Below are 51,499 nucleotides of genomic sequence, written 5' to 3'. Positions count from 1 at the left end.
TTAGGCCATCTTCTGCTACATTCAACACCATTTTTATTTGTATTTTTATCTTTGGTTTTTGATCATTTATAGTCATTTTGCCAAAATACTTGGTTTCTGGTCTGTCCTGAATTTTTTGTTCTATCTACTGAAGCTGTCCTGTCCTCAAAAAAATCCAGAGCAGTGTTGTTTCTGAACAACAGGCATTAAATCTTTTGATTGCTCTGTGGATGAGTTTCTCTTGTGCTAATAGGGAATGATTTAATCAAATTTGATATTGGAACCTGTAGGAGTCCCCCCTAAGGCATTTCCCAATAGCAAACGTTCATCTTGTCTGTCCCGTCTTAATAAGCACTAATTAGTCCAGTGCTGGTCTTTGCTACAGATTCTGTATATTCCAGAAGGCTGGGGCCTTCTTTTTGTATTATTGCTAGAAAAAACATTGTTTCTAGGAATGCCATACCTACAATCCCTTTTTCAAATGACCTTGCTTACCACAATGAAAACACCTGACATTCTGTTTTTTCTTAAAACGTTTAGAAATTACTTCTCCTATCAGAGTAGCATAATAACTGTGAGAATCAATATCAGCCATATTTCTAATCCATTCATCTATTGGCTCTGATCTTGTCTTTAAAGGTCTAATCATACTTTTGTATTCTGAATTAGCATTTTCAAAAGCCAAAAATGTGATTAATATTTGTCTGACTTCTGAATCTGATACTATTCTATTTACAGTTGAAGTCAATCTTTGCAATAAATCAGTGAATGCTTCTTTTGGACCTTGTATCATGTTAGAAAAAGACTCAGTCTCTTCTGATACTTCAACCTTATCCCAAGCATTTAAAGCTGCTAAACAACAAAGCAACAAGGGCTGATCATCAAATTCAACCTGTCCTTGTAACTCAGCATATTAACCTTTACCTAGCATCTGATCTTGAGAAATATTAATACCTCCAGTCTTACATCATTCTTCGGCCCTAGCTTCCTCTTTCCATCATGTTTGCCATTGTAACTGAGAACAAGTTTCCAATATTGCTGTTGCCAAATCTTCCCAGTCTTGGGGTATAATTCTGTTCTGAGTGTCCCATGAATTTAGTACCTGCTTCACATAAGGGTAAATGCATAAGATATGCAATGACAGTTTCCTTAAGTCTCCTCAAATCTAATATATCTACAGGATTCCATTTACCTTCTCCATAACCTTGGTATTTCCTATCATCTGGTAGTTGTTCTTGTATAGTCACTGGATAAACTAAGGTTGGTTTTCTCATGATCTTGGTCTGCCCTTTTTCAGTTTCATCATGCAGAGGCGCAGTAGGTTCTTGTCTAAATTCCTGTGTCTGTGTCTGAGTATTTTTCTTACTTTCATCTGTAAGTCTTTCTAAGACTTGTATTTTATTAATCTACTTTTCATATGTGGCACAGTTATCAAGCCATTTTCATATTTGCATTATAAATATGACATTTCCATATTCATAACATAATATAAATAACACAATCTCAGGATTTAGTGTGGCCAAATGTCATGGAACAAATTTTCATAATGTACATGGCATTAAGGATAAAAATATGAATTACCAGACTGATACTAATCATAGTTGGTATTATGTCAATCTCAGATCATTATCTTTAATTTTCTGCTTCTATTTTCAAGCATCTAAAATATCACTATACAAGGTCCTAACCCTGTATTATGATATTTACCATCCTTAACATGGGCAATATTTTTCCTTTAAATATTACTTAACTCTCTCCTTGAGGGCTCCCCTGGTGTCTTACCAACTCTGTCGACTTCTCAGTTTGTCTTTAGCTGTTGTGATTTCTCTGTCCATGTGGTACTGCCCCATGTTGGACACTTTTTTTAAAACAAAATCTCAATTGTTCAGTTTTATTCATGATGACATGGGAGCCAGATGCTGGGGTGAAAGTCTGCTAGCTCAGAGGAACAGAGAAAGCACCTAGCTGACCTTCTTCCTCATCCAACATCCCATCAGCAATGCCAGTCTCTTACACTGTCTCAAACAACGTCCTTCAAACTGAATGTCCCCTGCTTCTACTTTCCGTGTGTCTCTTTATCTGTCCTTCTGACTCTCTCTTATTCTGTATGTTTTATTTCTTAATAATTCCTGTCAACTGGTTGCTTGCTCCACCTTTTGACCAGTGGTTGACTTTATTTAATCCTGTTTATAATATTTAAGTGGAAATCTCTTGGGTTAAAAATGTGTGCTGAGGTACACCACAACTAAAAAATGGTCTTTCCAGCAAATAACACAATCTCAGGATTCACAGCGTGATCAAATATCTTGGAACAAAGATACCATGTATAACTCATCAGATGATGCAACATAGACTAATACTCAGTAATACCTAGTAAATATTTTATTAATCAAAATAGCCAAGGATGTATAGTATAGCATAAGCAGATATGGGCAGAAGGAGAAAATTCCATTTTATGTGAAAAGTAGAGAAAGAAACAAATCCACAATGAGTCTCACATGTGTTGGTAAGTCACCTTAAGATGGGAAGAACCTTTGTTCTGATCATTTATTTATCCATCCTAGACTCTTGACACACAGTGAATACTGTTAGAAGAATAAATAACTCCACAAGTAGTGTATTACCTGTATTTTATGCATTTTACTTTCATTCAGATAATTGACTTTTAAACATTTTATAGTGTTTATAGCTTTTCAACATGGCTGTGAGTTATATTGCTGGAATGCTTTTATATTGCTATCCTTTAATCTTAATGCATTGTTTGTAAAATTGGTACTAACAATGTTAGATAGATAAAATCAATAAAGTCAATAAAATTCATGTTGTGTGCTAGTTATTTTTCCAGTCCTCTTCCAAATTATTTTATATAAGCATCTTAAGGGAGAAACTCCTATGCTAACTCATGGATACAGGGATCCAGCTTATTAAGGTTGGGAAAGAATGCAGGACAGCTTGGTTTACATCATGGAGGGCTAGGAAATAGAGATCAAGTCAGAAAGTGGCTAAGATACGCTCCCAGTGACTAATTTCTTCTAGTTGTCTCATATTTTCTAAAGCCCTTTTGACCTCCCAAAGTAACACCATCAACTGAGTCCCAAATTTTGAAAATGTGAACATGTAGGGACAATTTCAGATTCAAGCCATCGCATTACATTAGTCGACCAATGTGGTATGGCTGTCTCATAATACAAGATGGATGTACTTCATTTACAGCAGTACCCCAGCTGTATCTGTTACCACATTTTCTCAATGCCTAAATTCATAGTCTCTTCTGTAGCTGCAAACAAACTCCTAGCTGTGATCCCCTGGAAGATAAAGAATAAACAAGTTTATGTGTCCAAGATAAAATACTGAACAAGATCGTACCTCAAGATCATAAGGAGAGAAGTGCCATGCATAGAAAGGAACGATTGGGCCAAACCAAGACTGAAACATAGCAGGGAAAGTACCATGTTCAGCTTCTGGGTCACATGTTGGTAATCAACTGACCACCAATGCCTGTTCTCAGACTCATTCCTGTGGTCTTGCCACATGGTATCTTAGGCTGGCTTCATTCATTCCCTGTATCTTTTTTTTTTAATTAGGAATTTTCCTCGTTTACATTTTCAATGCTATCCCAAAGGTCATTCCCTGTATCTTTGCTTAGAAAATATTCCTTGTTCCCAGCACTTCCAACACTGCTGTTTTGGAGTTTTAGAGGTCTCCCTCTGCCGGGAGTCTCCTAGGCCCGGAGAAGGTAGTGGTGGAGTCACAGAGTAGGGCTCTGGTGATAGCTTTAAAGTCTGAGGGTCTCAGGGCTTTCTAGCTCTCTAACTGTACTGAAATGCTGATAATAGCTTCTAAAAAGTCCTAAAAACTTTCTTGCTCTTTCTGACGGTAAAAGACTGCTGGCTTAGGCGATTAGCACCTGTAGCCTAATGGGAGGATTAAACAATGTGGTTTTGTTCTATCTCAGCAGGAACTGCTGGGCTCTAACTTTCAGCCTGCTAGTCTGAAGTCGCAGGAAGAAAAAGGGACACTTAGAGAAGTGGTTATGGAGTTTATTACTAAGTTGTAAAAAGATTCTGATGAAAGCTCTCTAAAGGGAAAAGTGGAAAGAGCCTAAATGGGGAAAGGGAAAAATTCTACTCTAAGTGGGGAGAGGCAAAAAATTCTAGTCTAAGTTGGGAAGGGCAAAAAAATTCTTCTCTCTGTCTTCAGCACTTACACATCTTTCAGAATACATGATCACATGTTACAAAGTTCATCACAAGTTCACACAAAAATCAACTCGTAAATTGAAATAGAAGTTTACAACAGAGAATGTTTACATGCATATCCATTAGGAGTAATTATCTGGCTAAACATCCATCACCTGTCTCAGCTCCACAGGTTCACTGAAGGTTTAAAACCATCACTAAGTTACTAGTGAAGTTTTGTATAGACAAATCCAGTCATTATTCATCTAGTTGGCTGGGGACGGTCACCTTCCCTATGGCAGCTTGCCTTTCTTTTAAAGGCAGGTGATTTTCTTATCTTGCTAGCCAGTGTTACTGGCTCCAAATAACAATTGGAAACATAAGGACACTCTTTTTCATAGCTAGAAAGTACAATATATATATATGGTATTTATCATTCAAACATCCCTAGTCCCTTTTCCATCAGTGTGGACAAATTACTTGATGGAGATATCTTAGAAGAATAAAGATTTTAGCTAATGGTTTTTAATAGTTTATTCTTTTGTGGTATGGAAGGTGTGGTAAAGCAGTTTAGTTCATATCATGGAAGGCTGGGAACAGAAAGATATAGACAAGAAGAAGCCAGGGATAAGACACTACAGAGGTTCTACTCTTAGTGGCTTCTTCCAGCTAGGTTGAAGTTCCATAATGCTGGAAAATAGCACCACAAGCTAGATTCTAAGCATGACCTTGTTGAAAACATTTCCTATTCAACCCACAACACTGTATAAAAATTATCACTTTGCTACATCCCCATGAATTCATGGAAGTAAATATGTACACAAAAGATGCCTAAGCATGTCTTCATGCCAATCTTCATCCGTGCTCTGATGTGGTTGCATGTATATGCATGCTAGATCATCTGTATAGGTGCCTTAGGGTTTCACTGCTGTGAGCAGATACCATGACCAAGACAAGTCTTTTTGTTGTTGTTGTTGTTGTTTTGTTTTGTTTTTTTGAGACAGGGTTTCTCTGAATAGTCCTGGCTGTCCTGGAACTCACTTTGTAGACCAGGCTGGCCTCGAACTCAGAAATCTGCCTACCTCTGCCTCCCAAGTGCTGGGATTAAAGGCGTGCGCCACCACGCCCGGCTGGCAAGTCTTATAAGAACAACTTTTAATTGGGACTGGTTTACAGGTTCAGAGGTTCAGTCTATTATCATCAAGGCAGGAGCATGGTAGCATCCAGGCAGGCATTGAGCAGGAGGAGCTGAGAGTTCTACATCTTTATCTGAAGGCTGCTAGCAGAAGACTGGCTTCCAGGCAGCTAGGGTGAGGGTCTTAAAGCCCACACCCCCAGTGATACACCTACTCCAACCAGGTCATACCTACTCCAACAAGGCCACACCTCCAAATAGTGCCACTGCCCTGGGCCAAGCATGTACAAACCATCACAATAGGTGTTTATGAGTTCTCATTCTCCATTGGTGTAAGTATATGCAAGACATGTATATGCTCATATTTAAGTGTCTGAGTGCTTCAGGGTTCTGGAAGCAGCCAGGCTGGGAACAACAGCAGTTGGGAGAGAGTCTAGTACACATCTACTTGGGTTGCAGAGGCCAGGTCCTAGGTAGCTGGTGTCAGTTACCTGAAAGTGAAAAGTCTGTGTCAGGGCACAGAGACTGGCAAGCACCAGCCTAGGCTGATTATTAGTAATGGGAGGAATTGTGCAGTAAATAATTAGCAGATCTTTCCATTTGTTGATCTTCATGCCATCCAAATTACTGAATAAATAATTAATCCCTTAATAAGTCAAAATAAATTGCAATTATGATTGTGAGGTAATTTCTTCTCATTGTCAAGTCTGTGTGAAGGCTGCCTGCCCAGAGAAGTAACACACTATAAATGTTATTAAGTAATGGCTATCCTCACATTGTTTGCATTGTATCATTTTTATTATACTATAATTTGAAAACACGAATTAAATTCAGATAATGATGTCTTTCCTAATTTCTCATGTTTCAGACTCTATTGGGCAATTTCATATATTAACCTTCCAAATAAGTCTTAGTTTTTGTTTGTTTGTTTGTTTTAGTTACTCTTATTAAAGAAAATGTGTTAAGTTTCTGATGAGCTAATAATGTAAATTACTTCAGGGGGAATCCTTTTTTTTTTTTTTTTTTTTTGTGGTTTTTCAAGACAGGGTTTCTCTGTATAGCCCTGGCTGCCCTGGAACTCACTCTGTAGACCAGGCTGGCCTTGAACTCAGAAATCTGCCTGCCTCTACCTCCCAAGTGCTGAGATTAAAGGCATGCACCACCACGCCTGGCTCAGGGGGAATCCTTTAATGGTGGATTTTTTTCATGCACCTACTTGGTGTATGGAATTGAGTCTGTACACTGGCAAGTTCATTTTGAGGCATCTGAGCCTCCGTTGTATTTCTTCTTGGCCACACTGCTGAAAGATACCTCAGGCTGCCACCCATTCCATTCATGCTGCTTTTAGAGACTGCGGTATAGTCTTTATCCGCCCTTTTGAAGCAGTCTTATGTTCACACGGCACACCTAATTCATCATGACAGTATGCTGCCCCTTGCCACATACAGTTAGGTGCCCACTCTGGGAGTCCCAATCAAGAACACTATACTCAAGGAGATAGCTGGCCTTTGGTTGGATGTCTCATCACTCGTCACAGGGAGCATGTAACCGTTGCCACAGCAAGGAGGCGCATCATCCTCTACCATGAGGGACAAGGTGGCCATAGTGAGATGGCCTCTATGGACAACCCACTCACAGATCAACTCCAGTTGCACATCTTATCATCTGTTGCTGGGACATTCAACGACTCTTCCCAAGCTCACTGTTTGACTCTTCATGTGGAAATGTGACTAGATGCTTGTTCACCCCAGCAGGGTACCAATCACAGACAAGGAAACAACTCCAGGACTCACTGAGTTCAGTGTAGTGAGACAGCGAGTTCATTTGGGTTACTTGTGGGGAGTATGGATGAAGCATTACAGGAGTGAGGAGGACCAAGAAGCAGATACAGCTCTGAAAACTCATCACAGCATGAGCGATGACATCAAAAGCTACACCCCTAGCACCTGATGTCACATGGTCATCACGGTCATCATGCTGTTTTTTTTTTTTTGTTTTTTTTTTGTTTTTTTTTTTTTTTTTAATTTCAGGAGCTGCTGTCATTCAAGGATGTCTCCGTTGATTTCTCTCCAGAAGAGCAGGAATGCTTAGACCCTGCTTGGTGGAATTTGTATAGAAATGTGATGGTGGAAAACTACAGAAACCTTGTCTCTCTGAGTGAGGATCTCTCCCCTACAGAATTCCCAACCTCCTGCCCATATTTCACTCCCTCCCTTCATTAAATATTTCTCAGGAGCTTACACTTTGCAGGGAAGTCGTGGGCAGGTTCATTTTAACTGTATTTCCTTTAAAAATCTCCTTCCTTGATGGAGGATGCTTCTTACACTCTCATCGGTGGTGATTGTAGGAGTTTGTTGGCATGAAGTGTCATGAATTACAGTCCAAATCTTCCCTTTGATTCAGTCATATGTGCAAGTGAGTCTTTCATCTCCAAACTGAAGATTCTTCATGCGTACTCTACTGTAGGAAACCACTGGGGGAAAAGCTGAGCAATGTAAGCTGAAAATAATTCTATGTAAGCTGAGCAAGCCAGTAAACAGCACTCCACTATGGCCTCTGCATCAGTTCCTGCCTCCAGGTTCCTGCCCTTTTTGAGTTCCTGTCCTGTTTCCTTCAGTGATGAAGAGTGCTCTAGAAGTGTAAGCAAAACAAACCCTTTCCTCCCCAAGTTGCTTTGGTCATGGTGTTTCACAGCAATAGTAACGCTAAGACATACACCATAGTCAAACTAGAAATATCCAAAGATTAACTGAAAATCAAGAGAGAAATAAGCAAAATCAACACATATCTAGCAAAGTATGATCTCAGTTACAGAAATAATCTAATCAGAATTAGAAATTTAAAAGTGAAGCCAGAGGTTGTGGCATACACCTTTAATCCCAGCGCTTGGGAGCAGAGGCAGGTGGATTTCTTAGTTTAAAGCCGCCATGATCTACAGAGTTCCAGAACAGCCAGAGATACACAGAGAAACCCTGTCACAACAAACAAACAAACAAACAACAAGTTTCTTTAAAGTCAAAGAAAAAGACTATCAATATAGGATTCTGTATTCATCAGCGCATTCTTTCCAGAACAAAGTGGGAGTCAGGTTGCCCTGACATGCCATGATATCTAATACATATCTAACAGGGGTTTGAAGCAACTATATGGAAATGCAAAAAAACAAAAACAAAAACAAAAACAAAAAACAAAAAACAAAAAACAAAAAACAAAACAAAAACATTGTACAAAATTCTTAAGAGAATTGTCAAAAATAATCTATACAGCAAAGACCTATCATTTTTGTCCCTACTCAGCCTGGAAGTGATAACTTGCAGTGTTAATCAAGGCTGTGGGATGCCAAAAGTGGTCTGCATCCAGGTCCCTTAGACTGAGAACTACCATGGAGACAGACTTCATTCTGTCTTGGCGGGCTTTGGGTGGGGTGCCACCATCACTGGAGACCGTTTCCTATTTGCACCTCCGGTCCAGCTCTTGCCAGCCAGCCTGTTGCCCTCACCACTTGGACTCCCAGGGAGGATTATTCCTAGCCACCTCGGAACCCAAACACTCTCCGGGTCACCGCGGAACCCGGAGACCCGGGAACCCAGATACCCCGGAACGGAAGCCTGCGGAAACCGGAGACCAGAGAACCCGGACACTCTGGAACGGGACACCGCGGAAAAGATCCGTTCCGGAATCGGGACAAGGTGAGTCCGGGCTCGGCCTCCGAGCAGGGAGGTGGTTTTTGTAGATGCAGCGGTGCGGGATCGGCGGCCAGTCCCGGGTCGGGTCGAGTTCTCTAGGGCATCTGTCAGCTCGCGGCGAGGGCCCAAGGCTGGCAGCCCGATGGCGGGATACTGGGGACATCCCGACTCCCCGTGTGCCGGTCCTGCCCGAGAAAAGCCCTGAGCTGGGGTCCGCACCCACTTCTCCCCAGCGGCCTGCACCTTGGACAGTAAATTCCTACGAATTTCCCATGTCTTCACATTAAACTGTCCCCGCGTATCAAACAAATTCTTGTGCTTTTTATATTTCTGCCCCCCCCCGCCCCCGTGCACATCGGGTAGCAATGCAAAAGGACTTGTTTTGTGTTCGTGAACCGTGCGTCTGTGCAGAAAGCACTGGACAGCTATTAATTAGAATCCTAGTAAAACTTTTCACGTCACTCCTTCTCCCTAGGCACGGGCACTTTAGCACGAAAAACCTTTGGGTTGAGCTTTCCCCTGGCTGATTTCAGAGGTGATACATATGCCTTTTTTCTTTTTCTTTTTTCTTTTTTTGGTACTGGATTTCAGTACTTCTGACCTCAAGCGCAGGTACTAGGTGCTACCGGTGCCATGTCCCAGATTAGGAGTTGTTAAGGTCCCTGGGATTCTGTCCTCGGCGGATCTGTGAGCCTGCAGCCTTTAAGGCTGGTTACCAAAGGGATACAGGGACTGTTTTATTTACATATCTTGGCTACTGTAATATTATAACTGTGTCCTCATCTTGGTATATTTACTCTCTATTGTGACTTATGGGTCATACAGTAAGCCAGCTTTAACTTTTTTTTCAAGAGCTTTCACGTTATTTAAAAATTCATATACTCACCTTGCCAATAGTTCCCAAGGACTGCCCCTCCCTGTGTTTATGTTCCCTAGACCCCCCTCCCCCCTTTTGTTTTTTCTTTAATGACAGACATCTCTTCAAGTAGCCCATTCTGGCCTGGAAGTTTCCTTTTTTTTTTGGTTGATGCCTCCTGAGTGCTGGGTTAGCTTTTTGGTAAGAGCTCCCAGTCCTGGGTTTAATCGTTGTTGCAAATAAATGAGAGTCCATGCTTTGACATAGCTCCTGGAAGCATATACTAGAAACACTTCAGGACTGTACAGGGACCTGTGATTTCTAGCTTTTTTACCTCATGACTACTACCCTGTGACTGTGCTTACACGTGTGTGTATAGTTATTCACTGCCTGAGGTCTAGGGAGACTTTTCATCACCTTTGTTTCCAAAAAGTTTGGCAGTTCATATATGGATCCTTTAATGAAAGATTGGGGGGGGGGTCAGTGCCCTGCCCCCCCCCCCAACCAATTCCATGAAGTTTAAGGATGCTCTGTTTGTTCCAACAACAACAACAAAAGCCTGAAGGATTCCAAATGCTCTCTTTTTCTAGTATTCTCTCTTCTTCGGTTTACTGATACCATGGTCAACTCTGTTGTTGTGCGTTCTCTGAAATGATCAGCATGTTAGCATGTACCTGTACACGCTTGTATTTCTAGCCATTGGAATAATGCCCGAGGGACTGAGTTAAGGACCAGCTTGGCCTTCACAGGGAATACCAGGCCACCTAGGTAACATCTTAAGACCCTGTTTCAATAAACACATCAGTCAATTATCTGCGTGCAGCGTGCAGCTGAAATTATATTACTCTGAGTTCTAGTTTGAGGACCTTTCCAGGGCAGGTTTTTTTTTATACTAAGCATGATGAGACTGAAGGGAAATATATTTTACTCTTCGCATTTTTTTTCTTGTCTCTTTAAGTTTAACTTCTCAATGCTACACATATTCAGGAAATGTCAGCTATCACAAAGTGAAAATTGTCCATATGTATGATGGTTAATTGTGGTTGTCAATTTAACTGGCTTTAGACTCAATTCAGACATGAGCTGCTGGGCACAGTTCTGAGCAATTTTCTTGGCTAGCTTATTTGAAGTGGGAAGACATTCTAAATGTGGGTGGTACCTTCCGTTAGTAGCTCAATTCAAAGGAAGTCCTAGAGGAAAGCTTTCCCTTTTGCTCGTTCAGTCTTGCTGATAAGTTCATCTATTCTGTTGTGTCTCTCACTGCTGTTACCACTGCGGCTACATTCCTTTGCTGATACAAGAACCCCATTTCGTTGGGCTTCCAACATGCACTGACATTTAGTGGATCTCCAGGAAGCCTCTAGGCTTTCAGCACAAGGTTAGGACTGCAGAGGCATCCAGCTTTGCAAACTGAGGAAGGAACTGCAGGGTTCTCAGGTCTCTCAGATTGTGAAGACAGCCATTGTCATACTAACCCAGGTTGGATTGTATGTGCTGGCTAGTTTTATGTCGACTTGACACAAGATAAAGTCATCAGAGATGAGGGCACTTCATTTGAGAAACTGCCTCCATTAGATCCTATAGCCACACCTGTAGGACATTCTCATAATTAGCAATTAATTTGGAAGGGCGGCTCAGATCACTTTGGGCAGTACCAACCCTGGGCTGGTGGTCCTGGGTTCTATAAGGAAGCAGGTTGAGTGAGCCATGAGGAGGAAGCCAGTAAGCATCTTTTTTCGTGGCCTTTGCATCAGCTCCTGCCTCCAGGTTCCTGCCCTGACTTCCTTTGATGATGAAAGGTGGTGATGTGGAAGTGTAAGCCACATAAACCCTTTCCTTCCTAAGGTGCTTTTGGTATTGGTGTCTCATCACAGCAATGGTAACCCTAATTATATCTTATATAAACCAACCTAATAAACTCCCTATTTTAACTGTGTATTTAGTTTTTATTTTAACGTGCATAACATATATTTCCACCTATATCTAGCCAGAGAGAGTAAAAGTGAGAGTGAGAGAGAGGGAGCAGGAGATGGCCCCTCTGTGTAGTGTAGCTCTGGCTATCCTGGAACTCCATTTAGTTATCAAACTAGCCTGGAACTCACAGATAACCATCTGCCTCTGATTCCCTCGTGCTGGGTTTAAAGTCATGTACTACCATGCCTGGCATTTTTTTGTACTTTTCTTTAAAATGATTGTTTACAATTAATATAATTATATAATTTCACCTCCTACCCCTCTTGTGTACCCCTTGCTCTCTCTCAGATTCATAGCTTTTATTTAATCCCTTTACAAACACACACACACAAAACTTAAGTCTATATAAATGCTATTTATGTATCTGATCATTTGCTGATGACTTATCAATTGGAGGCTTCTTCCTAACTGAAGGCTGTTTCTCCAGGTCTCAGCAATCCTCACTGGCCCGTGTTCTTTGCCTAGGGCTGGGGCCTGGTGAGATTTTGCCCTTCCGTGTTGGCGCGTCTGTAACTGTGGTCTTTAGGTCTTGACATCTAGCTCCTCAGGCTCCTACCCCATCACCACTGTGATGGACTCGGAGCTTCGGATGCAGGACTTGTGTAGTCCATGTATCAACTGTGGCTGAAACGCTCACATGCTTTCTATATTTTGATCAGTTAGTGTTTTCCTGTAATGGTCTCCATCTGATGCAGAGAAGTTCCCTTGACGACGGGTGAGAACTATATTTATCTGTGAGTGTAGGGGGGTGAATGTTTCCAATGTGGTTAGAAGCTACGCTGGCCCAGGAAAGTGACAGTTGTAGGTTCTCCTCCTAGATTCATGATCTCACTGCCTCTGGGTAGTAGATTAGGTTCCCAGCACCAGGCCTGATGTCCCTCTTGGTTAGAGGCATCAAGTCCAGTTGGAGGTGTTAGTTACCTCCAAGCTATTTTTGTGTGGCTTGTCATGGCATGCTTGCTGCTCACGGTGTCGTGCATAGGCATCCTAGCATGGAGCACTGTTGTCTGCTTTTCTCCTTTGGAAACTTGCATGGCACCGTCTGGTACCTTGAAAGCTAGTCCCTAGGGAGGGCATGTTCAGATCAGGCCCTCTGGGTCCTGTGTCTGAAGTCCACAGTGTGTTCTGCAGAAGGGACCCACGGGCAGTGGCAGTGGCAGTAGCTTATCATGTTTGGGAAGTCTCCAGTGCTCCCTGTAAATCTTATATATGTATATGTGTGTGTGTGTGTGTGTGTGTGTGTGTGTGTGTGTGTGTGTGTGCTGTTGGTTCCGTTTTTCTAGGGAACCCTAACTAAGTTAAGGTCCTTTAAGTTGACAATTTATGTTTCAAGTGTTCTGGGTGATTTCCCAAAAACAAAGTCTCATGGTCACTTCAGAATTAGGGAAGCCACTAAACCAGCGGTTCTCAACCTGTGGGCCACGACCCCTCTGGCAAACTTCTATCTCCAAAATTATTTATATTATGATTTAGAACTAGTAAAATTACAGTTATGAAGTAGCAACAAAAATAATGTTATGGTTGGGGTTCACCACCACATGGAACTCTACTGAAGGGTGGCAGCATTAGGGAGGCTGAGGATCACCGCTACTAATGTAATTTGCGTTAGTTAGCAAAATGATAGTTGAAGTAGAGATGGTGGAGACTCATCTCGTCCCTTGGTACCCAGAGTCTGCAGGTACTTCACTAATGTGTGTGTAATGACAGCATCCGCAAACAAGCTACAGACGTCCCCTGGGGTACTTTATACTTCTCAGAGCACTTGCTGTAATGGAAATACTACATACCTATTAGTTTTTCTGCACAGCTACCGAGCAGTGACAAGAGAAGTGTGTGCTTAGCTCAGGTGTCTTCCCACAGTCTTCTGTCATCTTGTGCTGGGTGAATCTGCAGGTGTAAAACACAGAAGGAGTCACTTAGAGTTTAGGTGTGAAGACACGACAGTGGTTGTAATTGCCTGTTGCTTCTTACACTGTGGTCTTGTGAAGTTAGACAACTTTTTCTTGGTAGTAGTAGGGGTTGAACCTTGGGCATTGCGCTTATGAGACAAGCGCTCTTTCACTGAGCCACATCCCAGACCCAAAGTTATTCTGTGAGATGAAAATATATTAACGTGTAGACTTAGCGTATGCTTTATTCATTTTTGACGTGGCAAGGTAGGATTTTATTATTCTGCCCTGCCTGTTTGATAATGTGCTGTGTAGCATAGGCTAGCCCCAAAGTCATGATCCTCATATTTGACCCTCTTGAGTGCTAGGATCACAGGCACATGCCATAGGCTGTGTGTTTCATCTTCTGATAGAGGTTGAGCATCTTTCCTTAAAATCATAGACTGTGCTGGTGGAGGGTGGTGTGGGGGAAGGCTGGGAATGACTTGTGATATCCTTCCATTCTGATAACTCGGCCTCTGTTTTATCTTACGAAAGCAATTGTCAGTTGTTGAGTTAAGTTGCCTATTTTTAATGTGATTGCTCATTTCCCAGTGCATTGTGATTCTTACTTGTGTTTAAGCTTTGAAATGGATGCACTCAGAAGTCTCCTATTTCTTCCTTTGATTTTTATTCTTTGTGTGTGTGTGCGCACATGCACTGTGTATTCATATTCACGAGTGACTGTAGGTATAGGTGTGCACGCACATATGATGGTGTGTGTAGAGGCCAAGTGCTGGTGTCAGGTGTCTTTCTCAATTGTTTCTGTATTAAGGCAGAAGCTCTCACTTGAACCCAGAATGTTCTGATTTGTCAAATCCAGCCAGCCACCTTGCCCCAGTGATTCCTGCTCCATCTCCTGAGATCTGGGATTCCAAGGAGGCCTCTAGGCTCTCTGGGCATTTCCATGAATGCTGAGCAGTAATGTTTGCCCACCGAGCCATCTCCCTTCCTTAAGTCCCCTGTTTTGACTCGTATGAATTCTTGGCACTTGGTTTCTGTTCTCAAGGCCGTCACCAGCTCTGAACTGTGACTCTTATGGGCTCTCATGCAGCTCTGTAGCTTCTGTGTGCATGGTGGAAACAGGAATTTAAGTTATTTCATCCATGTGCTTACTTGCCACAGACCACCCCAGTCAGGTATGGGGGGTCCCTGGAATGAGGGTCCCCAAAGCGAGGTGGGTAAGGATTCAGCGGTGACAAACAGAGACAAACACAGAGGCAGTTTGAATCTGAGTGTATTCTGCAGCTCTCAAGCAGGGGATTCTATACATTAAAATCCAAACATTATATCTCTTAGAAACTATATCCAGTGAAACAATCACAAATACCAACAAAAAAATCATTTGGCACAGTAAAGCACAAAAAAATCATCCAAGCATTACAACTCTGACACCATGTATTCAATGAATCACAAACAGAACAGGTAACATCACTATAAATCACCAAAATATAACAATTCTAAAAGGATATATTCAGTGGGCGCTGTCGTCCAAGGCTAGTGGCATATTTCCAGGAGCAGGTTAATAAATCTTTAACGGTCAGTGCTCTTAACTGCTGAACTAACTCTCTAGCTCCATGGTCAATTATAATTTAAACTATTTTAATTCTTTCTAATTAAGGCTTTCTTTACCATATACCAAATCCACCTCCGATGACACGTGCAGTCATATGAAATTTTATTGTTGGGAAAGTTTTTATCATAATAGTTTTGTAAAGAGTAAAGAGAGTAAAGCGTTGGTTTCCCCGGGGATAAGGTCATGTTAGTGACCCCATCTCTAGGGATGGTTTCTTAACCATTATTGTCGCATAAGATCTTGGCCTAGACTACCAGGAATGTGTAAATAAGAAAAGGAATAAGAGAAAACAAAACAGATAGACTGCCATGAGAACTACGGCTCAATATTTTTTCTCTGGTGAAGAGTTCCACAGCCAGTTCCAGGAGGCCTCCTTCTTTTGAGGTCAATCATCTCAGTCTGTGGAACTTGTCACCCAGATCCTACTGGAGATGGTGTGGCACTTACTCAGCAGTACTTACTGAAAAATCTGTGGTTCTAGAACAAAGATTCATGGTGACATCTATGTAGACGTGGCCTGTAATTGGCTCACTTTTTGTGCTTTCCCAGGATAAAGGTATTCTCGTTAGCTGTAGCGAGTCAGCTATGTCAGGCTTCGGGATCCAATAGCCTCAACTTCAGTGGAGTTTAAACATCCACAGTATGCATCCAATAGCCATGAGGCTGCAGCTCATCATTGCGGGTAGCAGGGAGAAGAGCTGCTTTTAAAACTCAGAAGACATGAACAGATGATTTCCACGGGCAACCCTAGTCTCTCTGGGGTGGTTGTGGGGTATGTGTAAAAGGAATTATCAACAGACCAACCCCAACAGGTATTCGGACGTATCTGGAGAGAGAATACTGAAAATCAGTGGGCAGTGTCTGCCAGACACTCACATCTGTGCTCTCCCACAGCTGTCTCAGTCCACAGCTCTGGACAGAGACAACTAGAGTGTATGCATTTATCCGTTTTTACTTCAATCTGGAATTCCCATCGCTTCTCTGGAGACCTTTTAGTCAAATCCACTAAAGTTAGCTAGTGTCCATCTGGGAAACTTATTTTCTGGTGTTGTGTTGACTATTCTGTGTCTTTTACCTTTCTATATAACGTTAGAATCCTGTTTTTCTTTTGTCCTAAAGCTTACTTTTTTCCCCCACTGCATCTAATTTGTGTCTGCTTGTGTGTGTGCACACTTGTGTGTTTGTGTGTATGTGTGTGTACAAATGGAGCTGTGCAACATGCTTGTGGAGGTCAGAGGATACCTCGTGGCAGTTGGTTTTCTCCTTCCGCCAGGTGGGTCCTTGGGATAGAACTCAAGCTGTCTGCCTTGGTCAGAAGTACCTTTACTCCCTGTAGGGAGCGGGAAGCACTGAGCTATTCTCCAGCTCCACAGTACGGCTCTCTAGTCAGAACACGAGTGTCCTGGTTAGGTGGTTTTGTTTTTGTTTTTTTTGCCAACTTGGCATAAACTCGAGTCATCTGAGGAGGGCATAGCAGTTGAGAAAATGCCCCCATCAGACTGGCCTGTGGATAAGCATGTGGTGCATTCTCTTGATTGATGATTGATGTGAAAGGACCCAGTCCACTGTGGGGGATGCTGCCCCAGTACCCCACACCCTCCCTGCGACTTTCATGTCACAAATATTACACCATCCCTCCTCTGTTGAAGCTTCACCAGCCTTCATCAGCCCTGGTCTAGCTTCCTGACCTTCAGAAACACCCCCAAGTGAAGAATACAGATCTAACAGTTCAAAGCTAGGATAGCGTACTCGGGAGAGCATGTGACATTTGTCTTTCTGGTCCCCCAGTGAATTTCATTGTCCTTCACAGCTGAATAAAACCCCACTGTGTGTATCGCATCTTCACTGTTGCTCGTCAGCTGATGGACAGCTAGGTTGGCTGATGGACAGCTAGGTTGGCTCCATTTCCCAGCTGTTAGGGGGAGAGCAACCATGATTATGGATAAGCAAGTATCTCTGTGGTAGATGGAGCCCGCTGGGTTTATGCCGGGACATGTGATGGTCTGTCTTTAGCTTTCTGAGAGTTCCAGTTTACACTTCGCATCAGCAGTGACGAGTCTCCTTTCCTACATCCTCATCATCCTTTGTTGCCATGTTCTCTTGATGCTACCCATTCCGACTGTGTGGAGACGGGACCTGAAAGTACTTCACATTTGCATATCCCCGATGGCTGAGGATGCCGAACCATTTTAAACGTACTTCTTGGCTATTCACATTTCTTCTTTTGAGGATCCTCTGCTCGGTTCCTCATCCGATTTTTTTGATTAGGTCATATGTTTTCTTTTTGTTTAGTTCTCTGTGCTAACCACTTATGTTTCAGGAGCTGTTGTCATTCAAGGATGTGTCCGTTGGTTTCTCTCCAGAAGAGCAGGGAATGCCTAGACCCTGCTCGGTGGAATTTGTATAGAAATGTGATGGTGGAGAATTCAGAAACCTTGTCTTCCTGGCTGAGGATCTCTGTCTACAGAATTCTTAATAGCCTCTTAACAGCTGATTTCCTATGATTGGGGGTCACCACAGCAATGAAGAACTGTATTAAAGGGTCACATTGTTAGGAAGGTTGAGAACCACTGCACTAAGTCAGTGGTAACTTCAGAAACGTGCTAGCATGAAGCATTGTGCCTGTATCTTTCAGTCCATCTCCCCTTCTGCCTCGACAGTCAACTGTACAAGCAAAGCTTATCGTCTCCAAGTTGAAAATTCCTCACATAGATTCTAATGTCTATGTCAGGGAATAATTGTGGAAACCATTTCCTGAAATCTCCCCTCAGATCTCTTTGTCCCAGCACAGTATGGTCAGAGAATCGTTATTCCTTATTAGGAGACTCTTAACTGAATACCATTCTCTGTTTGTAATAAACAGGTCTTGCTGTGTGTAAGCCCTACCTGGTCACGCTGCTGGAGCAGAAACAAGAGCTTTGGGATGTGAAGGGACAGGAGTCAGGAATCATGTCCCCAGGTAGGTGGGAATGGATCGGAAAACACAGGAAGATGCCTGGCTTTCAGTTGTGGGCAGGGAAGCTCTATCTCAGAGAAGACGATTGTTCAGGAGCCCCTGGAGCTGGAGTCACAGACGGTTGGAAGCTGCCATGTGGATGCTGGCAACTGAACCCAGGCTCTCCCTCTGGAAGAGCTACTCATGCTTGAAACTGTGAGCTATCTCTCTGGCCCTAGCTATGTAACCTTCAAGTGCACAAGTAATGAATTAAAACAGCAGTAATGCAAAGTCTATCATCTGCTCCTGTCTCTGTGGGCCAGGGCCATCCAGATAATACAGCCGTGCATGGCATGGAGGTCATTACTGTCCGTCCTTCACATAGGTTTTTGTTTGCTGTGTTCTGTAGGGTCTTATGTTTATCTGCTTAGGACTTCAGGGCTTAGGCTGGAGGGAATTCTCTGTGTTGAGAACAAGTCCTGCTTTTGCAGAGGACCCAAATTTGATTCTCAACGCTCAGTTTGGGGGAGGGGCTCCGCTGCTCCCTTGGGGCCTCTGCAGGTGCATGCACACACACCCTCCTGTCCTGCAGTTACCTGCCAGCCCTCACACACCTCCCTCACACAGGCCTTAGTCCTCCCTTTTCTCTCCTAAGAGAGCAGACGGATGTCAGAAGCTGTCTATATTTTGGGGGTGACCATGGAATGTTGTTTTCAGAAAAGAGGAGCTATGGCTAATGACAAAAATAAAAAGACTCCCCTCAGGTGGCCTTAGTGATGTTCTCACTGGGGCACTGCTGGGGATTTGTCACAAAGGCAGTTGACGGTTATCTTTCGTTAGTTTCATGTTCCTTCAGGGCAGTGGAGAGGCTCCTCTGCCTGCTCTTCTGCCATCCGGAGGACACGTCCTCTTGGCATGGTTTTGATGTTAGATTTAGAAGTAAGTCACCTTAGTGTGGCAGCTGAGGCGACTGGTTATTTTGATTTCCTGCAGCTGTTTCTTCTCATTGTCTGTAGGCTTTTCACTAGAGCAGGACAAAACAAAACAAAACAAAACATAAACAAAAACAGCAAAACCTCCCCCAAAACCATTTATTCAAAAATATGATAGGGAGAAGATATGGGAATTATTATCTTGACAGCTTGCATTAAAGAAAGACAGGAATGTACCAAAGCCTTCAGATATCCTCGCCACAAAATTGTTCCCACGGGGGCAAAAGCCTACAGATGCCAGGAGTGTGGCAAAGGCTTTGTAATAGCTCAACTCTTAGTCAACACCAGGGAGTTCATACAGGAGAGATGCCCTACAAATATGCATTTCACAGCATGGGACAGCCCTGCACAACAAAAAGCCCATTGCCAACAGAGGTCAAGAGCATACAGCATCCCAGAAAATCAGTTAAGAGACTATATATGTTTGATTAAATAGCCACATCGCATCTGGTAATATAAGTTTCCTTTTAAATGAAGTTTGAGTAATTCTTAAAATGTTCCACGCTTTAATTAGGAACTTGAACAGTTGAAATGTAGCTGGACTGAATTTTGAGGCCAGTGTTCCTTTAGAAGGAGACTGGAGCATGAAGAACACGTTTGGAGGTGCAATTTGAGGGCCTCATTGCTCGGCTGCCAGCATTGGTTTTCTCTGCACCACAACACACAGCTGATCACACACAGAAAGTGTTGTTGTTGTTGTTTTGGGGTTTGTGGTGGTTTGAATATGTGTGGCCCAGGGAGTGGCACTATTAGGAGGTGTGGCCTTGTTCAAATAGGTGTGCCCTTGTTGGAAGAAGTGTGTCTGAGCAGATGGGCTTTGAGACCCTCCTCCTGAGTCTTTCTGGTTGCAAGGCAGTCTAATGTTTGTCTTTGGGACAAGACATAGAACTCTCAGCTCCTCCAGCATCAGGTCTGCCTGGGTGCTGCCATGCTTCCTGCCGTGATGATAATGAACTGAGCCTCTGAACTTGTAACCCAGTCCCAATTAAATGTCCTTTATAAGAGTTGGCCTTAGTCATGGTGTCTATTCACAGCAGTAAAACCCTATAAGACAGGGTTACTGGGTTGTTTTATTTTGTTTTGTTTTTTTTGCCATTGATTTGTTTTGAGAAAAGGTCTCACTGTAGCCCAGGCCATCCTGGCACTTGGTATGGCGCCCTGCACACCTTGAACTTGCCTTGATCTTTCTGCTTCACCCTCCTCTGTGCTGAGCTTATAGCTCCCACACTCAGTTAACCCCCTAATCCATTCTTTTCACATCCGCATCCACATGCAGACCCTTGGAGAATCCAGCATGTGTGTGATGATATAGGACATTCACGAGGCTGGGAAATAACGCACAGGAGAGAAAATGCTGTTAGTCTAATGAAATTCATAGTTTTAGCCATGAAATCGTACGTCTTCTTTTCTCCCCAGAGAATCTTTCTGACTGTAACAACTCTGTAAAAGACTTTGATCAACACCCAGAACTTACCATCCGGCAATGTGTGCACAGAGAGAAGCCGTACAAGCAGGAAGAATGTGATGACTCAGCTTGCGATCAGCATCTCAGGGTGCATAAAGGAGGCATGCCCTATGAATGCAAAGACTGTGGGAAAGCCTTTAAATACCGCTCGGTCCTCTACCAACACCGCATCATTCACACGGCCGCAAGACCCTACAAATGTAAAGAGTGCGGCAAAGCTTTCAAGAGAAGTAGAAACCTCGCTCAGCACCAGGTGACACACAAGAGGGAGAAACCACACAAGTGTGAAGAGTGCGGCAGAGCCTTTTCTGCACTTTCTGTCCTTACTCAACACCGCATCACCCACACCGGAGAGAAGCCCTTCAAGTGTAAAGAGTGCGGCAGAGCCTTTAAATATAACTCGACCCTTACTCAGCATGAAGTCATTCATACTGAAGCCAAACCCTACAGATGTCAGGAATGTGGCAAAGCCTTCAAGAGGAGCCACACGCTCAGTCAACACCAGGTAATTCATAAAGGGGAGAAACCGCACAAGTGTGACGAGTGTGGCAGGGCCTTCAGTAAGCACTCGTCTCTTACACAACACCAGGTCATCCACACCGGAGAAAAGCCCTATCAGTGCAGAGAGTGCGGGAAAGCGTTCAGGTATCAATCAACCCTTACCCGACACCACATTGTTCACACCGGCGCCAAACCCTACAAATGCCCAGAGTGCGACAAGGCCTTCAATAACAGTTCGACCCTCAGTCGGCACCAGATAATCCACACAGGAGAGAAGCCCTACAAGTGTCAGGAGTGCGGCCGGGCCTTCTACTGCTCCTCCTTCTTGATCCAGCATATGAAGATCCACTTCGAGGAGATGCCCTACAGGTGCAGAGAGTGTGGCAAGCCCTTCAGGCTCTCCTCCCAGCTTATCCGACACCAGAGAATCCACACCGGGGAGGAGCCCTACATATGCAGAGAGTGTGGCAAGACCTTCAAGTATCAGTCAAACCTCACCCGCCACCAGATACTTCATACCGGCGCCAAGCCCTACAAATGCCCAGAGTGCGGCAAGGCCTTCAATAACAGTTCCACCCTCACCCGGCACCAGATAATCCACACAGGAGAGAAGCCCTACAAGTGTCAGGAGTGCAGCAAGGCCTTCTACTGCTCCTCCTACTTGATCCAGCATATGAAGATCCACTTTGAAGAGATTCCCTATAGATGCAAAGAATGTGGTAAACCGTTCAAGTGTTCTTCACAGCTTATCCGACACCAGAGAATCCACAGCGGGGAGAAACCCTATATATGTAAGGAGTGCGGCAAGGCCTTCAACTGTACTTCATACCTTACTAAGCACCAGAGGATCCATACCGGGGAGAAACCCTACGTGTGTCAGGAGTGTGGCAAGGCCTTCAACTGTTCTTCCTATCTCTCTAAACATCAGAGGATTCACATTGGAGACAGACTCTATAAATGTAAAGAGTGTGGCAAAGCCTACTACTTCTCCTCACAGCTGAACCGACATCAGAGGATCCATACCGGGGAGAAACCCTATGTGTGCCAGGAGTGTGGCAAGGCCTTCAATTGTTCTTCATACCTTACTAAGCACCAGCGCATCCATATTGTAGAAAAACCGTATGTGTGTAAAGAGTGCAGCAAAGCCTTTAGCTGCTCCTCATACCTGACTAAACACCAGAGGATCCATGCTGGAGACAGGCTATACAAATGCACAGAGTGTGGCAAAGCCTACTGCTTCTCCTCACAGCTGAACCGACATCAGAGGATCCACACCAGAGAGAGACCCTATAGATGTAAGGAATGTGGCAAGGCCTTTATTACTTCCTCCTGCCTTAAACGACACCAGGAAACTCACACTCTCCAGACACCAAACAGTGTATAGAATTTGTGTATATGTGTATGTGTATAATAAGCAAAGCCTTACTAGGAAGACAGTTGTTACCGAGTGTTTCATAAAAGGGAAAAAACCCTGTTCTTGCACTTAGTGTCTTTAACAACTGCTGAACCTTCCATTTGCACCAAAAAGGCCCATCTATGAGGGGAGACGATACAGGTGTAAGGAGTCTGGCAAGACCTTTAAGTCGTGTGTGGTACTGTTTCAGAGTGTGTACTGAACATCCCATAGTTGAAAACTGTTACAGATGTGAGAACATGGCCTGGCCTTTGATCACAGCTTTTCTTTTTTCTTTTTTTTTTTTAAGATTTATTTATTTATTTATTCTGTGTATGTGAGTACACTGTAGCTGTACAGATGGTTGTGAGCCTTCATGTGGTTGTTGGGAATTGAATTTAGGACTTCTGCTCGCTCTGGTTGGCCCTGCTCCCTCGGTCTCTGCTCGCTCTGGCCCAAAGGTTTATTTATTATTATACATAAGTACACTGTAGCTGTCTTCAGACACACCACAAGAGGGCATCAGATCTCATTACAGGTGATTGTGAGCCACCATGTGGTTGCTGGGATTTGAACACAGGACCTTCGGAAGAACAGTCAGTGCTCTTATCCCCTGAGCCATCTCAACAGCCCGATCACTGCTCTTCTTTATTGGACAGTAGCAAATTCATATTGGGAAGAGTATTGTCCTATGTCTAACCCTCAGAACAGTCCAACACTATACTACAAATTCCCTCATAAAATGAAAAGATTGACATTTCACTAATACCTCAACAAATCTTTTTATTACAGACAGGATCTCTGTAATAGCCCTAGAACTCACTCTGTAGACCAGGCTAGCCTCAGACTCACAGAGATCTGCCTGCCTCTGTGTCCAGAGCACTGGGACTAAAGACATGCACCCCCAGGCCCAGCCCATACCTCAAAACTTGGTGTATACAAAAAATTATCGTTGGGCAGAAATCTTACAAATATGTAGAATGTGGCAAAATTTTGAACTGCTGCTTATCATTAATAAATGGGTGGAAAGACTATATCACAGGTGTCAGAGTGATTTGAACTCATCTTTGAAAGGATGGAATTTGTTTTACATCCAAATTTACTAAGTAACCTCACTTTAAAAACTATACAAAGCTCAGCCCTCAGGCCATCTCAGCAGAAAAATAATCCTGCTTTCTGAGAAGTTTTAAACCGTTCTTTTTCTAGAGAGCATAGAATTGATTTTGAAGAACTGTGTATTATGTATAGACTTTATTTTAGTACATACATGGAGTGAATGGTTCTTCACTTGTTATCTCTGGTATGTGTTGTTTGACATGTTATTTTGTCACAGAGATCAAACCGCCTTACCGTAGCATGTACATACAGATCTTAGTAATATATTGTTGAGAAATACTGAGTGATTGGTAGTTCTTGTTCCCAATGTCTTTATCCCTCAAACAGATGTATAGATTTGGAGATTTTTTTTGTGTATGTGATATTTTAATCCACCCTTTTTGCACTTAACCCAGAAATTACAAAGGATGTGAAAGTATAATAAAGTGTTCTAGCTTTCTGAAGCTCAAGTCATTTATACATTTGGTTTTTTGTCACATGGTTTTTATGCACACATCACCCCTTTGGATATATACAATGAACACCGAATTGTTGGTATTCGTTTGTGTTGACTGTGACGTAAAATCCCATGGCAAACCTTAGGAGTGAAAGTACAAAAGTTCTCTCTGCTCGTGGGTAATGATTAAAAATTAAAGGAAAGTTAAAAACCAAAAATCACTTTAAGGGAGCTGATATTTATGGCGAGGTAGAAAGCTTTTGTTTGGGGGAATAAAGTCTATTTTGTCTAAATGGAACACATTGAAACAGCCTCATGGTTCTTTGTTTAGCATAGTGACTTCCTGGTTCTCTGTCTGTTAACCAGGAAGGGCATATGTAAGAGTTAAAGTTTATGGCTGTGTTTATGTGGCTATTTGTTGATCATGGTTGTCCTCTGAGCCAATCAACTGCAAACTCCAGTAGTTGAGCTTGCAAAGCGTCAGCCCAACTGGGTTTGTTGGCTGACCATCCATAGGAGGAGTGTGGGGAAGGTCATGGGACCCTCATCTGAGTTTACAGTACTCCATTCTGCTTCTTATATGGAGTTTTGCCCTAATTGCATACAGCCTAGAGGAGGGGATACGTCATAGGTCAGAACGATGACTGGGAGGAGGGACTTCATCTGTGTTGCTGTGGGAAAGCCATTATACTTTCTGCCTAAAAACTTTCTGGTGCAACCTTTTGTAGCGGGAAACACCCACACTATAAGTAACCCCTTACCTATGTTCCATAAGGAAGACCACTACTGTTTCCTCTAGAGTGAACTTGGGTGGACTCATACCTTTGATAGTCGTTGGGACTTTATGAGAAGGGATATCCAACCACCAGAAGGAATGTTAGTAGCTGGCAGAATATAAAAAGACCAGGGATGCTTTTGGGAAGAACAGTGGTGGTGTGCCTGATAGGGGCAACAAGACAACCAGAGTGAAGTTGTGTGTGTGTGTGTGTGTGTGTGTGTGTGTGTGTGTGTGTGTGTGTGTGTGAGAAATTGACATAGTGGCTTGCCTCTACAGGTCGTGGGGTATAGTGGCGGGACATGAAGAGTGCAGAGGGTAGTGAGACATGTAACTAAGGGAGACTCCCTGGACTGGAACAGTCAGTGGGGAAGTTCCAGGATGGTAGTCTTCCTGTAGGTGGTGTGGAGTTGCACACCTGCTTGATGGATGGGGTCCTGCCTGATGTTTGGAGAAACTTTAAGAGCAATTGAAGGATAAGAGCAGTCTTGGCTGGTTTTATGTCAATTTGACACTAGCTAGTGGTCAGTTGGAGAGAGGGAACCTCAGTTGAGAAAACATCCCCACTAGATTGGCCTTTTCTTGATTGATGTTTGATGTAGGAGGAAATAGCACACTGGTAGTGCTACCACCGCTGGGATGGTGGTCCTAGGTACTATAAGGAAGCAGGCTGAGCAAGCCAGGAAGCATCACTCTTCCATGCATGGCCTCTGGATCGATGCCTGTGCTCATCCCACCGGTGTGTATAAATGATGGCTTCCAACCTTTCTGGTAGATTTTAGAAAGTTGCTTTTGGCTTCTGTATCTGCTGCTTTCAGCAAATAAGCCACACGCATTATCTGTGTCAGGGGCTTAGGAGAGTACATACCTTAAAAGTTACAGCGATGCATTTAGCTTGTATTGTAAATGTTGATTATATAGGCAATCCAAGGCAAGTAGAGGTGAGCCTTACACTTTTCTCTTACAGGCAGGTGAAGCCAGCACTTTGAGTACATGGTTGGCTAGCAGTCTGGCTGTGAGGTCCAGCAAAAGTTCGAGCCTCTAAGAATGTAAACTACTTTCAGAATATTGCATTGCCACAGTCTCCAAGAACACTGCCAGTTCCAGCTTTCAGCTTGGGTGGACTCCTCGCCACTTTGACTACAATTGAACCTGTTTTCCTATGTTTTCTAGGATCAGAAAACTCCTTAGGCTCGTTCCTTTCACAGACTGGAGCTGGGTGATATCCCTGAGGGCCCTCTTCCTGCTTCCTGTCTGTCAGATGCAGAGCAACTTATTTCTAGCGATCTGAACCCCTCTCTCTCTCTCTCTCTCTCTCTCTCTCTCTCTCTCTCTCTCTCTCTCTCTCTCCTTTCGGCACAGGGTTTCTCTCTGTAGCCCTGGCTGTCGTGGAACTCACTCTGTAAACCAGGCTGGCCTTGAACTCAGAAATCTGTCTGCCTCTGCCTCCCAAGTGCTGGGATTAAAGGCGTGCGCCTCTATTGCCTGGCGATCCAAATCTCTTTAATGGTCACTGCCTCTTTTTTTGCACATGGCTTCACTGCACTCTGAAGCTCTTTAATGGTCACTGCCTCTTTTTTTGCACATGGCTTCACTGCACTCTGAAGCTCCCCCACCCTCCCTTCTTTTCCAAGATGCATTTTGTATTCCTTTCGGCCCACTTGCTGCTCTTTGTCATTGTAGACTTGTACAAGAGTAACAGTAATGACCACATCACAGAGTCATGGGTCTTGAAATTTCCTCTGCAAAAGATATTGGGCCATTCCTCTCATACAAATGGACGCCAGCCCAATAGAGTCCTCACTCCCTGCCCTGCAATGGCATGAGCTGGGTCTCCACTGTCAGCTTTATAATCAGCACTTCAGTCTTCCAGGCAAACTGGTAAGTTCTTCATACAGCATTCAACGGATTTTGTAATCCAAAGTTCTAAAGTCTTCCACATTCCTTCAAACAAAACAAATCAAACAAACAAGACCAAGTTCTTCATAACAACAACGTGGTGTAATCTGACGTCAGAGCATTGTAATGACACAGTGAAACTTTATCATTTACAATGGAGTATTGTAATTCCTCATTTCAATTTTGTGCCTGTACCAGTTTGAATAGGAATGGGGTTTGACAATCATCCATTGGCTAGAGCACTAGGTCCCCAATGAAGGAGCTAGAGAAAGTACCCAAGGAGCTGAGTTTGAAGCCCCATAGGAGGAACATCAATATGAACTAACCAGGACCCCCAGAGCTCCTTGAAACTAAACCACCAATCAAAGAAAACACATGGTTGGATTTGTGGCTCTAGCTGTATATGTAGCGGAGGATGGCCTAGTCGGTCATCAGTGAGAGGAGAGGCCCTAGGTCCTGTGAAGGTTCTATACCCCAGTGTAGGGGAATGCCAGGACCAGGAATGGGAGTAGGTGGGGAGCAGGGGGAGGGGGAGGGGATAGGGGATTTGGGATTTTTGGAGGGGAAACTAGGAAAGGGGATAACATTTGAAATGTAAATAAAGAAAATATCTAATTAAAAAGAAAGAAAAAAAACAAGAAAAAAAGGAATGGTGTTTGAATGCTTGGCCATGCAGAGTGGCACTATTAGGAGGTGTGTGGTCTTGTTGGAGGAAGTTTGTCACCGTGGGGGTGGGCTCTGAGGTCTCCTATGCTCAGACTCCACCCTGTGCGGAAAAGAGTCTCCTCCTGGCTGCCTTCAAGTCAAGATGTAGAGCTCTCAGCTCCTGCTCCAGCACCATGCTGCCTGTATGCCTCCGTGCTTCCTGCCATGATGATAATGGACTAAACCTCTGAACTGTAAGCCAGCCTCACTTAAATGTTTTCCTTTATAAGAGTTGCTGTGGTTGGTCATGGTGCCTCTTTATCAACAATAAAACCCTAAGACAGTGGAACGTTAGTAACAAAGAGAATTGTCACTTGAAAGAGGAACATGAAAATGTGACCTTATGACGTCACACCACTAGTGGAACATTGGGATGTCAAAAGTCAAAGAATTTCACAGTGGGTCACTGTAACAGTGGAAAATTTGCCTTCACAATGGAAAACTGTCAGGTCGCAATGCAACACTGAGATGTTATGGTTCAATGTGGTGATTGCACAGGGGAATCGTGTAGTGTCAATGATTCTTTGTAGTGGCATAACTCAGAATTTTGATATTAGAGTTGAGCATTTGCATAACAGTGATGGAGCGTTGTGGTGTTACCACATAGCTTTATTATGGAACAAAAATCCAGTGATGTCACAATGGAATGCTGTGATGTCACAATGGAATGTTGTGATGTCACAATGGAATGTTGTGATGTCACAAGGTAGCAACCCGGTGATGTCAAATTTCAACATGTTTTCATGGTGAAAAGGAGCAATGTGAAGCCACAATTCAGAATGATAATGTCACCATGCAGCATTGATTTTCTTTTGGGAGTGGAGGTTAGTTTTTTGAGACAGGGTTTCTCTGTGTAGCCCTGGCTGTCCTGGAATTCACTCTGTAGACCAGACTGGCCTCAAACTCAGAGATCCACCTGCCTCTACCTCCTGAGCACTGGGATTAAAGGTGTGCACCATCACTGTCGGCTATAATGCAGCTTTATTAGGTCATAGTGGGATACTATGTCACCATGTCACAAAACAGCATTTTGATGGGACAAGGTGGAGGAAGAAACGGAAGGGCAAGACAGCTTGACTGTAAAGTCAGGTTTACTTGGGAATAGACCTGGGTCTTTCTCATCAATTCGAGAGTACAAACTCCTCTTTCAGGCTGGGGTTTTGTCATGGCTGGGGAGTGTGATGGTCAAAAGGGTGGGGGTCCAGTTCAGCCAGGTAGAATGTACAGGAATAGACTTAGTGGTGTTTGGCTTAAGGGCATTGACTTTGGGAAGATGAAACTGTTAGTCACAGGAAAGGGTGATGTTCAAGCTGGACAAGCGTTTACAGGGGTGGGGGTGCTATTCTGGCTGGAGTGGAAGTGACTCTAAGTCGTGTTCTTGTTCTCTCACATGTGAACTGTGTGATGGCCCAAAGGGCATTTTCCTGGCATGATGAGACATTGTGATCAAATATAGCATTGTGATATTTACAATTCAACACCGTGTCATCAAGATTCAGCATCATGATGGCACAATATAGCATCACAAAGCCACAATTCAGTACTACATTAGCACAAATGGTTATTGCAGTGTCAAAATTCAGCATTGTGAAGTCATAATGGGGCTTTGGAAATCTAAGACCAGGGACATTCTGCTACCTGGTCTTGCATACATTATACTGAAGGACTCTGTCATTTCACGGAATGTTGTCACATACAAATGAGAATTGCAATGAAAAACACTTTAAAACACCTTGATGCTTCCCAACATGTTGTGTCCGGCCAGCAGACCACAACCTGGGTTCTAGCCTGGAAAGGCATTTTGGAAACCTGGAAGAGAAGAGGGGCTAGGTAGCGAGAGAAAAGAATGTAGCCAAGACAGTTACTCTGATCAAGGCTCAAATTTTATTGTTGCGACACTAGTTATGAAGGAAGGGGGAGGGGACCCGATTCCCGCCGAATAATCTCTGGTCCAGTAGAAAGGTGTACGTGTGTGGCTCCGCAGGTTCCAACAGTGGGCGTGGCAGAACGAATGAGCAGGAAGCTCCACCCCTGAGCAAGCAGGTTTCAGGCTAGGGGAGGGGAGACTACATCTCCTCCCTTTTATTAACAAAATTTAAAAAAAGAAAACGCTGGCCTGAGGGGGGAAAATTATCTGTGCTCAATAGTTCTGCCTGGAATCTAGGGCTAAAGAAAAAACTTGCTTTCATGGGATTCCTTAACTTTTCTTATGGTAAACTGTATAAGGCTAAGACTGTCCTTTCTTATCTTAGTGAACAACTAACTGAAAAGCCTGGAGCTGTAGGCTCTGACTTTATAATGCTAATTAGTACTTGGTAGGTAACTTTCTAGTTGAATTTTAAGTAGGGCGTTGGAACTCTGGCTAAGTTTGACTGAACAAATGTGAAATACACTATAATAACACTAAGTTGATATTTTTCCGCTTTTTTGGATGATAGGTGGGAAACAGGGAGAAGGAGTTCGACCGGCTCTTGTAGTACAAGGCCAATTGGCTTTTTTATTTGGGTGGGAGGCAGTGAAGGGCTTGCCCTTTCAATAGTACGTCTCCAATCTCTCTCCCCCCTATTGATTAAGTTAAATAAGGCAACGCTTAACTGAGGTGATCAAATGATTTTCTCATCCGTAGATGAGTGGGCTTTTAACCTTGGCTTGGGTGGACATGGACCCGATTCCTCCCGTGGGTATTGATAAGACCCACACATGTGGCTCTGGGTATCTTTTGGGGAGGCGAGGCAGAGCCGGAAAATATTTTTGATTTTTAACCAAAATATGATACCAACCTCTTTTAAACCGGGTTTATCTCACAGGAAACTCAGAAATGGTCAAGCCGGACCTCCCCTTGCAGTACCTCTGCACCAAGCGATGCCCATACTGAATTTGTACAATCACAAACCAGTATGCACAGTTCTGAGTGCTGTGCAGCTCCTAAAGGAGAATTATCAACCTCAGAATTAGCAAAGCCTAAGCAAGAATTATGTCGTTAGTAACACCACGATTTGTGGCTAAAATAGGAGCTGGAAGTCGTTTCTCCTCATCCCTGTTTTTTCCACAGCCTAAGGACACCTTGCAGTAACAGCAAGGGTGAAAAGCCAGAGGTCAGCTAAGGGACTAAGCCTGTCTATCAAAATAAAAACCAATCTTTATTAATATAGAAATATCTACTTTTCTAGCCCTCTTGGTAAACCTAATTTTTAACTCAGACTGAAAGCCACATGCTGGAAATGTCCTTGGAAAGGAGATAACAGCAGCCACCTGTGTGCTCTAGGGGCGCGGGGATGCACATCCGCTGGTCCGCCTCGAGAATGTTGATTTACCTGCTTGAAAGACAAAATCTCGGACAGTGAGAAAGTAGGAAAGCAGAACTTCTTTTGGGGAACTCTAGGTACTTTATTTAAATGCAAATTGTAAAGCTGAGGCTAGTCTCCGGCCTCCTGTCAGGAGCTGGCTCAGAGAGTAGCTTTTTTCGGAGCCTGAGTCCTCAAGCCGACTTTTAAGCAAAAGAGGAATTTTAGTCCTCAAGGTGATACTTTAGAAGATTTAGAATCTGTGTTCATCTAACAAATTAATTTATCTGGCAGCCACTGCGCTCTATCTTCATTTCGTGAAAAAACACAAACTGAGTCCCTACCCCAAATTAGAACTGGATCTGGACCCTTCCATTTGTTAGTCAGGGGGTCCTTCTATTTTACCAATGTATTAAGTGACCAATTGCTCTTTAATAGCTTTTACTACTAGCTGTAAGGCCAGCAATCCTTCTGAGGTTAGGGATCTAGGGGAAGTGGGGGATGTGCTCTGAATTAACTTTGCTAGGTAATTTAGAATATAGGAATCTCTAACATTGGACTGAATATTAGACCAGTCTAAGATTGAGTTAGAATGGCTGGTCACACTGAAGAAAGGAGAAAAATCATTATGACTCTATTAAATGACTAATTTTACTAAGTCTGAATATACAGTCTCTGATGTACTATTGCCATAAAGTTAAAAGGCTAGAAGCTAGTCTAAACTGGAAAAATGACAAGTAAGGATGGATCTAAAATATGAATTTAATTTAGTTTTTTAGTCAATTCAATCAGGACATGAGTCAACTTACCTACCAGCTCGTCACACGAATTTACTAATATGCTTCTGCAGCGTTCTGTGGAGAAAACCTGTTTTTCCCTTTTCTAATAAGGTAGCTGTTTTAGGATCAATCTATAAGCCAATAAGTAGATCCCTTTAAGATACTATAAAGCATTTATTAAACTCTTTGACATTAAAATATTAGATTTTGAAAATAAAGGTAAGACTTTAATAGTGTGCATGGGAATGCACTAAATAGTATGCACGGGGATACAATTTCTCTCTTTTTTGTCTTTTAAGAAGTTAAAGTTTTAAAATTTTATAATACCTAAACTTTTGAATTAATAACTAGTTGACAAAATATTTTAAATACATGGCTGTAAAGGGGCAGTGACTAATTGCACTTTTAATCAATTTTCTTAAGGAGCAGTTGTAACTAGAAGGCTTGCAAAGTTATTAAGAGTCACATGTGCATAATTTATTTATTAACTAGAAATATGCATAAGCAATTGTAAATTTGAGAATTAATAGTATCTGAGGGATGAACAATTTAAGCAATTGCGAGCTCAGAGATATGGCATTGACTATTAATATACAAATTAAGGTTTGATTGTTCAGCATTTTAAAACACATCTACAGCACACAACTAGATCATCTGTGCTGGAACAGGGGAAACTGTGTCTTAAGACTTTGCCCCACAGAAGCTAGTTGGGCCCACGTGGGCCAACGATTGGCTGGGAGGATGAGAAAAATGACTTTACAATAATGTTTTCTTTTTGGCCAAAGAATTGTTTTGGGCACAACCAATTTTTAATTACCAATTAATAACAATTATAAAAGCTTTATTTTTTGTAGAAACTTTTGTAGTAAACTAAAACCCTAAGTAATAAAAGGATATTGTCTCTGAATCTTTTGGGTGAGAGCAAGGATTTAAGGTAAACTTTAAGAAGCATTAGTTAATAAAATACTTTTCACTTAAGAAACAATATACACTGAAAGATTAAAACTCTTGGCTTCTTGTATAGAAGCAGAAACAATAAAAATTTTTTCTTACATAATGTAAAGTTACATTAGCCATACCTAGAGGCAGAATTTTCTAGTGATTACAGTTCACTAGAAGCAAAACTCTTTGAATTTAAGCATTATTTTAAACATCTGAATAGATCTGCAACACTGTTAAAAAGAATTTCTCTTGAACACAGGGAAAAATCTTTCTCAGGCACTGTTTGTAAAACAAAAGAAAGGTCACAAGCCGCTCTGGGGCTGCCCAGAGCCCTGCATTGACTCAAACGTAAAATACTTTTTAATCTGAGCATCTTGGCCCTCCTGTAATAAGGACCGATTCTAGAGAAACAATATAACTGTCTACGCCTCTAAATTATGATACTCTTTCTTAAGATGACTTACAGTTAAAACGTTCTTCACAACTTTAGTGTTGTGAAAAAATTGCCTGTACTACAGTTTCCTGCCAGGCAGCAACTATAACCAAACTGTTTGTCTAATCTATTTACAAAGACAAACATAACTAGATAACTCTGTCACAGTTTTGTATGAAGTGAGCTGTATGAGCGCTCTCATAAGATGATTACTCTTGTAATTATCTTAATTACAGTATACAGGTGAATTAAAGATCTTAAATTTGAAATCAAACTGCAAGCTGCAGTCAATGGAACAATAGCAGTTTTAACCATAATTTTTAAGTTTTTTGTGCAAGGTTAGGATAATACCTGTAACCTTGGGAAAGCAAAACCCAAGTTTAAAACAATTTATTATCTTTAAAATCAATATTAGAAGCATTACTATCATATTACAAAGTTTGGATGTCAATTAATACCTATGAATACCTATTAAAGCAAGCTTTAATGCTTTAATAAAGAGACATTGCTTTAAATCTTATTTTAAATTTTACTATTTAGGATACGAACCACATTAATTATTACCTAAACTAGAAATATCTTTAGAGACCCAGCCTCTTGGGCTGCCTTATGCCATGTGTCGGAAGGACTCTAAACTTGAGTTATCAAATTTAACACTAACCATCTGTAGCAATGTAACAATTATTAATCTTAACCAACAACTTATGAGCTGATTGTGAAAACACTCAGAGCACATTACCAATAAAAAAGAACCAAATGAAGCAGTTACATTTAGACCAATCAGAGAATAATAATTTTTGTAGCTACAATCATAAAATAAAAAACACTTTACCATTGTCAAACACATTAATCATGAACCATTTATTAGCTTTTTTACTCCAAAACTTAGAGGCTGTGCACTCGCCCTTATTTCCTAAAACGAACAGTTTTTCCAGCAGGGGCCCTCCCGCCACGTGTCTGATTCCTGGCTGAAACACGTGGCAGCTCTCGGCTTTGCAGATAAAGTTTTTTATACCATCTTTATTATCCAACACAAAACATAGAACATTCATTCATACAGACTGGACACGAACATACATGAATTGAACACGAGAACAGATTGGTGCACCGGACATTAGACAAGACACAAAAGGGAACAGAGTACTCCTGCTATAAGGCCCAGAGAGATATTTCTCTCTGCTTTTTGGGACATTTTCCTCCCTTATGATGCATTTTTTATTAACTGGGGCAATCCGCCTATTCCTTTTAATAAACCCTTTCTTTTCTCACACCTCATGTAGCTTCGGAGAGCTACGGCCTACCGCCTGATACCCAGCTCCTCACTGCTGAACCTAAGTGAACCAGCGCTCGGGTTTAACGCTGTCTCAGCTTAGCCCATACCTTCTCCGGTATGAATTTCCCTTATCCTTTATTTTATGGAGCTCCGAACCAGCAGCGTCTCTTCCAAAAATCCTTTGCCGTTTCTCAGTCCCACATTGGTTCGCCAATTGTTGTGTCCGGCCAGCAGACCACAACCTGGGTTCTAGCCTGGAAAGGCATTTTGGAAACCTGGAAGAGAAGAGGGGCTAGGTGGCGAGGGAAAAGAATGTAGCCAAGACAGTTACTCTGATCAAGGCTCAAATTTTATTGTTGCGACACTAGTTATGAAGGAAGGGGGAGGGGACCCGATTCCCGCCGAATAATCTCTGGTCCAGTAGAAAGGTGCACGTGTGTGGCTCCGCAGGTTCCAGCAGTGGGCGTGGCAGAACGAATGAGCAGGAAGCTCCACCCCTGAGCAAGCAGGTTTCAGGCTAGGGGAGGGGAGACTACACCAACATAGCACTGTGATGGCGCTACAGATTATAGTGATGTCGCAGTGAAACACTTGGACATCACCAGTCACCATTGTGATAGCAAAATGCAGCATGGTTAGAAGTCACGTGACAGCTGACTTCAGCACAGGTGTCAAATGCAGGCTTGTGAAGACATAATGTAGGATTTGAATGTCAAAATTCAGTATTGCGGTGGAAGAACGGATGTAACAGTGTTGTGTCACTATTAGGGATCAGCACAAAGGAGCATTGGTATGGAATGATTTAGCATTATGATGTCACAATTCAGCATTGTGGCATAATGGAGCGGTGTGGTGGCCCAAAGGTGGCATGACAGGACATTGTGAAGGACACTGAAGGTAAGTGATGTCAAAAGCCATGACAGTGACATCATAAACAACATTGTGGTGGCAAAATAGTACATTGCCATAGCTCATTGACTGTACTGTCACAGTGTTGGTCACTATTGCTGTAATGAAACACCAAGACCAAAGCAACTCAGGGAGGAAAGACTTTATGTGGCTTATACTTCCAGATCCAGTTCATCATCAAAGGAAGTGAGGACAGGAACTCAAACAGGGCAGGAACCTGGAGGCAGGCACTGATGCAGAGGCAGTTTCTCTCTCTCTCTCTCTCTCTCTCTCTCTCATTTTTTAGATTTATTTATTATATGTAAGTACACTGTAGTTGTCTTCAGACGCAGCAGACGCAGCAGAAGAGGGCATCAGATCTCATTACAGATGGTTGTAAGCCACCATGTGGTTGCTGGGATTTGAACTCATGATCTTCAGAAGAGCAGTCAGTGCTCCTATCCACTGAGCCATCTCTCTAGCCTGCAGAGGCAGTTTTCTTAACTGAGCCCCCCTGCCTCTCTGATGACTCTAGTTTGTGCCAGTTGACATAAAACTAGCCAGCACACCACACAAAAACAAAATTTCGCAGTAGTGCATCGTGGTGGCATAAGGGAGCATTGGAATAATGGGATGTAATGGTGGCACATTGGGGTATTGTGGTGGAATAATGTAGCAGTTTATGTGTGAGCATTTTACAGCAACTTGACATCAGCTGGAGTCACTGGAGAGGAAGAAGTCTCACCTGAGAAAATTCCTCAGGAAGATTGGGCTGTAGGCAAGCCTGTAGGGCATTTTCTTAGTGATTGATGTAGGGGGGCCCAGCCCATTCTAGGTGTGGCTGCCATGGGCTGGTGGTCCTGGGTGCTATAAGAACTGAGCTGAGCAAGCCAGTAAGCAGTATCCCTCCATGGCCTCTGCATCAGTGTCTGCTTCCAGGTTCCTGCTCTCTTTGAGTTCCTGTCCTGACTTCCTTCCATGATGAATAGTGATGTGGCTGTGTAAGCTAAGTAAACCCTCTCCTCCTCACAACTTGCTTCTGTTCCTAGTGTTTCATCACAACAACAGAAACCAGGATAGTACCAGGATAGTACCAGGATAGTGGGGTACTGCTGTGACAGGCCTGCCCGTTTGTGGGAAGTATCTGTGGTTCTGGTTAGCCAGAGCTGTGATTAACAAGAGACCAGCACCACGGAAGTAAAAGCTTTGTTTTTTCTAAGACAATTGATGGATGCTGAGTCACCCAGGTGGTACTGATTTTGAAGTCCTGAAGAACAGCTGAGGCTTAGCACTAGGAGAGGCCTCTTGCGCGGGCTCGACTGGCCAGGAAGAACGACGCTGCAACAGGATCCTTCTGCACACGTTTATTGGGAGAGTTTGATTGTAGAGGCGAAAAGACCCCGAGCCCAGAACTGGTGCTGCTTTTATAGGCCTAGGATAGGCGTGTCTCACACCCGGATTGGTTATGCACTATGCCTCATTTGCATATTCCTCATCTGATTGGCTTCTCTCTCTCTGTACCTCACAGAGCCTCATTATCATACCTCATTTGCATGTCTCACATCTGATTGGTTATACTCTCAAAGCCTCATTATCATGCCCGGGACAGGCAGTGTCTTTGCAAAAAACTTTACTGCATATGTACACATTGGTTGTTTGTCCAAACTTATGCGTGGTGGCCAGCAGTAGTCAGTGCCACTCTGCAATGGCACATGTGGCTTCCCACAGAGGCCGTTGGTGAAGGTGCAGCCTCAGTGGCTGTTGAGGGCCCAGGATTGAAGGGGTCATGCTGAGAAGTTGAGAGTGGGCACCATGAAGAGAGTCCAGGAGAGGCGACTGGTGAAAGTGCAGCCCAGTTGTAGCAGAAGATCCCCAGCCAGTACCATGCCAGTACCATGAGATGACCATCAAGAACAGCAGCTGTGGGGAACAGAGCCTGCAGACAAGCTGTGCTTGCTATAGAAGGCAGAGCCGGGGAGAAGTGACCCAAACCCCTTGGAGGAGCCTAAAAGATAGTGAGTGAATCCCAGATAGTTGTACATTAAGTTATTTACAGTTTGGGAGTTTGGTTTTGCTTTGATCAGATTGTGGTAGTGCCCTAGGTCCTCCCTCTTGAAGTAAAAGTATTGAGTTATTTTTCTTTTTAGTTAACAGGAGCCCACAGTTGAGAGACTTTGGATTTTAAAAGGCTTTGGATTTTAAATGACTTTTTAATTTTTTTTCTTCAAGACCAGGTCTCTCTGTGTAGTCCTGGCCTGTCTTAAAACTCAGATGTTAAAGATAGGTAGGAGGAAGGTGGGAAGGCAGGAGCAGGCCCCAGGAGGAGGACAGCTTGGCTCAGTAAATGTGGGAGAGGCAGGGGACTCTGAAGAGTGGGTAGGAGGCAGGGCGGGGGTGTTGATGGGAAATAACTCGTACAAGAAGCGCTGAAAAGTGACAAGAAAAATCTTGTGCCTTTGAAGGCAGAAATAACATTGAGCATTATAAATAATTCTACCTTTCAGAAAGCTTCAGGCTGCAGTTTTGAAGGTTAGAAGGGATCAAAACTCAAGCTAGAAACATTTTTTTTTGTTTGCTTGTTTTTATTATTTTAGACAAGGTATGGCTAGTACTCAGGATAATACCAGCACTCAGGAGGCAGAGGCAGGTGGCTCTTTGAGTTCTCGGCCAGCCTGGTCTACAGATCGAGTTTCGGGACAGCCCGGGCTACACAGAGACACCCTGTCTTGAAAATCAAAAACGATAGGCAAGGAAGATCTCGCCAATCATCGCGGGCCGACCTCCATCCAAGAGCCCACTCCTTTAGCTTTTCAAGCAGCCCGGACTGGAGAAAGATCATTTTGAGGGCAACTTCTTTGATTGTTTTTGTCATTCAGACAACATATTCTGATTGTATAAATGACAGTTCAGCTTCTTAAACTGTGGGTTGCGATCCTGTATGGCTCTGTAGATCAGGCTGGCCTTGGACTCAGAGAGTGCTGGGATGAAAGGCATGTGCCACCATGCCCAGCTGAGACTGGCTTTTTTTTTTTTTTTTTTTTTAAGAGACTAAAATTTTAGGTGTTTGAATTTTTTTTTTTCAGAAAAAAAATCTTATTCTTTATTTAGCAATGGAATCACTCAGAGATACACTTTAAAAGTACAACATCTGAATCAAATAGAGCACAATTTTGATAATTATAGAACCTGAGGAGTGGGTAAATTGGGAGAGAGCTAGCAGTCTTTCTTCACTACTATATATCCGCAGTTAATAAAAAAGTTTTAAAAAAATTGTTATTCTTTGGGACCAAAGGAAATATAGAGCACACTGACTTCTAGGGAGCAACACCAGAAATAAATGTATGTGATAGCTATGAAAACGGTGGTTGGTAAATTGTATTCAACAAACTAAAAATAAATTAAAGCTACCAATTAAAGTTTTTAAAATGACAGTAGTCAGATAGAATTTAAATGAAACGAAATTAATTTAAAACTGGAGGGGGAAAAAGGCAGAAAAAGGGCTCCTTTTGACTTAATCTCTACCAGGTTCACACTGTGGAACAGATTCGTATGAGTCAGTGATATTCAGGAGGGTTCCAATACTAATCCAGGCAAAACCTTCCTCAAAAGCACATTAGCGACACTGCAACACTTGCCCTTTAAGGCTCAGCTCTGACAGGTTGAGAGGGGCGGGCACTGCCTTTTCCTTCTCATCAGGTGTGAGGACTGCCCTTCCGACTCATTCTCAGGGTTAGCAGTGTTGCTTGAAGCAGAACTGGCATCCACCAGGACCAGGGGCGTTCTGCTACCTGGTCTCGACTTTTGTGTTCTGTGGTGGGGATTACGCGTGCCTGCCTCTATCTTCTCATGGCGTCATCACCAGCTTGGAAGATGCACGTTCTCTCCAGGGAAGAATTTTCTTCCAGCATCAGGTTTTTACTAGAAGAAATACTCAAAGGTAGAGAATTCTTACGCATACTGTCCAAGGAAGAATTCTTTTTTTTTTACTTTCCATTTTTTATTAGGTATTTAGCTCATTTACATTTCCAATGCTATACCAAAAGTCCCCCATACCCACCCACCCCCACTCCCCTACCCACCCACTCCCCCTTTTTGGCCCTGGCGTTCCCCTGTTCTGGGGCATATAAAGTTTGTGTGTCCAATGGGCCTCTCTTTCCAGTGATGGCCGACTAGGCCATCTTTTGATACATATGCAGCTAGAGTCAAGAGCTCCGGGGTACTGGTTAGTTCATAATGTTGATCCACCTATAGGGTTGCAGATCCCTTTAGCTCCTTGGGTACTTTCTCTAGCTCCTCCATTGGGAGCCCTGTGATCCATCCATTAGCTGACTGTGGGCATCCACTTCTGTGTTTGCTAGGCCCCGGCGTAGTCTCACAAGAGACAGCTACATCTGGGTCCTTTCGATAAAATCTTGCTAGTGTATGCAATGGTGTCAGCGTTTGGATGCTGATTATGGGGTGGATCCCTGGATAAGGCAGTCTCTACATGGTCCATCCTTTCATCTCAGCTCCAAACTTTGTCTCTGTAACTCCTTCCAAGGGTGTTTTGTTCCCACTTCTAAGGAGGGGCATAGTGTCCACACTTCAGTCTTCATTTTTCTTGAGTTTCATGTGTTTAGGAAATTGTATCTTATATCTTGGGTATCCTAGGTTTTGGGCTAATATCCACTTATCAGTGAGTACATATTGTGTGAGTTCCTTTGTGAATGTGTTACCTCACTCAGGATGATGCCCTCCAGGTCCATCCATTTGGCTAGGAATTTCATAAATTCATTCTTTTTAATAGCTGAGTAGTACTCCATTGTGTAGATGTACCACATTTTCTGTATCCATTCTATCCTAAATCAGATAGGGGACTAATATCCAACATATATAAAGAACTCAAGAAGGTGGACTTCAGAAAATCAAACAACCCCATTAAAAAATGGGGCTCAGAACTGAACAAAGAATTCTCACCTGAGGAATACCGAATGGCAGAGAAGCACCTGAAAAAATGTTCAACATCCTTAATCATCAGGGAAATGCAAATCAAAACAACCCTGAGATTCCACCTCACACCAGTCAGAATGTCTAAGATCAAAAATTCAGGTGACAGCAGATGCTGGCGAGGATGTGGAGAAAGAGGAACACTCCTCCATTGTTGGTGGGATTGCAGGCTTGTACAACCACTCTGGAAATCCGTCTGGCGGTTCCTCAGAAAATTGGACATAGTACTACCGAAGAATTCTTTTTTTAAAGATTTATTTTATTTATATGAGTATACTGTAGCTGTTTCCAGACACACCAGAAGAGGGCATCAGATCTCTTTACAGATGGTTGTGAGCCACCATGTGGTTGCTGGGATTTGAACTCATGACCTTTGAAAGAGCAGTCAGTGCTCTTATCCACTGAGCCATCTCTCCAGCCCTTAAAAAAAAAAGATTTATTTATTTATTATATGTAAGTTAAACTGTAGCTATCTTCAGACACTCCAGGAGATAGCATCAGATCTTGTTACCAATGGTTGTGAGCCACCATGTGGTTGCTGGGATTTGAACTCAGGACCTTTGGAAGTCGGTACGCTTAACCACTGAGCCATCTCTCCAGCCTCCCCAAGGAAGAATTCTTTATGTTAGATGAACATGTCTGAGATAAGGGTTTCAACACCTTCGTACAAAAGTCTGGCTTACTCTTGGCAATTTTCTCATTCTCCAAATAGTTCTCCTCCTCAGGCTGTTGGGGGTCACAGCCTTAGTGAGGTCAGTGTTGGGTGTTATCTCCACCGTCCCATGAGTTTCAGGAGAAGAACAGCCTAGAGGGGGCCTTCTTTTCTTTGACTTGGGTCATTTCACTCATTGCTTTGCCTGGGTGTCTTCCTGCCTTTCCCACGCTCACAGAGACAGCATCTCCCGGTGACCTCACAGTGCATTGCTTCTGCTTCTTTGGCAGGTTAGTCCACTCTCCGGGACCAGTATCTGCTTCATTTGGACGGTGTTTTAAGCCAGAGTCTGAGGTGACAGACACCTATGAAGAATCTGTTAACCGCAAAATACACCTGTTCTTATCTCCTGTCAAACTGTTCCCTGCTTGACACAATACCGTTTTCCTTGTTTTGTTTTTTTAACTAGTGTGCAAGGATCTTGAATTGAATCACAATTTTTCCTTTTATTACTGTTGATTTCCCCAAAGTCACAACTTAAACTTCTTGGCAATCTTTGAGAGAGCTTTTAAAGCCATTCCCATCTTCATTAATAGTCTCATGTATTTGGCTCATTTGAGAAGTGATTTCTGATATATTAACCTTCTGACAGAGCTGCTTATTGAATGGGTCATGTGCACTTCCTGCATCATGTTCATGTATTTGGGTGATTTTAGAAATTATTTCTGTCTTTCCCTTTCCCTTTTGTCTAAGCTTCTTATCTACTTTTGAATCATCTTCACAAACAGGTTGCATATTAAGGTCATGTCTTTGAACCCCAAGAGTATTTCAGACTTATAATCACATGACTTTGTACCATCTTTGTTACAAAAAGCAGGTGTATCAAACTCACTTAAGTCTTTTAAGGTTTCAGGAATGTCTTCATCCTTTTGTAGCAAGAAAGACTCATCCTTTTCTGAACAATAAACACCTTTGTCACTACTTGAAGTTGCTATTCCTGGTTGTCAACTTGACTATATCTGGAATGAACTACAATCCAGAATTGGAAGGCTCACCTGTGATCCTAATCTGGAGGCTGGGAGATACAAGTTTCTGACCTGGATCTTGAGGCACTGTGGATATGAATTCCAGAAGATTAAGATAGGAAGACCTCTGAGTTCAAATTTATTTGGGATTAAAGGCGGGGTGGTATACACCTTTAATATCCTTTAATACACCTTCTGCTGGAGACCTACATAAGGACATTGGAAGAAGGAAGATTTACTCACTCTCTCTCCTTCACCTGCTTGCCTTGTGGGACTGAGCAACTGCTAGATCCTTGGACTTCCATTCAGAGCTGCTGCTGACCATTGTTGGGAGTTGGACTGCAGACTGTAAGTCGTCAACAAATCCCTTTACTATATAGAGACGACACATACATTCTGTGACTCTAGAGAACCCTGACTAATACACTATTAAAACGATTCACTCCAGAAATTACTTCTGTCTTGCGATTTACTTTCCGCCTAGGATTTTTGCTAATTTGAGACTCATTCCGATCAGGGTACATACCAGGAATTTGCTTCTGCAGATCCAGAACATTCTGGGTCTTATAATCACGTAAGCTTCCGTTGTCTCTTGTGAAAAGAAGAGGTGTTGCAAGTTCTCCTGTAGCCTCTAGGTTTCCCCTGGTGGTTTCTTTATTTGCTTGGGTTTGAAAGGGAAAGTTGCCCTTTTCTAGGATGTGAATCCCTTTATCATTGTCCTCATATATGTGGTTTGTGGTAGAAATTATTTCTGTTCTTCGATTTACTTTCTGCTTAGTCTTATTTATTTTTGTTTAATTCTGTTGGGCATTGACAGACTTTTTCGAGCCCAACATTGTCTGAGTCTCATGGTCACGTACATTATCTTTGATGGAAAGATCAGCTTCATGAAATTCATTTGGAACTTCTAGGTTTTCAGAAATGGTGTCTTTAATCATCTTGATTTGGAAATAGGTTATCTTTTTCTGATTTATGACTCACAAATGTCCGTCGAGAAGGCTCACTTAAATTATGATGTAGGGTGTTCTGATACAGATCAAATTTACCATCTTGAAGGAATTTGACTGAATGTCCAGAGAAGGGGTTTTTTTCCTCTTGCTCATCTGTCGTATATGTTTGCCTCCTCTTTGTATTTTGAATGTTCTCCTGATCTGAGCTGTTCTGGGGGCTCTTTTCTTCTGCGTGTTTACCTGTGGTGGCTGTTCAGTATTGGAAATGCAGTTTGGATTTTCTGAATCCACTCTGCCACCCAGGACACCAGAGCCTCCTTCTGGTCTGGTTTCATCAGTCTTTCCCTCAGCATCTACTTCTGAGCTATTTTTACATTCTCTCTTGGAGCTTTCTCTATTTTTATTGGAGCTCATACCTTTTGAATCTCTGCAAATCTCCTTCCTGCAACCTACCTTTTTCTTATTTTGATTGTTATTGCTTTTTGAAATTGTTACAATCCTGCCTAGGTCAGTAGCAGTTAACGCCATGTCAGCATCTTCAGACACAGTTTTCTGGAAGTGAGAGGTATCAGGGTTCTTTTGTACTCGCTCCATGCGCTTTGCATTAGGATCACTGGAAGACTCAGAAGGCAAGTCAAGAAAACACTCTGTATTTCTTTGCGTGTTATTACTGGTGTCATTAGTATTGACCATTTATCTCATTATTCCAATTTGATCCTGGACTTGGTTGGTGATCTAAATCTGTCGCATACAGTAGAAGTTGAAGACACACACTTCTTCTTCTTCTTAGTCATATTACCAAGTAATACTGTTTCCCTTCTGAGGTTGGGAAATGGAGTTGTTTCATCTCACTCAGAGAACTCTTGGGACTTTGATCTGGGTGGCAATGGCTCTCATTAGGAAGTACATTAACACTTGAAGTGTGTTCTGAATGACCTGAACCACATTGGTTTTGATTATCTTCTTTAGGAAGGAATCCTTCCAAATTACATTGGTGTAAAACTAAAGGTGGTCTTGATACTGAAGAGGTACTACCAGGTGACGTCTTTGATATAGTTCTGTTGTTACGCTTTGTATTCCATTTATCATCAGCGCCATCAGCAGTATCATTCTCTGAGGTTAATAGACCCCTTGCATATGGAAGATGTGCAGGCTTGCACTTTGTTCTTGTTAGCTGACGGGAGAGAAGAAATTTTTTTTTTTTAAGATTTATTTATTTATTATATCTAAGTACACTGTAGCTGTCTTCAGTCACTCCAGAAGAGGGCGCTAGGTCTCGTTACGGATGGTTGTGAGCCACCATGTGGTTGCTGGGATTTGAACTCTGGACCTTCGGAAGAGCAGCCGGGTGCTCTTACCCACTGAGCCATCTCACCAGCCCTGAGAGAAGAAATTTGATGGAACTCGGGAAGACTGATCATTTCAATTGCAGTTAACAAATCATTGCTCACATATGGTTCTGTTTCTGTAAGCTGCTTCTTTTTTTTTTAAAGACTTTTTTTTTAAGATTTATTTATTTATTATATGTAAGTACACTGTAGCTGTTCTCAGATACTCCAGAAGAGGGCACCAGATTTCGTTATGGATGGTTGTGAGCCACCATGTGGTTGATGGGATTTGAGCTCGGGACCTTCGGAAGAGCAGTAGGCGCTCTTAACCACTGAGCCATCTCGCCAGCCCTTCTGTAAGCTTCTTATTCAAGGTATTTAGCTTTAAGCCAAGAAAGGTATTCTCAAAATTCAGTTTCTCTGCTTCTTTCTGTAGTTGCATCTTTCCGGTAGTAATTCTTCGAGAATTCTCTTTCTCTTTACTAAGAACCCCAGCTAGTGCTCTGTTGTTGTGCTTTAGAGAGATCTTGAAGATAGAATCATTTAATAATCGTTTAATATTTTTGTTTTGATCTTTGAAGCAGGAGAAACATTCATCTTTGTCTTTGCAATTCTGTCTTTCATTTCTGTCTCTTAATTCCAGAGGTAACAGTCAACTTCTTTCCCTGGCTGCCCCATTTCTGAGAAGCTTGGGAATGTGGAAAGCCCAGGATTCAGGTTTAGGTGTTTGAATTTTTAAAGTCTGTGGGACTAATAAAATTTCAAATATTTTATATTTTATATTGTGATGTTTCTGTTGATGTGAGATCTTGAAGGTGAATAGGAAAGGAAAGGTTGTGGGCTAGTAGTGATGTTTGTGTGTCATGTGGACAAGGGTCAGGTGTGCTGGCTGGTTTCATGTCAATTCGGTACAAGCTAAAGTCTCTGGAGAGGAGGAGGAGCTGTAGGACATTTTCTTAGTGACTGATGGAGGAGGGCCACCCTGGAAAGGGGTCCTGGAAGCTCTAAGAAAGCAGGCTGAGCAAGCTAGTAAGCAGCACTCCTCCATGGCTTCTGTATCAGCTCTTGCTCCCAGGCTCCTGCCCTGTCTGAGTTCCTGTCCTGACTTCCTTTTATGATGAACTGTGATGTGGAAGTGTGAGCCAAATGAACCTTTTCCTCCCCAACTCACTTTTGGTCATGGTGTTTCATCACAGTGATAGTAACCCTAAGTCAACCATTCATCTTTTTAAAGTCAGAACGGATCACTGTCATGTCACAATCAGCACTGGGATGTCATAACAGAGAACTCTAATATCACATGGAAAGAGGGATATCAGGATTGAGCATTCTGCCATCACAATGAGGCATTGTGAGCATGTAATCGGACTTGTGATGTCACACTGAGATATTACGGTGTCACCACAGAGAATTGTGTATTATGTCATGAAATAATGTCCCTTATTATGCCACATTGTGTTCAAATAATGAGGTATTATGATGTCAAAATGTACACTGTGATAACCCAGTGATGCATTATGATGACCCAATGGTACATTGTGGTGTAAGAATGGTGCATTGTGATGTAAGAATGGTTCATTGTGGATGGTGCATTGTGGTGTAAAAATGGTGCATTGTGGTGTAAGAATGGTGCATTGTGGTGTAAGAATGGTGCATTGTGATGTAAGAGTGGTGCATTGTGATGAAAGAGTGGTTCATTGTGGTGTAAGAATGGTGCATTGTGGTGTAAGAATGGTGCATTGTGATGAAAGAGTGGTTCATTGTGGTGTAAGAATGGTGCATTGTGGTGTAAGAATGGTGCATTGTGATGTAAGAGTGGTGCATTGTGATGAAAGGGTGGTTCATTGTGATGTAAGAATGGTGCATTGTGGTGTAAGAATGGTGCATTGTGGATGGTGCATTGTGATGCAAGAATGGTGCATTGTGGTATAAGAGTGGTGCATTGTGGTGTAAGAGTGGTGCATTGTGGTGTAAGAGTGGTACATTGTGGTGTAAGAATGGTGCATTGTGATGTAAGAATGGTTCATTGTGGATGGTGCATTGTGGTGTAAAAATGGTGCATTGTGGTGCAAGAATGGTGCATTGTGGTGTAAGAATGGTGCATTGTGATTTAAGAGTGGTGCATTGTGATGAAAGAGTGGTTCATTGTGGTGTAAGAATGGTGCATTGTGGTGTAAAAGTGGTGCATTGTGATGTAAGAATGGTGCATTGTGGTGTAAGAATGGTGCATTGTGGATGGTGCATTGTGGTGTAAGAGTGGTGCATTGTGGTATAAGAATGGTGCATTGTGATGTAAGAATGGTTCATTGTGGATGGTGCAATGTGGTGTAAAAATGGTGCATTGTGGTGTAAGAATGGTGCATTGTGGTATAAGAGTGGTGCATTATGGTGTAAGAGTGGTGCATTGTGGTGTAAGAGTGGTGCATTGTGATGTAACAGTGGTGCATTGTGATGTAACAGTGGAGCACTGTGACGTAACAGTGGAGCATTGTGACGTAAAAATGGAGCATTGTGATGTAAAAATGGAACATTATGATTACCCAGTAGTGCATTGTGATGTAGCAATGGAGCAATGTGATGTGACAATGGAGCAATGTGATGTAACAATGGAGCAATGTGATGACCCAGTGGTGCATTGTGATGTAACAATGGAGCATTTGATATAAAAGTGAAGTGCTGTGATGTCATACATAATTCATGTTCTAATAGCACTAGCAAGTGACGTCACAAACCGACATGATAACCCACTTGAGCACTGTGATAGAGCAACAGAGCATGGAATTATCAAAATTGTCCCTGTGATGGCACACAAAAGGAAGCATGGCTATTTACAGCTGAGGACTGTCAGGACACAAAGGGGCACTTCCGATGTCATCTTAGACGTTTTCAGTGGGGAATTTTGATGTCAGAATGGGGCGTTACAAAGTCAATACTGAACACTGTAATATCATAATTCAAATTGCTATGATACAAGTGTGCACTGTGACATCACAATACATCGACTGCCACAATGGGGTAGTGGAACGGCATACAGGAGCACTGTAAAGTTAAGTTCAGCATTGTGATGGTACAATGCATTATCGCCATAGCAGAAACCAGGGCTCTGAAGGCATAGTGGATCTTTGCGATGACATTTATACTGTAGTGGTAGGGGAAGGATAAGGATGAAAGAGTTATCTATTGTCTTTCATTTCCAGATGGTTAGGATCTGGGGTGATGCAGTGGAGTTGCAACAGGTATCAGGCTGTCAGTGGGAACAGCTGAGAGCTCACACCTTGAACTGCAAGCATGAAGCAGAGAGAACTGGAAGTGGTGTGTGCCTTTTGAACCGCTGAGCCATCTGCCTCGCTTTCTATTTTGTGGGGTTTTATAATTTATTTTATTATATGAGTACACTGTAGCTGTCTTCAGACGCACCAAAAGAGGGCATCAGACTCCATTACAGATGTTTGTGAGCCATTGTGTGGATGCTGGGAATTGAACTCAGGACCTCTAGGAAGAGCAGTCAGTGCTCTTAACCACTGAGCCATCTCACCAGCCTTGTTTTTTGAGACAGGGTCTCATCACATACCCTAGTCTGCTCTTGAACTCTCAGTCTTGCCTCTACAGTTTTGGGATTTCAAGTGTGGGTCACTGTTTTCCCCAAACATCCCACTTCTTTTATTCTGTATAACTTCCTGTTTCCCTTGGGTTAATAAGTTTTACGAGCTAGGTATGGTGGCACACACCTGTAATCTTAGCACTCTGGAGGGAGAGGCACAATGATTGACTGTGAATTCCAGACAGTGAGACCCTGCCTCAAAACAAGTAAAAGCATCTGGGGAGCTGAGGCAGGTGGATTGCTGTGAGTTCAAAGTTAACCAGTTCTTGGCCAGTCTGAGCTCTAAGAGTGATACCCTGCCTCAAAACAAAACCACAAGCAAATTTTGTGAGCCCCCTGCTTCGGATATTCTGGCCAAGAAGGTGCTTCTTCCAGTGTTTGGCTGGTGTTGGGTCTTGTATATGATTTCTAGAGCAGGGAAAAAACCTTTCCATCTAAGCAACAAAGATTCTTTACCAGTTCTGTAGACTGTGTATTGGGATAGATTTTGGGCAATCAGGCCCTTTAATTATGCCAGCCATTCACAGTGGTGGTGGTTGGTGGAGATGTAGGGGGGGCGGGCGGTATGTGTGTGAAGCCAGACCAGGATATCCACCAGCAACCAGAAGAACAAAGGAAAGTCCACATACTCAGAGACTTCAGAAGGAAGGGATGCCTGAGTTTAGATAGAATTTTCTGGGCTTAGAAGGTAGGGGCCTCTTGAGTTTAGAAGACTTTTGTATTAGTTAGGGTTTTGATTGCTGCTGCACCATGGCCAAAAGCACCTCCGGGAGGGGAGTGTTTATTTGCCCTTCCCATTACTGTTCATCAAAGGAAGTCAGGGTAGGGACTCAGGACAGGAACCTGGAGGCGGGGGGCTAATGCGGAGGCCATGGAGGGATGCTGCTTACTGGCCCCCTCCTTGTGACTTGCTCAGCCGCCGCCCTACATCATCCAGGGCTACATGCTCAGGGGTGTCACCACACACAAGGGCCTGGGTCCTGCCACATCAACCACTGTTTAAGAAAATAGCCTAGGGCTGGAGAGATGGCTCAGAGGTTAAGAGCATTGGCTGCTCTTCCATAGGTCCTGAGTTCAAATTCCAGCAAGCACATGGTGGTGGCTTGAAACCATCTGTAATGAGATCTGATTCACTCTTCTGGTGTGCATGAAAACAGAGCACTCGTGTTCATAAGATAAATGAATCTTTAAAAAGGAAAAGAAAAAGGAGATGCCCCAGAGGCTCACCTACAGTTGGATCTTATGGAGGCATTTTCTCAACTGACCTTCTCTCCTCCCAGATGACGATAGCTCATGTCAAGTTCACATAAATGAGCAAACACAGTAAGTGAAGGTATTTAGATAAGACATAAGGGAAACAGTTTAGAAATTAATTTTATTTTCCTGTTGGGTATCATGGCCAACACATGCTAGATTAGTATTTTACAGAGAGGTACTAGATGGAACATAAGGGGTGGTCAATCCCCTCTACCTGAGCAGCCCTAGTCATGGGTTTCCTGGGGTTGGTAGGATGGAGTAGTTGGCCCAGTACCCTGCCATGCTCTGACTCCTTCCAGTTCCCTCATCTAAATTCACCACCATCATAAAGCAAGGGGCTGCCAGGCAGTGGTGGCCCATGCCTTTAATTCCAGTACTTGGGAGGCAGAAGCAGGTGGATTTCTGAGTTCAAGGCCAGCCTGGTCTACAGAGTGAATTCCAGAACAGCCAGGGCTACACAGAGAAACCCTGTCTCGTAAAACAAAAACAAACAAACGAAACAAAACAGAACAAAAAGAAAAGAAAAAAAGAAAAAAGCAAGGGGCTCAGTCAGGCAGGCAGTGGTGGACACACCTTTAATCTCAACACTCAGACATTGGCAGGCAGATATCTGTGAGTTTGAGGCCAGCCTGGTCTATAGAGTGAGTTCCAGGACAGCCAGGGCAGCGTAGGAAAAGCCTGCTTTGGGATGGAAATAATAAAAGCTTGAGGTCCAGAAAGAGAAGGGACTTGGGAAACTTTGGGCAAAGCTAAGTGGGAAATGGTGCTCTGTGAGCAGCTCCCAGCCAAGGGTGCTGCATGTTGTGGCCTGAAGGGATACTGAAAGAGGGCTTCAAGGGCCCTAGTATTACCTATATTTTCTGGCCCCGAAGGACTGCCATCTACAGATATTAGCAGCTCCTTTGCGGGCCCTAAGATGGCCTGTGAGCCTGCAGCTGTCACAGGTGACACAGCTGTTATAGCTGTCACAGGTGTCAGAGCTCTCATCACAGGTGTCACAGGTATCATAACTGTTGTCACAGGTATCACAGCTGTCACAGGTGTCACGGGTGTCATCACAGGTGTCGGGTGTCAGAGATGTCACCGGCATCTGCTTCTTTCTGATAGACTCAGTCCAACATAAATAGTAGCCATCTGCAGCTGGTGGGACAAAGCTTGTGAGATGTCCTGAAGGCATGCAGAGTGGTTAAGGACAGGCAGAACTTCCCACAGCCAGTGCTATTGAGTTAGCATTTGGGGCAGAGTGAGACAGAGCACATCATGGTTCTCCAGGTCCCTGGCTTCAAGGTGGAAGCCTACAGAAGTTTTGCTTTCTCATCTAGCAAACTGCAATGGCTTGAACCACACCCAGGCAGTTCTCTCGAGCCCCTTCCTTCCCCAGGACCTAGCTAATCCGCCAACCACCTAAGTCCCTACCCTAATGTTGTCCTCTGTCTGCCACAGGCATCTCTAGTGCACCTCTAGCCACTGTTGATTGTCTCCTGAACCAGCCCATGGTCTCATAACTAAGACAGGGCCATCTTCCATTTGCACACCCTTTAACTAGCAGACACAGGGGCTTTGGACTGACTTGGTCTTTGTCAAAATGCAGATTTCATAAAAAAGAAAAAAAAATAAAAGGGGGTGGTGGTAGAGAGATGACTCAGTGGTTAAGAGCACTAGCTCCTCTTCCAGAGAACCTGGGCTCCGTTTCCAGCACCCACATGGAGGTTCACAACTGACAGAAACTCACTTCCAGGGATCCAACCACTTTTCTAGCTTCCATGGGCACTAAGAACATATATGGTGCACATACATACATACACACAGACACACAAAAATGCGTAAAAAGATAATAAGAGAAAAAAATAAAGCAGCCCAGCATGATGGTTTAAAACCTGTAATCCTAGCATCCAGGAGCAAGTGCACAGTTGTGCTCAGGCTAGCCTGGTCTACATAGCGCGTTCCAGGCTAAGTGGGCCACTTAATGAATGAGACTCTGTATCTCAGAGGCAGCAAACATGTAGTTGACCCTTTAATACAGTTCTTCACATTGTGGTGACCCCCCACCATAGCATTAGTTTTGCTGCTACTTCCTAACTGTAATTTTGCTCTTATGAATCATAAAGTAAATATCTGTGTTTTGTGTCTTGGGTGACCCCTGTGAAAAGGTCATTTGGCCCCTAAGGGTGTCCCTCCCCATAGGTTGAGAATCATTGACTTAGGGGGTCAGAGGAAGATCAGGAAATCAAGGTCACCTGTCCCTGTCCAAAGCAGGACCTTTCTAAAACAATAACACAACACAAAACATAAATACAATTCTTTTGAGAAAGGGGCGGGGCTTGACATTGGTGGGGGGTGGCTACCAGGGTCTAGGAAAGAAGGACACAGAATACAGGCTTCCTGGGCTCCAGGAAGTATTCCATAGGACTATCAGCCACAGTCAAGATAAGACAGGACCCACAGAAGAGGAATGGACTAGTGGACATGGCAGAGTCTCACCTGCCTATTCTGATGCCTCTGGGTGATGCACTGTGCCTGGAATGGGAGCTGTGAGCTGGAGAACAAGGGTCTGTGTCATGGGCTGGCTCAG

At 43.1% G+C, this 51,499-nt stretch overlaps 1 protein-coding gene and 1 pseudogene across 1 annotated transcript; one reads left to right on the top strand and one right to left on the bottom strand.

Moving 5' to 3' along the window:
- Positions 1-8,952: 8,952 nt before the first annotated feature.
- Zfp11 (zinc finger protein 11) lies at positions 8,953-24,446 on the top strand. The gene is made up of 3 exons (NM_172462.4): positions 8,953-8,981; positions 18,176-18,271; positions 20,656-24,446. The coding sequence occupies exons 2-3, from the start codon at positions 18,262-18,264 to the stop codon at positions 22,587-22,589; spliced, it is 1,944 nt and encodes a 647-aa protein (NP_766050.1). The 5' UTR covers positions 8,953-8,981; positions 18,176-18,261; the 3' UTR covers positions 22,590-24,446.
- Positions 38,742-44,779, bottom strand: Gm18390 (predicted gene, 18390; annotated as a pseudogene).

This window comes from Mus musculus, chromosome 5, assembly GCF_000001635.26.
Source record: "Mus musculus strain C57BL/6J chromosome 5, GRCm38.p6 C57BL/6J".
Classification (NCBI taxonomy): domain Eukaryota; kingdom Metazoa; phylum Chordata; class Mammalia; order Rodentia; family Muridae; genus Mus; species Mus musculus.
This window is presented reverse-complemented; position numbering and strand designations above follow the sequence as displayed.